The sequence below is a fragment of the Glycine max genome, chromosome 14 (assembly GCF_000004515.6).
Source record: "Glycine max cultivar Williams 82 chromosome 14, Glycine_max_v4.0, whole genome shotgun sequence".
NCBI classification, from domain to species: Eukaryota; Viridiplantae; Streptophyta; class Magnoliopsida; order Fabales; family Fabaceae; genus Glycine; species Glycine max.
The window spans coordinates 19,168,190-19,240,278 of record NC_038250.2 but is presented as its reverse complement, the minus strand read 5'-3'; the positions used below and the strand labels follow the sequence as shown (position 1 = coordinate 19,240,278).

General features: G+C 33.6%; 2 protein-coding genes and 1 pseudogene across 5 annotated transcripts; 2 read left to right on the top strand and 1 right to left on the bottom strand.

Moving 5' to 3' along the window:
- The first annotated feature begins 38,480 nt into the window (after nucleotides 1-38,480).
- On the top strand, nucleotides 38,481-41,561 carry LOC100803517 (cytoplasmic 60S subunit biogenesis factor REI1 homolog 1-like; annotated as a pseudogene).
- A 1,394-nt stretch (nucleotides 41,562-42,955) lies between these two features.
- LOC100790811 (uncharacterized) lies at nucleotides 42,956-46,600 on the bottom strand. Of its 4 annotated transcripts, none has more exons than XM_003544591.5 (3): nucleotides 46,376-46,589; nucleotides 44,374-45,367; nucleotides 42,956-43,369 (listed from the first exon to the last, which is right to left on the bottom strand). In XM_003544591.5, the coding sequence occupies exons 2-3, from the start codon at nucleotides 45,252-45,254 to the stop codon at nucleotides 43,354-43,356; spliced, it is 897 nt and encodes a 298-aa protein (XP_003544639.1). In that variant the 5' UTR covers nucleotides 45,255-45,367; nucleotides 46,376-46,589; the 3' UTR covers nucleotides 42,956-43,353. The 4 variants fall into 4 exon arrangements, with proteins under 4 accessions (XP_003544639.1, XP_040864895.1, XP_040864893.1 ...); XM_041008961.1 differs by having other exon boundaries at nucleotides 44,374-45,244; XM_041008959.1 differs by lacking the exon at nucleotides 42,956-43,369 and adding an exon at nucleotides 43,541-43,577 and having other exon boundaries at nucleotides 46,376-46,600.
- An 18,009-nt stretch (nucleotides 46,601-64,609) lies between these two features.
- LOC102663893 (uncharacterized) lies at nucleotides 64,610-65,637 on the top strand. The gene is made up of 2 exons (XM_006596664.1): nucleotides 64,610-65,042; nucleotides 65,117-65,637. The coding sequence occupies exons 1-2, from the start codon at nucleotides 64,610-64,612 to the stop codon at nucleotides 65,635-65,637; spliced, it is 954 nt and encodes a 317-aa protein (XP_006596727.1).
- Nucleotides 65,638-72,089: the final 6,452 nt, after the last annotated feature.

Below are 72,089 nucleotides of genomic sequence, written 5' to 3'. Positions count from 1 at the left end.
AATTGGTAACTTTTAGATCTTGAACTTCGCTTATTCTTCATAGGATTTGATAGATCATAGGAGAACGTCTTTACAAAACAGATCTCAGACACAAAATATTAAATGAAGTCTTAAATGTTATATCAGATCATGACTTTAGCTAACTATCATTTGATACTTTAGACACAGACTCGTGAAGTATGTTCTGATATCACATAAGATACAACTTTTAACATTTGTATTTATTTGTATCTAATCAAAATAATTAGGAGTTATGATTGGTCTTAAAACATGAATATCTTTTGACTTAACAATTTTTAAAACAAAATGTGTTTGAAAAAATGGAGCTGAATAGGTTTTTAACTCAATTTCAAAACAGTTTTACATTTATTATCAAAACCAAAAAAAAAAGTTTTATAAATTTGGTTTTTAGTTTTAAAAAAAAACATTCTAACTACCATCACCACCACCACAATCCCCACGCCACTGCCACAACTGCCTTCACTGTCACCATTCCTTCATTACCACACTGTCGCCACCACTACAACCACCACCACTATGACCTCCACCATTCCATTGCCACTGCCACAGCACCTCACTTTTGCCGCCTCCATCGTCATTGTTGCCGCCATTGCCATTATTCCACCTACGCCACCACCCATAGTTTTAAAAGTCGAACTGGTAATTGACCTAGTCAAGGCATTGGGTCATTGGCCAGGTCAATGGTTGAACCACTAATTGACCCACATGAGCCGATCTTTATTAGAAAAAAATTAAAATTTTATAACTAACGTTAATTGTAACAGTCTGTTCCTTTTGGTTTTTCTTTTATAAAAATAAATAATAATAAGAATAAGAATTAGACCATCAATTTTCTCACTATATAAAGGAACTTTTAACCTCAGAACAATTTTAGAAAACACTTTCTGTTCCTTTTTCTCTGACACTCAAGAACCCTAACAGAGCAACCGGTGGATGAGCTCTAGAGAGCACTAGAAACGCCACCATTGCTAACGAAGAGCATTGGAGTGACTAGATCGAGATAAGGATGAGTTACTCACGCTTGGGGACTAGAATGAACATGTGTAGGAATTCCTAGATGATCAATTTTTGGATTATTTTGGGTTATTTTATGAAATTCAATTTTGTTCTTATATTTTTATTCGCGAATTGACTATGTTTGACAGACCAATGGATGTCCCGATGCAAAATTATTGTAAAATTGATAGGTTATTGTGTTGAGTGTGAACCCTAGAAATTGGAATTCTTTATAATTAGAATGAAAATTGTGTGGCAGTGATTTTTTTTATACTTGATATATTGACCTTTCAATTTTGTTGATTTATTTTTCTTCTTTCTAAAATTTCCATATGCGTACACATATTGACACTTTTATTTCACAAGCTTTATTTTTTTTTCTTCCTTGTACGTGACTTCTCATCATGAAATGCATAGGTGCAGTGATTAGTAGCTATTTGAAGGAATTGACTAAAGCTTTATTCACATTATATAATTAGGCATTTACTGGACGCCCATGACTTCGTTGAAATATGTTTAAGATATAGGTATATATGTTTTCAATATAAAAAAATATATGTATATAAATTTTTGATTTTTGATATATGTATAATATATATTTATCCAATGATATGTTTGATATTATTGTTATTATTTTATATTAATAAATATATACATATTTTATACGTTTGTTAGTTATATATATATATATATATATATATAATACATTTATTATTTATTGTTATCATTTAAATATGTTTAGGGTTTAAATATATTTGCTACATTATATATATTTAAAAGCTTTGAAGTTAGATATATTTTATTATTATTATTATACATGTTTATCTAATTATTAAGTATATTTTGTAGTTAGTTAATATGTGAGATGTTAAATTGTGGACATAAGATATGATTGTGAATAAGTGTTTGGTTAATACTTGATGTGACAATATTTGTGTTGTGAGTTGTGAATTATACAATAATTTGACTGGTGTTTACCTTGAGAAAAATATTTATGTGTGAAGTGTTAAAAGGAAAGTGTAGGGTTCCAAGTTAAGAACCTGAAGTGTTAAATTGTAGCGCAATATATTAAGCATGTTTGAAAACAAGTGTGAGATCATGGGTATTGTATAAGTCATTAGCAGTGTCTGCATGCAAAAGTTATTTTAGGGGTTGAACTTGAATCAGGAAGGTAAAACCCTAATGGATTATTTGGAGTCTAGGCTTTGGGGGTAAATGCACTAGGTTTAAGTACTCCTTTAAGCTTATGTTGATCTCAAATGGTTGAAGCATTCTCGCAAAACATAGTGACCTTGACTGATCACCTTATGCTTTTACTTAGTGAGAGTGACCTGACATACACATTATGTGGCGTGTTTTGTTATCTACTCCTAAGCGCCCTAGTATTATTTTTTCCTGACATGATACCACATTGCATATAAGCTTGAGTCTTAGTATAATTGTTACATAATACCTGTGAATTGTTTATTATGAAATTGGTAAGTGTTGTTATGTCTTTAGTCAAGTGTGTGATTTATGTGTAATGTGATTGATGATTAAAAATTGAGTTTTAAATGATAAAATGGTGAAATGACGTGGATTATATTAAGTTGAGTTATGTTATAAATATTTGTATAATGTATTTTGCTTATATTTTTGTTTATCCGTATTTTATTTAGAAATGTGATAACTTACTCCCGATGTGTGTTTGTGTTTGGGCTGATTGACATTTTGTTTTAGGTGAACCAGCCTATGATGATGATCATGTTAAAGATGGAGAGATTTAGCCTTTCTCAGGGAAATGTGACATCGGGGCATGAGACTTTTATTGCACATGTTATAATTTCATGAACAGTATAGTTGTTTATGATTTCCACTGTTATTTGAATTCCTTTTCATAAACTTGGTGGACCGTGTTTTGAGCCGAAACAATTCGATTTTCTTATTTGGGCTAGTTCTATTATGATGTTTGAAAAGTGAATGTGAACTTTTTACCCTTTTTCAAATGCTTTTATTTAATTATGTTTTAATTTTTTTTAATTAATTCCACATTACCATTCATTTTATTACTAGTACATATATGTGTGAGATACAGAGTGTCACATTAATTGGCCCGCATGATCCAATATATTTCCTCCCTTTGTGTGACCTGACTTGAGCTTGTGGGTGATTGGTTAACCGCAAATCCGACCAGGTTATATCGGGTTGCATCAAGTTCAATGCATGGTTGATCTGATAGACAACTTGACACGTCCAGATCTCCGAGTTGCAGTCGAAGCGATCCAATTGGTAGGGTCAGTCTGGATTTTAAAACACTGTTATTACCATTCTATTGTTACTATTGTCACTATCATCATTCTACCATTATTATTGTCACCATCACCATCTTCATTGTCACTATTCCACCCACCATTGTCCTCATTACAATCGCCACCATTCCAACAATACCACTACTATTGCCACTATAATTACTACTGCCTCTCCGATCCCATTATCTCTATCATTGTCAATCATTTTTAATAGAGTAAGATAAGATAAATCAATTGACTCATTTTATTTATATTTAGTTTGTAACATCTTTTTAAAAACTAAAAAAAAAACAAAACTCAAAACTAAAATTAATTTTAATTTTTAAAAGTTTAAAAACTAAAAACGAGAAATCACTCTCAACGAACCTAACACAAGAAAAATGAAACTTGATTTATGGAGAAAAACAGAAGCTCTGTCGGATTGCATTCTCTTGTTTTTTTTATTATGATGGAATTTTGAGAGCACGCAAGCAAGGCTTTATTCCAAAAACAAAACAAAAAGGACAAAAATAAGGTTAAATTAAGTTTGTTATAATTAAGGTTGAATTTAAATTTTGTTTCTACGTTTGATATTACTTTTCATTTTGGTCTCTAAAAACATCCATGCTAATCCTTGCAAAAAAAAGTTAATTACGAATAAATATTTGTCGTTGGCCAAAGACACAACATTGTTAACTTCTGTCTTAGTTCACTTTTTTCATTAAAAGTTATCTTAAAATTAAAGCTAAAAAATAGTCTTAAAAACAAAATATGTTTAAAAAGATGACCAGAGAAAGAGATGGGGAGAGAGATGCAAAACACCAACTTTTTTGTCAACTTTTCTTTACCCAGTTTTTTTTATTATTATAAAAAAACTGGTTTTTTCCTCATCATTTTATAAAATTTAAGTTGCTTAATTTTTAAAAACTTTTAAAAAATGTGTTTTGCCTAAACTTCTTTTTTCTTTTAAGAAGAAGTAAAGTCTTACATGAACTAAACATTACCTTCTTTGAATTAGCTTATATTTTTATCAACATGATATCATGTCCTCTAAACAAAATTGTTAGATAAAATTATATTAATATTTAATTTGTTAAAATTAAAGTTTTAAAATGCGCATAATTTTATATTTTAATTCATTCTTTATTATCAATTAAATAATTTATTACAATATTTTTAAATATTATATTTTTTATATGCACTTATGTTTTTAAATATTAAGAATATAGGAAAATACTGAGTAGTACAGTTCAATGTTTCCATAAGTGCGGCTGTTTATGCTGATTGTTTTAGATTGACTTGTAAAACGACAATTGAGGTAGGTCTTCCGTAGAAAAAAAATCAAATTAGTAGTTTTTGTAATTATTATTTAATTACCTTAAACACTAATCAAGATAGTGTAACATGATTAAAAGATAAAAGATAGAGACGAATTCAGAAATGTATTAAAGAGACACATAATTTTTTTACATGATTATTTAAATATGCAGTTTGTAGTAAATAATTATTTAACAAATAATGAATTTTATAAAAAATGTTTATTATTAATTTTTTGTGTAAAAAGCATAGATAGAAATTACAAGAAGTAAACTAAACAAATATTAACTCAATATTTTATTTGTTTTTTTCCATATATATAAAGGGTGTCGAGGAAGTAAGAGAGGAGTCAAAGTTCTTCCTTTCGCCCCTTGTTGGTAGATAATATTATTCTTTAAATATGTGATCAAGAGTTCAATTTTAAATTTGTGTGAATAAAATAATATTTATTAAAAAGGATTAATCTTTTAAATAGATATTAGTTTTTCGAGGAATTATTGTTTGATTCATTATTGAGGTTATCCTAATTTAATATATAGAAAAATTGATTCTTAATTCTCAACTAATAGATATTTTGGGTTCACCCAAAATTACCTTTAAAACTAAAAATTTTAAATGGAAGGAATGATAACAATTTTTAAATAAATTTAATAATAATGAATTGTCAATTGAAAAAACTTTTATATAGTCAATCAATTAGATAGTATGACTTTGAAGGTAATTATGTTAAAAGTTAATAAACTTATAATATATAATTATTTATGATTGAATAATAATATAAACTATTTTATAATATTAATATATAATTGATTTTCTTTTTTAATTATAATCCTTAAAACTTTCTCTCAACTTGATTCAACCTATTCGTAAGGAGCAATAATCAAATTGTACGGTTGGGAATAGTCAATGAGAAGCGTTAATTTTGATACACTCGAGTCAATGTTGTTTGCTATGCCGCATGCTTCATATGTGAGAGTACTTTTGACCATTTATGCTTCAAAAGATAAGATGTGGTACTTGTTATGATAGAATAAAATCGTGCAACTCAAGCAGTGGTTGAGATTCAACGAAAATGGCGATCCTATTTGCATAGATATGATATATGATGGTACACATGCAATTAATTGGCCATTTTGCATTTGTTGCCTAATACTTTGTGTATATACTCTTCAGGCTAACAACGAAGTGATCCTTGGCTTTTTATGATGCCTTAGTAATTAGTGTATTAGTCCCATAAATGTTCCTTACTGCCTCAATTCGAACATCAGAATATGTAAATGCAATGGCCCCAAATGTAGCTAGAGTGCAAAGTCAAATAGAATTATAAAAAAAATAGGAAAAAAGAAAGAAAGAAAAAGGCATGCATGCTGAGAAAAAAAATACTTGTACTATTATCGTATTGAGTAGCCGATCCAGATCGAAAGACTTCAATTTAGACTGATTGATTAGGTGCAATTGTTCTCTCCTCTCTCTCGCATCATTACAAGAAGTATTTTTGGTTGTTCATTGAAATTAATTTCTTTCAATAGTTTTAAAAGTACTAAAAACAGTTGTTTTTTCAAATAAAATTTTTCTATATGCAAAAGTTAATGTTTGAACTGTTAATTGCTTGTTTAAAAGATTCGATCTCATTACCCCTTAAATTAATGACATGTTAAGTGTTTTCTCTTTTCGATTTCACCAAGTACTGTGTTTGGCACTTTTATCATTCAACGTTAAAGAAATTTTTAGATCATCCTTAATATTTTATTACAAAACTAAAATTTTGATGGGATAAGTTTTTCTCGTACATTTCTAAACTACATAAGATGGTGAACATACATTGATAAAATTGTTTTTTTTTATTAAAATAAACCATGGACTAAACTAAAAAAATTCTTCTTGGCTAAAGTTTAGTCTTGTACCCATAACCAATAGGGCCCAAATAGAAAGAAGAAAAAAATAATGATTAAAAATCTCAATTTAATACCTTCAACTTAATAAATTATTAGTAAGTCAATTATACTTAATTGAGTCCATTTAAATTTCAGGATCCAAATTTAAATTCAAGTTAAATTTCATTATCTTATATATAAAATGTTCATATAATATGTTTCATCAAGTTTGTTTTGAAGTTGTTGATTAATTTGTCTTTAACAAAGAAATATTTTTCCTTTGTACGTATATTAATAAATTTATTTTTGTCATTCTAAGTGGTAAAAAAATAAAAGACATATATGCTTACTTTAAAAGCATTTAACTTAGGACATTTGAAAGTAAATAATCGTTAATTGTCTATCTAACATATTCATATAGTAATTAATTGGCACATGCTATATGTATTTGTCAATTAATACATTGTCACCTTTTACTTGATTCAAAACCTTCTTCAAATGTCAAGAGAGTGTAACTTAATTGATTGAGTAAGATTTGTGACTTGTTATAAATTCCTTGATACATATCTTCTATTCCTATGGATAAAAAATAAAACCTTCTCCAAATACCTTGTTCCTAACTTCTTTTCTTTCTAGTTTCTTTTCTCCATTTCCAAGTCTACTTAACATATGCTCTCTCACATACCCAACTTTGTCTCTTTCTCATTTCTTTCCCTAACATTTCACTTTCCACCTATTATATGCCTCTACCTTGGATCTCACTATTTGCCCATCATTGTCAATTTGAGATCCAATCTTGGATTGCATTTTTCCCTTTATCTATCGTTACGGAGAGCAAGTGAAAAATAAATAAATTAGAAATGACTTTTCTTTGATCCACTACTCATGTAAGTGGGCACATATTGAATATAAATAAACATCAAATGGTGGACATCTTGCATATGTGGATTTTGGTTTATTTGTGATTTAACCATGTTTAGGTCAACTAGTTTAAGTTTTTTAATTTTTGAAATCTAGGGTTAAACATCATCTCTGTTATTTTTTTTCCTCTTAATTCTATTTATTTTGGGCTTCAGTTCATACTTGTATTTGTTACCAATATGACCCAATTTTTAAAAAATAGTGATTAAAAAGCCCAATTTTAATATCTTTTAGCTTAATAAGTAATCATTTGGTCAATTAGGTTTACATTCTTCAAATACCTAATTCCCAGTTCCTCTTCTTTCTTATCTCTCCGCCGATTCCATAACCACCTACAAAATGATTTCTCTCGTTTTCAATTCCTACACTCTTTCATTTCTTTCTCTTAAACCTGACTCTCCATTCATTGATGGCATTATCCTATATTTCACTCTACGCTTGTCACGATCAGAGTTAATCTTGTATCTCACTCGTCTATCCTTTTTCTTGTTTATTGGAGAAAATGAAACATAAAAGGTTAAGTTATTGGAGATGACTCCTCTTTGATCAATTTAGGTGAGTGAGATATCATTAATAGAGATAGATACCAAATGGTGAAGGTCTTGTATGTGCTTGTGTGTGTTTTCAAATTTAACCATGTATAAGTTTGTTTTTATTTTGATTTAGGGTTAAACATTGTTTTTGCTATTCTCCTTTTAATTTTGTTCATTGTGACTAGGGGTGTTCAGAGTCAATCCAATCCAAAAAACAAAGTTGATCCATAAAATGAAAATTAAAACATTTTTTTGAATTTGTTTGGACATTTTTTAGGTCTAATCAATCAGTTTGGTTCGAGTTTCAGGTGATGTCTTTGAAAGTGATCCAATTTTGACTGAATCTATGATAATAAAAATTGTGGTTGCCCACAAAAAATTGTGGTTCTCAAATTGTTTACACAAATTTTCTCAAGGTATGTGTGTGTCAATCCTTGCTTGGATTTCTTTCTTTTAGTTTATTTGATTTGTTTTGCTTTGCTACCATGACTATATATTCTAGTGTTCCTATTTTATTTCTATATCTAATTATTTGATTTATTTATTTATTTTTTGTTTTTTAAAAGTAGTTTGAATTCACATGATTGAGACACACGTTATGGCATGTAATAGAGACATAAGTGATTAGTTTGGTCTTACACTAAGTACACTTAATTGTTTTTTACTTGTGATGGATTTTTACTTGTCCTATTCTTTCTTGTTGATTCCTTTTTTGTTTTGTTATATATTTTTAATATTTTCCTTTGTCTTGTGTCTTTTTAAGGTAGTTATTGGTAATTGTCAGGTATATTATAATAATTTTTTTAGTTCATAAAATGCAATAATATTTATATAACAATGATCTCGCTTCTTGCTTTGAGACTATCACATGCTATAGTGTTTTCATAGTTTACCATTACACGACACTATCTAGGATTGATAAATGTATGGGCAACTCTTCATTGATACTTGCGAACTCTTGTGTATGTTCAATATCTTTATACTTTCTTTCATTTGATATATATCATAGTATATTGGTCCATGTTGCATGGATTCATAAAGCACTTAAAGAACATTGGGAATGTCATTCTGATCGTAACATCTAAGATGAAATTCCTCATTGACAATATTCAGCTTGTAATACACATACATGCAACATAGACCAATATACTTGACGTTAGAAATACTACCTAGATACTAATTCAACATAACAATAACAGATAAAAGTAAGTGTAAAGATATTGCATATATATAAGTATTCGCAGGTACCCATGAAGAGTTGTCCATACAAATCCTTATCAATCAATCTCACTCACACACATATGGGTTTTGCTAACGTACACATCCTTATTTTTTTAGTATGAGTGTGTTAACAAGCTATAACTAGAGAGTATCTTAAAATACACAATGCTAACACACTTATACTAAAAAATAAGGATGTATATGTTAGCAAATGCTTGTAGGGTTTGCTAACGTATACACCCTTACTTTTTTAGTTTTAGTGTGTTAGCAAGCTATAACTAAAAGGTGTCTTAAAATACACCAATGATGTAGCTTTCTATCACATTCATACTAAAAAATAAGGGTGTATACATTATCAAATCTCTCTCTCTCTCTCTCTTTCTATATATATATATATATATATATATATATATATATATATATATATAAGGAGGAATCAAATTACATTTATGTAACTTTGACAACTATTATACTGTTTTATAACTTTCAACTGAATAATATTTTCTTAAAACTTACCATAGGATTGAAAATTTCTTTCACATAGATCACCTATGTAAAATTTCATATTAATCCAAAATCATTTGCTATCTCGTTCATATAGATTAAAAAAATGGATCATTTAATGGTTGGATCAATAAAACCATATTATACATCAAGTTGTAAAAATGGTGTAACAATTGTCAAAGCTATATCGGTGTAATTTGATCCCTCCTTATATATATATGTGTGTGTGTGTGTGTGTGTGTGTGTGGAATCAGAATATGTTTATCAAATTTTAAAGAGTACTTACATTGCTAGATTGATTGGTGCCACACTGTTGGTGGTTGGGTAGAGAGCTTTCATAGTTCTCAATAATTCTCTAGCCAAGTGCTTACTGACATATTGAGAGGAATAATGTTGTTGTTGTGTTACAATTGGTTACTTATCATTTATGCACATCCAATGCTATGAACAAACATTAATCGTTTGATGGGGCAACTTTTTGGGGGTGGTATTTTCTGTATTTCTTCATTCTTTCTTGTACTACTCTTTGGGTACATCTAATACCTTTTTTTCTTATAGTTAAAATTGTGATATATTCAAGAAGAAAAATGACGAACATCATCCTTTATAAGATTTTCAATCTAGTATGAAAATGTTCTTTCCATAATTTATCAAAAAAAGTAAAGGAAGGAGAAGCTAATCTTTCAACCACCATATTGTATGTGCGCTTTACAAAAAAATAAATCAAAGCCTGTAATACCATATACTAAAAGATGACCATCCCCCAAAACATTATGAAAATAACTGTTGTTAAATGACCCTTTATGTCACTTGTTAAAAAGCATTAGGCAATCAGTTTCAATTCAAAGGCTTGAAAGAAAATATGGCCTCCAAGTTTGGAAGTGAACCAAACCAGTTGTGCCTTCTTACAATGGATAAGTGCATAAGTCACTATTTTCTCCTCGTCACCATAACAAGGGCTATAGTATCGATTTGCATTCCCTTTTTCCTTAGCTTCTTTATCACATACACAATGTTTCTACTCATTCTCCAAATAAAATGCTTACATTTAGGGACAACTTTAATCTTCTAAATTTTCCTCCACAAATCCTCATGAGATTGACTGCAAATGGCTTGCGATGACTGATTTTCCACCTACCATCCACCATGTGTCTCCATATGAATTTATCTTCAATATTCCTAAAGCTGAGGGGAATTGAAAATATATGATTTTTTATGTTATCTGGAAACAAAACATCCATCAATTAAATCTCCCATTTGCAAGTTCCATCATCAATCAACTCATTTATTGTCATATCCTGATCTGCATGGTTCAGCTTGATATGTTACAATCCCCCCCCCCTAATGAAAGGCACCCAATAATCTTTCCAAACTCTCACCTTTAAACCATTTCCAAATCGTCAAACTAGACCTCCTAGCACAAAATCTTTAGCTAACCAAATGCTAGTCCAACTATAACTTGGATTATGTCCTTTTTGAGTCTTGTGATGTGAACTCCTAGGAAAATATTTGGCCTTTTACACTATTGCAATCAAAGAGTCTTCCATTTTCATCAATTTCCGCCACTTTTTTACCAGAAAGTATTTGTTAAAAGCCTTGATTTTTCTAAATCCCAAACCTCCATCTCTCTTTGTGGTTGCATGTCTATTCAAACTCAACCAATGAAGCTTTCTTTTGTCTGCATCCCCCCAACAAAATCTAGCAATCATTACTTCAATTTCTTTGCAAAGAGAATCAAGAAGTTACATGTAAATCATGATATAATTCAGGATTGTTGGGACCATGGATTTGATAAGAACCATTTGCCCAACCTTTGAGAAAGCCTTTTTTTTCCAACCTTTTAATTTTTCCAAATTTTGTCCCAAAAAAATTGGAAAACTCTTGTTTTTGATATCCTAATAACTATAGGGAAACCCATGTATCTTTGATGAGGTTCCGCATGGTTTATACCAAGCAACATCTCAAGCTCATTCTACCTGGGAGTAGGAACATTTTGGCTAACTGAAATCTCATATTTTCTAAGATTAATTTGTTGTCCAGAGGCAGCTTCATATGTCCTTAGAATGTGAGTGCATGTGGTGTTTCCTCATTTATAGCATGAAGAAAAAGAATGTTGTCATTAAAGTGACAAAAATACCACAAGAAGGGGGGGCTGAATTAGGGTTTTGCAAACTTTTAAGTTGCTTTTGAAAGTAAATGGTTTTTTATGCAATGTTTAGAATGAAACAAGTTCGAATGAAGAATTGTTTTTAGCTTAGAATGAAAGTGCAAGCAGTTTTGGATAAAAGGTTCTTTCATAGTTTAGAGCTCTATTTCAAAAAGGGATTTATTTGTATGGAAAAACCTTGATAAAAGAGTTTAGTTTTAAGTATATTTGTGAAAGGTTTTCTTGTCTTAAAGATCAATAAAAATAGTTAACATATTTACAACAAAACCAGTGTAGAGAGAGAGAAAAGTAGTGCACAATTATTTTTATGCCGGTTCACCCCAAGCTTGGGCTACGTCCAGTCCTCACCCTTCAAGATGAGATTTCACTAACACAACCAGCCACTGCTAGACCAGATGCATTGGATTTCAACAACCTGCCAGTACTCTTACTGGAATTTCAACCTAGCCTTAACTAGACTAGCAACACCACTGGATTTCAATCTTAACACATCTTCACAACGCAAAGCATTCTAAGGAAGATTGCTTCATGGATATTGAGTGAATGTACAATTGTTGGTGTGTTAGTATTATGTCCAAGGTCAGACTGTGTAGTATCTTCAATCTCTTATTCTAATCATTTTCATCAACGTTTCTCATGGACATATGCAAATTTCAATAGGTTTGCATTTTCTAATGCAGTTAGCATTCCCTTTTTGATGTGCCCTCAGTGTGTGAGGCAGCAAGTGGAAAGAGAGATGTTGTTAACTTTAGTCTTTTGATGTGGTCTCTGTATATGTGGCATCATATGGAAGATCTAATGTTGTCCTTGAGATGCATTCTAAACCATTTTGGTGTTTAGTTCTTCAGTGTCAAGTTCTTCATCATCCTGATGTAGACTCTAATGCAACTTCATTCTGATTCTTGGATGTTCTTCATGTAGCCTTTGATTAGTCTTCTATGCAAGGCCTTGTTGTTTAGTGCTTTGACAAAAACCAAGTACTAAGAGGGAAGCATTCTTCATCATGTAGATGAGCTTTAAGAAGTCTTATGAGTTCTCAACTCTTGACATCTGTTTTGAGATGACCTTTTTTAGCATTATTCTGAGTACTTTAAAATGAATGAACATATCTTCTTCTTAAGACATATAACACTGGAAACTTAACCAAAATGTTACACATCATTATACCCATCATCTTTTCAATTTGCATTGCTAATGAATTGTCATAATTAAAATCAAGGATGTGAATTCAATAATTATTAGTGAATAAAAGATGGGATATAGGGGAGCATGATGACAAACATACACACCATGAAGAGATGCTTCAACTACTAATTTTGGAATTAGAGCAAAAAGTGCTTTAGCACACATGATAAATAGATATGGCAATAATGGATCGCCCTGAAGGAGGCCTTTCTGGGGTCTACATTCCTTGCATGGTTTACCATTGAGCAAGACACAAAAGAAGACTAAACCAACACATTGCATAATGAGATTCTTCCACTTTGATGGAAAACCCATATGATGCAAAATTCCATTCCACCCGATCACATGCCTTAGACATATCTAAATTAAGTGTCATAAAACCTATCTTCCATCTCTTCCAGCTCTTCATAGCATGGAAAACTTCAAAAGAAAGAAAGGCATTATCTGTGATAAAACGATTATGGAAAAATGCACTTTGTTTCTCAAAACCCAAGGGAGGAAGAATCTTTTTAGCCTATTTACAATAGTTTTGGTCACTATCTTGAAGATCACATTGCACAAGCTTATCAATCTGAATTCATTGGCATGGATGGGCTTCTTGACCTTAGGAATTAAGACTATGAAGGTTTTATTTATGTAAGTTAGGTCCTTTCCTTTGTTCAAAATTTGTAGTGCTAGACTTGTGATATCAACACCAATAATACTCCAAAATTTGTGGTAAAAAAGAGTGGAGGTGTCATTTGGACTAAGGGATTTTGTGGGGAGCATTTGAGAAATGGTGTCTTGAATTTTAGTCCCTATGAATTCAGCATTCAAGATATTGAGGAGATTCGGTGAAATTGTGTTTTGAAATAAGCTTGTAACTTTCTCTGTTAACAAAGTCTTGGAGGGGGTAAACAAGTCAGAAAATTAATTCATAAGAACTTCACCTATATTCTCAAAGGCATATACAAATCTCCCATCATCCTTTTTAAGCCTCTGAATAGTATTTACTTTTTGCCTCTAAGATACCTTTTGGTGGAAAAAAGTTGTGTTTTGGTCATCGTGTTTTAGCCAATTTGCACAAGAACATTGTTCTCACTTATTTTCGTCCTGCAACAAGACATCATCAAGAGTATTTTCACCAACTATTATTTCAGCTACCACTTCGTTAGTCTACATAGGAGTTTGAAGCTTCTCAATCATTTTCATTTCATATCTTATTTGTTTCTCCAATCTTTCATATTTTTCTTGGCCATATTATTGAAGATTTGTTCCTATTTTAATAAGATTTCCTACCACACTATCATTGCAACAACAAGAATGCTTAATAATTTCCTTGCAAGAGTCAAAATCATCCAACCAAACCTGTTCAAAAGGTACAACCTAGATTTTTATATATGAAAATTTTGCTATTTTAGAAAAGATAAAATAGGTTATGATTAGATTTGTACATGTGAAGCGATTAAACTCTTACATCATGTCATTCATTTGTTGTAAGGGCCCTATTAAGTCTTTTCTGAATGCAGTTTGACATTTTCTCCTTGTTTGTCCAAGTAAATTTGTAGCCTCAAAACCCAAGTTAATAAGCTTGCATTCCTAAATGAAATCCTAGAACAAAGATTTGTAGTTTAGATCCACTAGGTTGCCTCCCAATTTGTCCTCAACTATTAGAATCTTGTTGAAATCACCCTTGCAAAGACACAACATTACAATAGTGGCTTTATGGAGTGCATGGGATCCCAAGTAAGATTCTTATTAGAAGTCTCTCGGTAGCCATAAATAAAATCAACAAGAAAGAATATTGTCAATTTATCATAGCCCAAATGTGGTTTGACGACCAAATCATGATAGTCAAGTCAACCTCATCATTCCATAATAGGGCTAAACCCTCATTTCTCTTATTGTCTTTTCCTCTACAATCCATAACAAGGACGTTTGATACCCCCATCATATTTCTCAAAATATGGATCTTCGCATAACTTCTTTTGGTTTCCATTAGGAAAACCAAATTGGACCTTCCTTGTAATAGAGCTTCCTTAGAGCTCTAACTGCTTGTGGTTCCCAAGCCCATGATAGTGTTGAATCCACATCCCTGGTTTTAATTATGACAAACCATTAATAATGCAAATGTAAGGATGATAGAATAGTGTAATGACTAATAATCGAATTAAGTGTTTCAGTGTTAAATATTCTTAGGAAGCATACATGTGCATGCATTCTAAGGTGCTCAGACGTTGCTAAAAAAGGTTGTCTCAAAACTACTGTAAAGAGTAAGAGCCTTAGAAGATCTTTTGAAGCCCATCTACATAATGAAAAGTGTTTTCCTCTGAGTTATTGATCTTGCCAAAGTACAAGACAACAAGGCCTTACATAGAAGACATATCAAAGGCTATAAAGAAAGTATCCAATATCAGAGTCTGCATAAGAATAATGAAGATCTTAACTATGTGAACTGAAATTCAAAATAAAATTCATAATGGTTTAAGCTTGCACCTCAAGGACAACATCTTGTCTTCCATATGCAATCACAAAAGATATCCGACTTATCAGAAGACTGAGGTTGAAGATATCACATATTCCATATAAAGCCACATATACTGAGGGCTCATCAGAAGATTGACGTTGAAGCATTTCCAAATGCAACCAAGTTGAAAACTAAAATTGTCCATGAAAAGATTTGATGTGCAACATCAAAATGGAAGATTGAAGTCATTATGTAGTCTAACCTTGGACAAAACTCCTATGGAAAAATTGCATCAGTGTCACTACTTCTCGTGGATGGTCATGCTTCCTTCAACACGACCCGTGCTGACTTAGCTTGGCTTGTGTTAGCTCTTATGGAAAAATCAACAATAACGTCACTGCTTCTCAAGAATGGCCATGCAAACTTAGCATGACCCTTGTTGACTTCCACCCTGTTGTTTTAATTGTCTTTAGTGTAAATAGAAAATGGGAGGTGTTTTAGTTTAACTTTTACTTTCTTTAAATATAGAAATTAGAGAACTAACCAGTGATTTTGAGGATATGGAAGAATGTGGAGGACATCACAGAGGCTTCGACTCTTAAAAGTTCTCACTCCCTTTTATTCTTCATGTATTTGGTATTGTTTATTTGCCTTCATGTGCCTATGGCAGAGTAATTTTCTCCTCTCTAGGGTTATGATGTAATTGTGCTCGTAAACCCCAATTCCTTATTTGTATTGAATTTCGTTGTTATTCAAAGAATTGTTTGGTTCTACTGCTTATAGTTATTTTAGAACTAATCAACTAACAAATCAATCAATTACTCATTAGTGACCACCTTCTTGTAATTGATAGAATTATAGAACAATTGGGCTCATAAAATAGAGAATGATCAAATATATTTTGTGAACTTTTGACTAGATTAATAACCTTTAATATGTTTCTCTCTATCATTAGGGGAAAGACTGTTAATAATGTTTGACCATAACCTATTAGCAATTTTAAGAGAAGTCGACAATTGAAGATTAACTAAGAAATCAAATATAATAGGAATTGGGCAATTTATTTGCATAATTAAAGTCATAACCCTAGGCTCTCTTATCTTATAATCTTTCGAATTATTCTTTGTTATTCAAACTCTTTTTTCTACAATATAATTGATAACAACATTTTCCAATCAATAATAAACCCCAAATTATTTAGTTTTATAAAATTTGAGTTATTTGGGAACACAACTAGTCTCTAAGGTACAATATCCGGACTTTCAAGTCCACGATACTACCGCATAGGATATGCTTGCCCTTGTGCAACCTTATTTTACGCATCAATAGGAGTTCATTACTTTCTTTATCTCGAACCTGATCCTTTATCTATTCTTGAGATAGTTGACAACTATCTAGGTGTTGAATGACCCCCTCTACTAGTTCTGCTTCCAGTCCTCCTTGACCACTAGTCAAAATAAACTCATTTCCTCTTGGTTCAACCTACTTCTCTTTTGATGGGAGTTTTTGTTAAGCCTGCAACAATTTGTTGATCCCCTTAAAGGCTACATTTTTCTGATATGCATACACATTGTTTTGTTTCTAGGGAGAAGCCCTAAGCCAGGGCCAAAGAGAATACTATCTAGATCATTTCCTCATCACCTTCATCTTTTTCTTTGCACTCCTTTAAAGTTTAATCAAGGCTCTCAAAATAATAATGGAAATTTCTCATCCTCTTGTACTTAAAGAAGACATTTTTTGGCCTATTCTCACCATATCCGATCATCGTTTCCTTCTTGAGTGGTTTGCAGATATCAATAAGAACCCATACCCTCATGGTTGTCCCTAATTGATTCTCCTCTAAAGTGTCCTAATCGATAAATTTTCCCAAATTAGAATTGCCCACAATAGACGTGGTATCTTTTGTTCTTAGTCCCATTAGTAGATCATATATTCAAACCCCAAATTGAGTGTTGTTAAGAGTAGTCTTCTTCGACATTTTGTCCTTTAGGAGCTCACTAATGATGATGAGCTTCTTGTTGAAATTTCAGGGGGCCTTGTTGAGAATCAACTCTTGGCCTTGCTTTTATGAAAAGACAAATGTATAGATTCCTCTCCACATCTCTTATCTTTACACCTCTATGCACTTGCCATATACCAACCATGGGCATCTTAAACACTTTCATATTGATTGAATCATCCATCTTGAAGATATATATATATTTTTTATTTTTAGTTCTTACAAGTTATATCTATTTTGTTTTTCATCTTTAAAATACTTTAGATAGTATTTTGAATAGTAAAAAAATGTTATCTAAAGTGATATAAAGATGAAAAATAAAATAAATATAATTTGTAAGAACTAAACAAAATTTATAAAGACCAAAAATAAAAAAAATACTAAATTATAAAGATTAAAACAATATTTAAGCTTATAATTTATATTAAAAAATATTATAAATTACACTAATATATATATATATATATATATATATATATATATATAGACGAGGACTCATCCTTACCCCACTTTGATCCGTGAAGATAGATCTTGCAATCAATAGTGAAAAGGCCATAACTCGCACAAGCGTCAAATTCAAGGGCTGGCTTAGGTAAGTGTCCCTGTTTTAGGCACTTGAAAAACAGTACTTTCGGAATCCCCACTTTGATTTGATGAAGACTATGATTTTTTTGAAGCGCATTAAATCATTAATATTTAATACCACACTTTATAATTGGATATTGATAACAACCCATCACTTCGGATGGGATTGCAGAAACTTCTCTTACCCAACCCTATTAAACTCTAGACTCTTTTTTTATTTCGTTCTGCCTCCATCGTGATTCGTAACCATTGTGCCACTGTTGGGTTAGATAATACTATATCTATCACAAATCAAAATAGAATAACTTAGCATTTCGTTTATCTCTATGATGACCAAAATATCCTTATTTCATTTATTTATCCTTGTCGAGTTTTACTGTGCATCATTATTAAATATACATAGTATGACTTATGTGTTATCAGGTATTTGATTTTGATTTTGTAAAAAAAAAGTAATTGATTTTGACATGTAATTTTTAAAGTATTTAAAATAAAATATAATGATCATGTATTAATGGTGTAAAATTATTTTATATTATTATCTAATTATAAATTGTTGTTAATATATGACTTTTAAATTATTTATTATAAAAGTTAATAAATTTATTTTACATAAAGATGATGTGATTAAATGATTATGTAAAATAATTTTTCTCTTTTGGTACATGCTTTTTTCTCAATAAAATATGCATCTAAATTAATTTTAATCATTAAATTGTTTTCATTGAAAATAGTAACTATTAAAATGCTCTTATTCAAAATGAATTAGATTCAAACGTATAATAAAGGAGCATATTTATTATGTCTTAAAATATTACTTAAAAATTGAAATGTAAATTAGTAAACACCAAATCGAGGAGTTTAATGTTTTAAAAATATATAATAAAAATTTTAAGTAACTGAAATAATTTAATAAAAAATAAATATTTGTTAATATGCACTTATGGGTTAGCATCTTTGCTTCTATAGTAACGTCTACTATTTGATCGAATACAACGGAAATACAAGCACAGCCTTCAAGGAATTGAAATCACTCTTTTTGTCTCTTTAATTGCCTTTTTTCTTTTCTGAAAACTATCATTCTCTTCAATTGTTTATTTCTTGTGTTATATATATGGTGAGCTTAGCCAATACCCTTGATTAGAAACAAGATTTAAATCTCTTTTGGCAGTGAGAGTTAGATTTATCACGAGAAGAGTAGCACTTTCACTGTCACGAAAGCCCAAAAGTACAACATGGGGGGTGAAGATTGTGAGTGAGTAGTCACAAGATGGAAAAGCACTAAACACGAGACAAGCAACAATTTTGACAAAGTGAAAAACATTTGATGGTGCCAATTACTAGTACCAGATCGATGTTGTTGCATTATATGAAAGTTGGCCTTCAAATTATTTATCCCTTTTTATTTTCCAAAAATATTATATTCAAAAGTTTATATAACTAGAAGAAGGCGCCTTAGAAGATGAGAAAGTACATATATGAATTAAAGTTTGTAACTTAAGATTGAGTTAAATTTAAGTTTACAAATTAAGTTTGTAAAGATATCTCGTCTTATTTTTTCAAAATTAAATTTTCAAGAAATTTTTTTACTTTCAATGAACATAATTTTTAGATAACCAAATATGATCTGAAACTAATTTTACTTTCAAATATATTTTTAGAACAATCTTACCCGGAATACAAACATACTCGAAGACCACTAATCTCAACAAAGATTTATACATGTAAATTACATATCGTCTATGAACAAGAGAATTTGCAAATCAAACTCAAATCACAACTAGTGTGGGCAGAAGACTCGACCAAATGTGTAAAGTTATGTTGGCAATTAGCTATGCCTTTATTTCTAAGAACATAGCCCTCCATGATGTACATGATGCACAGATACTTGAAAGAGAAAGGATAGGGGTCTCGTGGATGTGTGGTCTAAGTCCCATGTGAGGTGTCACATACATACTATTAGGGTTGTATACAAACAGGTCCAGCACCATTAAGGTGTGGACCGTTTTGCTTGTGAAAGTGTTACTTTTTAAATCACACAAGAATCTAAATCTTAGGCATGTTGGTTTGGTGGTGTCAATGTGTGTGTTAGAGAGAGAGTCATGGGGGTCATAATTAATTTCTATGACAATCCACACAAAAACCCACTAGACCCTAAAATCCCACTAAAGCTATAAAAGTGCGTTGATGATTTGGTAAGTCCTGTTTCACTTGGCCTTTTGCTCTCTTAGTGGGAAGTGATGGTGAAGAAAAATTTGTAGCGTACGTCTTCTCAAAGCATTGAAATGATTATAATCTGAATTATCATGCAAAAGATAATGACATAGAGAGATTTATTTATATATGTACTATAAAAATGTCCATGTGAAGACCACACTAAAGGGTCGTTGAAGGCCAGAAATTTCCCTCCCCTAAGTCTTCTAATTTTTCTTGTTTCTCTATGAACCACACAAAGTCACATACCATGACAAAGGTTATAGATACGTATCCAAATTCATCATTTATGTGTGGGGATGAGAGTTTGATTCTACGGTTTCAATGGCCATACCACAAGCTAGGTCAAATGGTAAACCTGTTCTACGCATGTTTGCTTATACATTTTTGTATCTTCGCTGGTGCTATTTTCAGAGTCTCTTTCTGACTTTTTGCCATTTATAGTTTCTTTTATTTTTATTTTTTTATAATTTACTTGGTGGTGACATGAAACTTGTTACTTTGTTAATCAAATTGTCAGTGCCATTTTCACGTGCTGATAGCTATTATTGATTGCGACTGCCACACCAAGAAGTCACTTTTTCTTCGTTGTTTTCTTAAAAAGTATCACTTTAATAATATTCTAATCACCTCAGAAAAAATTACACAACTTTAGAATTTGAGAAAAAACAATGTACTTCATAGGCCAATTTTAGACTTACAGTCTAGTCTTTCTCCCGTTAATAATTTATAGGCTTAAGAGAGTGTGACCTTAAACAGTAACCAATTTGATTGATTTTGGGTACAGAAAATCATATTACAACAGGTAAAACAAATTTTAACAGAAGTTAAAAACTTTTAACTTGAAACATAAATAAAATTAATTCTAAGCATAGAAGATAGAACCACAAAAAATTTAAAACACTCTCATATTTACATTTCAAAAGTACTTTAATACCTTCAAACAAAATTAATTTTTCTAAGCTCATCTTTTAAAATATCACTCTGAACATAAATTATATTTATTAACTTTAGTTTCTAAAACCATTCAAAAATCAATTTTACAACAATCTAATCCAAACGGAGCCCAAGACAGTTAATCTTGAGGAAGAAAAGAAGGTTGTGCAGGCCACAAGCCCAAATCAAACAGGCAAAATGCATTTAGCATCTGTCAGAATAATGTTTTTGTAACCCAATATGTAGCAATGCCCAAAAAAGAAACAAATAAAGACATCATCTCTAGTGGAAGCCTGAATCAGCTTCCAATCATTGATTCAGTAAATCGAAAAGGATGTCTTTTTATTACCTACACAGAAAAGGAAAATATGGTAAAAAAATATTCAATCATCACATAATTATGATGTAAAATAGTTTTATAAAGACTTTTAAGGTGATTATTATATAAAAATTAATTAACTTATCATACACAATAATTTGAAATTAAATGACGATATAAGACTACTTACCTTATTTTCTCATTTCAAAACCCACAAATAAGTGACCATAATAATTTCTCATTTCAAAACCCACAAATAATTGACCATAATAACTTCTTAGCTGTATTGTATAGCCAAAACATAAACGTGTAGCAATGCAACTTTACAAGTCACCTGAGACATAAGAACATGGACCAGCTCCGTAGTTATTTTTGCACTATCCCATATAACCTTAGCATGTGCAGATTTTTCTTGCAATTCATATTGGCATGTGATGTGCAGGAAGCAGGGCAATTTAAGAAGAAAATGTAAAAGTCAGCATTGAGAGTGGTCACAGTGGCTCACAATCAAAAAAATTGAACACCATCAAATGAGTGACTCATCTTTTTATGTATTTATAGACTGCACATTCTAAATTGGTTTCATGTGAAAAACATGGTATCCATCATCATAAAAGGACAAGAGTTGTTAAATTTTCAGCACATTGCATAAAACTCACCCCCAACTAAGAAACATCCATATTTATACACGTCTATCATGGAAATTTGAAAGTGCTTTTATCCAAATAATATAGAGGACAAACACTAACCCAAAATTAATACAAAACTTTTATTTTATCTGCACATGCATGACAACATGACTACATGAACATAGACGCTTCTTTCTTTTGGTGAAACTTGTCCAAAAGAAATGGATATGCAATGACTGAGGGTGATTTAATTGGCTGGGGATGCATGTAACCATATGTATACTTGTAGACATAAATTGACTAAGAAGTCTAAAAAAGGAATGGGGAAACCACTACCGCAAATTCAGCCAGCAGAATCCCAATTATCTTCTAAAATAATTATTCATAAAGCACAATTCGTATTCCAACAATTCATTTATTTGATTCATGATCATGCCTCATAGAAACAAAAAGACCCCTAGCTAGAAGATACAACTCATACAAGATTTAGAAATGCATATAGGCCATGCTTGGATAACTTTTTCATAAATACAAATAGGAGAAAAAAAAATGAAATAAATAGAATAATTATTCATAAACTAATTTTAACTTATAAAGAAGCTTATTTCATTTCTCTTTCTTAAAATTCTTATTACTCCAACTATATCCTTCTAAACTAAACATTGGTAATTCTATGTTGAATAGAGTAATTGTGTTAAATTACATCATTAATGGTAGAAGTTATTATCAAGAGGAATGCTGACTATAATTTTTTAACACACTATATTATTATTGATTGAAATTTATTAAAAATGACATATTTTGAAGGATTATACTTCTGAATCAGGATAGAGACTCCTTCCATGAGAAATGAAACTTATCAAAATTTGTAATTTCTTATAAATTCCAACCATTAATAAAAAAAAAGTGTTAAAAAGAAAGCATTAGAGTGATACTAGCATTCCTCCTGAACTAATTGTATTACAATTTGATCTATAAAGTTGGAGTTAGTACATAGATAACTATTATTGGGAGTCTTATTAGTACAATGCATCCCCTTTTTCCTTTACCATTTAATCCCTTATATCAGGCATGGTATACTTGGTATCTAATTCCTAAAATGTCAAAATGATATCAAAGAGGTACCATCCTCCATGGCTTGATTCTGTCACTTGTTCTTCTCAAAATTAGCAACTTCATTTCTTCACTCCCGCTAGCTTTTCTCTCATCCTTTGTCTTCATACACCAAAAAAATTCTTCTTCCCAAGTTCATGGTTCCCTATCATTTTTTTCTTCTTGTCACAACAAAGATCTAACCGTCCCTAATGATCTCAATGGTTGTGCTCACCTTTTTCTTTTTCAGATAGGAAAATAAATTTCATTAAAAAGGAAGAAAATATACATGACACTATGAGAAAATAATAAAATATCCTCCAGAAGAGACAAAAAAACAAGCTGAAAGAAAACAAAAGAAATGCCACAGGAAAATCAACCAAAAGAGAAAGTAGAAAAGAAAACCACCATAGGCTTCCAAAAACACTAATAGAAACACTCCCTCAATAAAACACCAGCTGAGATGGTGTTCACCTTTCCAGAAAGCCCTCAATAAAACATCTTGTGTCCTTGTTTTTCCATTTCTGGTTATCTACAAGTAGAGATTGACCATTTTCCTTCACATGCAACTTGTCTGCCACTGCATGGCATGTGTTAGATATGTTGTCTGTCAATTGTTTTTTGTTGGCAATCTTTAGACCTCACAATTTTCCACCTTTTAAGCCTTTCTGCATCCTAACCTTACTAGAATCTGCCTGTGTTCCCACCTGAAAAATCCTTCTATATCAATGTAATTATTTTCTCATTTCAAGCCATCATCTTGAAAAACAAATGCAACAATCATGTACAGAAGTCACTGACCAGCAAGGAAATACAATATCATTGTCATAAACCTTCTCCACACACCACTGTTTTAATTACGCCATTTTTTAGTCCAAAGCTAGCTCATTATCATAGCTGCATTACTTGATTGAGCATACAGTTTGATAGCGACAAACTGAGTTTGACTAATCCAGTTGACCAAGTTGAGTCACCACCACTGACAAAAATTTGAGCTGGAGTTTTCATAATGTAGATTTGATTCCAAGGTTTGAGTCAATTATAACCACCTCCTATATACAAAGTGAAAATAAAATCAAATGAGTTATACTTATAATTAGTGTGGTTCACAAGTAATCTGTTGTTACTCGTTAGCATGACTTTGAATGTTCTTTTATTACTGGTAAAACTTGTATTATGCCATGAAAGGCATAGACAAACCGATAAAAGTTAACAATTTGCATCTAGAACACTAGTTCAAACTTCACACATTTCCATCAACTGTGCTCTTTGTTTGTGAAATATAACTACCTACTGATCAGTCTTTTACATTGATACCCCTGAAGTAATGGCTTATAAGAATCTTTAGCCTGCATAATTTCGAAGAACATGACAAAATTGTATAAGTAACTTATTCTTAAAGGAGATTTTAGTCACATGACCTTCAATATACTACTAAAGGAGAAATAAAATGGAGCTATTTATCAAATCTACCCAATATAACTTATTTAGTGTCATTTTAAATGGTGATTACGAGCTAAAAGATGTTTAAGGCAAATCATTCCTACATACAATTGGACAATTGAACAATTCCACGAAGTTCAACTAAATGTAAAAAGGCTAAGTTTTTAATTATTTGTGCACTATCTAGTAACAAATATGGCAATTTTTGTTTGCTCTTGCACTCATACATGAAGGAACTAATCGCGTTAAAAGACTAAGATTGGGGTGTTGGTTCACTAACATGAAATGTTCATGAGTGAAGACTTGACCATAGAAGTGAAGTGATTCGAAGATTTCAATTTTCAAATAATGATTATTGGTCTTAAAGCCTTTTGACAAGGAGTTTAATCATAAAGACAAGGTAAGAAATAAGTCTCCTAGAAGTTTGGAGACCAAAGGTGTCTACTATCCAAGTAGCGAAGGACCTAAGTGTTCTTAAGCTTGTGAAAACAACGTTTGCTTTCAAAGAGTAATCAAACTTAGCTCTATTCTAAAAATAAATAAAACTTAGAACGATTGAAGGACTTTTCAAAGATAATTACCTAAACCAAAATACAAAAGCATAATGAAACTAAACGAGTCTATAAAAACAGGCTAAATGAAAATGGTAAATTAGTAATAAATAAACATAGTTTAGTCTCTCAAGAGTCAAGACTATAGTCAATAATATGGTATAAACTTTACTAAAAAAATTGCACCTAGCTAGGTTAGAAGTTACTCCCTCCAAACCTAAAAAAAAATCTAAACCTAAATATAAATAAATATTAAATAACTTTTATCTTATTTAATGTTAGTATTTCTATTATATCCTTCATTTAATAAAATTTTATTTCCGGTGAATCAGCTCTATATTGGATTCCCAAAAGTCTTGCAGATGAACCACTTGTTCTAATTTCTTTTTTTTTTTTGTCGATAACCTCCTTCTAATTAATCATAATGTGTACTACTTATGTGAGATACTCCAATTAATGACGAGTGAGTAATAAAAACTGGTAATGATGAGTTCGTAAGTAATCAAGTGGTGAGCCACCAAATTAACTAAAGAAATAGGAAACTTAAAAGGAGAGTTACTTAGTCATATGATTCTATCTCTTATCTTCTAGGAAATTAATGTTGGTGGCCCATTCACATGTGAACAACACTTGGTTGGTGTCCTTGACAAATTAAAGACGAATGGGCTATCAAATTAAATGTTATTCTATAGTACTATTATGAAGGATATTTTAGAAAAGAAAATAAATTTTAAATGATATTTTTTGAATTAAATGTTATTAACTAAATTCATTAATCTACCTTAAAGTTAATTTTACTTATATTTAAGTCTAGAATGAGTATGAGAAATAGAAAACTAAACTCAATTAATTTTTTTTTCTGATTTTTTCAGCAGCACATATATATATATATATATTATAGTATATTGCACACCTAGCTGCTATGCACACTAACAACAAGCTAAAACAGATTCCTAACCATCTAACAAACTCATTCTAAACAGCCGTAACTTTTAATAAGTAAATAAGAAATAAATAAATAAATAAATAAAACTAGGTCATAAATTTCTACTATATAAGCCAAATGTTAACATAAAATAGCTTTTTAGAAAACACATTTTGTTTCTTTCTTCTTTTCTGACGCACAAGAATCCTAACAAAGCAACTAGAGGAGGAGTTCTAGAGAGCACCAGAGACGCCACGATTGCTAACAGAGAACATTTAAGTTACTACATTGAGGTAAGGAATGAGTTACTCACGTTTGGGGATTAGAATAAACATGTGTATGGATTCCTGGATGATCAATTTTTGGGTTATTTTGGGGTGTTTATGAAGTTTAATTATGTTTTCATGTTTAATCGCGGACTGAGTGTGTTTGATGAATCAATTGGTGTTCTGTTGCGAGTTTGTTGTAGAATTGATGTGTTCCTGTGTTAGGTGTGTACCTTAGGAATTAGAATTCTTTATAATTAACATAAAAATTGTGTGGTGGTGATTTTGTTTATACCAGATATGTTGGCCTTTCAATCTTGTTCTTTTTATTTTTTATTTTTTTTCACACCGCAGTGTATACGTGTACATATATATTGATACTTTTTCTTTTCTTTTCTTTTTTTTACAAACTTTATATTTTATTTCACATGGGTGATTTTTCATCATGAAATTCATATGTGTAGGGATTGTTGGATAATTGAATTGGCTAAAATCATTTAAAGAAATTAACTAAAATTGTATTCATATTGTAATTAGGCATTTTCTTGATGTTGGCAACTTAGTTGAAAAATGTTTAGAATATAGGTATACATGTTGTTCATATAAATCAATATGAGTATATATATATATATATATATATATATATATATTTTGAATATAATATATTTATATATATGTGTTTCATGTGTATTTTTATAATTATTTGTTTATAAGTCTTGAAGTTAAATATGGTATATTATTAGTATTATGATACATGGTTAATTAATTGTTGAATATATTTTGTAATTAGTTAAAGTGTGAAATGTTAAACTGTAGACATGAAATATGGTTGTGAATGAGTGTGTGATTGATATTTGTAGTGATATTACTTATCTTGTGAGTTATGAGATATACAGTAACCCGACCAGTGTTTACCTTGAGAGAACTTTTATGCGCAGTGTTAAAGGAAATTGTAGGATTCCTAGTTAGGATCGTGAAGGGTTAAACTGTAGCGCAATTTGTTAAATATCTTTGAAATATAATAATGAGGTCGTGGGTATTATATAACTCATAAACAGTGTCTGCGTGCAAAAAAAAATATTTTAGGGGTTGGACTTGAATCAAGAAGGTGAGGCCCAAACGAATTCTTCGGAGTATAGGCCTTGGGGGTAAAGATACTCGGTTTGAGTGCTCCTTTAAGCCCATGTTGATCCCATGTGGTTGGTGCATTCTCGAAAAACAGAGTAACCCTGACTGGTCACCTTATGATGTTACTTAGTGAGAGTGGCCGAGTATACCCATTGTGTGGTGTGTTTTGTCATGTACTCCTAAGCGCCCCAGCGTTATTTTTCACAGACATGATACCACATTGCATATAGGCTTGAGTCTTAGTATAATTGTTGCATAACGCTTGTGTTTGAATTTCATTGAGTTAACAAATGTGGTAGATGTTATTTTATGGAGTATGTGAACTTGAATGGGTGTGAATAATGTGTGCGATGTTGTGTGGTAATGTTATTTATATAAATTCAGTTTAAGTATTATATGTTTCACATGCTCTAATATTTTTATTATATACGAATGTGATAACTTACTCCCGGTGTGTGTTTGTGTTTGGGCTGATTGTCACTTTGTTTCAGGTGAGCCTTCATATGATGAGTCACATGCTAGAGATGAAGAGACTTAGTCTATAATAGGGATATGCTCTGATAAGTGTGACATCGGGGCATAAGATTTTACTTCGCTTTTTATGATTTTCGCATGTTATGATTTACTGAATGATATAATTGCATTATACCTTTTTATTTTAGTTTTTTTTATTATTTATTTAGAGTGGACGACCTTGTTTTGAGCCGGGATAATTTTATATTTTATTTAAAAAAATTTCTATTATGTTTTTACTAAGTGGATGTGAACCTTTTATCCTTTTGAATTGATTTAAATTAAATGTGTTTAAAAACAAAATTATTAATTAATTTTGTATGTTTTTTTTTTCTCCTTCTTGTATTATTGTGTTTATAAACTTAATAATAAATTTTGTATGATCTATTTAGTTACTTATAAGGATAGAGGGTGTCACATTTTTCTTCTTCTTATTTCCTATATTTAATTGCAGAGACTAATAACAATACTCTTGGGTCCGTCAATAAGAATTGCGCCGTAACAGTATGTTGCACAACATAACATCAAGTTTTATGAAAATAGATATAAAAAAAGCTTTTTAAATGATTTTGTGGAAGAAATTTTAGTCTAGTTTTGTAGAAGAAATTTAAGTTAGCTAAGCAACTTTTTAGTCTCAAAGATGTTGTTTTCCCTGCCACATTTTCAACCTTAACAAAAAGTTTTTGCCCTGAAGCGAGACTCAAGAGTTTGGTAGGAAAAAGACTTGATTCCTTTTCTAATTTCAAAATATTTTCTAGATAGCGAAAAAATTGGCATAACTTCTTTCAAAAAGATATCTTAACATATATATATATATATATATATATATATATATATATATATATATATATATATATATATATATATCATCTCATTTTAAATTTATATTTTTAACTATACATATTTTTAATAATTTAAATATTTTTTATATTTTATCAAATTTTAAAATATATACAAAATACATTATATACAACAACAACGCCTTATCCCACTAGGTGGGGTCGGCTACATGGATCAACTTCCGCCATAATGTTCTATCAAGTACCATACTTCTATCCAAATCATTAAGTTCGAGATCCTTTTTTATAACCTCTCTTATAGTCTTTTTGGGTCTTCCTCTGCCTCGAATTGTTTGCCTTCTCTCCATCTGGTCTACTCTCCTCACTACTGAGTCTACCGGTCTTCTCTCTACATGCCCAAACCACCTAAGTCTATTTTCCACCATCTTCTCTACAATAGGCGCTACTCCAACCCTCTCTCTAATAGCTTCGTTTCTAATTTTATCCTGTCGAGTCTTACCACACATCCACCGCAACATCCTCATCTCCGCTACACCTACTTTATTCTCATGTTGGCTCTTGACCGCCCAACATTCTGTTCCGTACAAAATTGCCGGTCTTATCGCAGTCCGATAAAACTTTCCCTTTAGCTTGATCGGTACCTTTGCATCACATAACACCCCCGATGCTTTTCTCCATTTCGTCCATCCTGCTTGAATGCGATGATTCACATCCCCTTCAATTTCTCCATCATCCTGTATTACAGACCCAAGATATTTAAACCGTGTGACTTGAGGGATAATATGGTCTCCTATTTTCACCTCTGAGTTAGAAACCCTCCTTCTTTTGTTGAACTTACATTCCATATACTTCGATTTGTTTCTGCTTAGGCAAAAACCATGTGTTTCTAGAGCTCGTCTCCAAGTTTCCAACCTCTCATTCAACTCCTCCCTCGACTCTCCAAGGAGGACTATGTCATCTGCAAAAAGCATGCATCTCGGCGCTATCTCTTGGATTTGTTCCGTGAGGACATCCAGAATTAAGGTAAAAAGGTAGGGGCTAAGGGTTGACCCTTGATGCAAACCAATTGTGATGGGAAAATCGTCTGACTCTCCACCCTGTGTCCTAACACTAGTCGATACCCTATCATACATATCTTGGATAGCTCGAATATATGCAACCCTAACCCCTTTCTTCTCTAGAGCTTTCCACAAAATCTCTCTAGGCACTCTATCATACGCTTTCTCCAAGTCAATAAAAATCAAGTGCAAGTCTTGTTGGTCCATGCGATATTGCTCCATCACCCGCCGTAATAAATAGATCGCTTCCATGGTCGACCTTCCCGGCATGAAACCAAATTGATTCTCAGTAACTTGAGTCTCCTTTCTTAATCTCCGTTCGATCACTCTTTCCCATAATTTCATGGTATGACTCATGAGCTTGATTCCCCTATAATCACAATTTTGTATATCCCCCTTGTTCTTATAGATTGGCACTAACGTGCTTCTCCTCCATTCCTCCGGCATGCGTTTTGACCTCATAATTTCATTAAAGAGTTTGGTGAGACACTCAAGACCTCTATCTCCAAGAGTTTTCCACACTTCAATAGGTATGTTGTCTGGCCCCACCGCCTTACCGTTACTCATTCTTTTCAACGCTTCCTTTACTTCATGTTTCTGAATCCGACGATAGTACTTATAGTTCCGGTCCTCTTCTCTTGTGTCTAGACTGCTAGAGTCATATCCATATCCATCATTAAATAAGTTGTGGAAATACGCCTTCCACCTTTCCTTGATATCTTTTTCATGCAATAAGACTTTGCCTTCTTCATCCTTAACACACTTTATTTGATCCAAATCTCTAGTCTTCCTCTCTCTACCCTTAGCAAGCCTATACAAAATACATTATATATTTGTTAAATTATATACGATATATTTGTTTGAATAAAAAGAACAACAAATATTTTCTTTCAATAAAGAACACGTTACTGATTACAAAAAGCTTAATAATTTAAGAATTAAACTAATCAGTAATAAGTGTGAATACATAATTAGTGATAAGTTCTTTCTTTCTGAATGATAAAAAAAAATCAGTGATAAGTTTAAAAATAAGAACTAACTACGTAAAATTTTACAAGATATGAATACATAAATTTATGAAAATGTAAGTGGTGAGATGAAACTGATTGTAACTTCTGTACCAAAAAATAATATAAACTCTAGGTTCAGGGACAGATCTAGGATTCAATTTAGGGGAAGCCAAAAAGTCAAATGCTAAATGTTAAATAAATGTTAAATAAACAGAAAATTATAATAAATAAAATACATTATACATTTTATCAAAGTCGTGCATGATGTTTTTTCATATCATAAAATTCATCAATGATAGAATTTATATCAAATTTTTCAGTAATTTTTCTCTCAATGTAGGTAATCAAACAACCAGCTAGAAATTCGTCCTCCATTTTATTTCTGAGTTTGTTTTTCATTGTCTTTATAGTAAAAAATGATCTTTCAGTCGTGGCAGTTGAAATAGGAAGAGTCAACACCAAACGAATTAACCAAAGGATAAGTCAAATATTTATTTATTTTCACCAATCCTTGACATAGCTCACAAATTGTTGATAGATTTTTCAATTCAGAATGAAAAGGACCATCAAGTTCATAATGTTGAGCTTGTATCCTAAGATGCAACTTGTCTTGTCCAGTAAAATTATCAGGATAAAACTTTGTTGCCAAATCACAAATTTTCTCCATGTCAAGTGATTTGTAAAGATCTTTAGGATCTAAAGTTGAACTCAAAGTAAGCAATTCCACCATATTGTCACAAAATCTATTATTAAGCTCATGTAACTGGGTGTCAGGGGTAGCAATGAACAAATTTATACGATAATAATGTTCAACTGTAATATGATCAACATTGTGGCGAACTCAACCTCTTCTAGGAATATACAAAGTAGTCATGTGAGGAACAATAATTTCATGCTTCTCACAAAATGACTCGACTTCCTTGAAAAATCCATCCCAACTTGATTCTCTCATTCTTTGGAGCAAGCTTTTAGTAGTGGAAACTAAAGACATTACATTCAAAATATCTTGATTCTTGCATTGTAAAGCATGACAAAGATCATGTGTAACTGCTAATATATCTCTCACAAGATGTAACAAAAAAAAAAAACTCAAAAGATGTGAGAATATCATAAGCACTGTTAGCATTACCACGGAGGGAATAATTACCATCTTCAGTAGCATTTTGAAGAACTTCACAAGTAGCATCAAACATGCATAATAGGCTCCGAACAAAATTTAAGTGAGATCCCCATCGAGTATCTGTAGTTCTTTGTAATGTTCCAATTTGATTTAATCCATTACTTGTTTCAATATCATCACTAGCAATCAAATTTGCTATTATTGTCGCATGTGCAACTTGCAATTGGTCATGTCACTTAGGAGAAGTAGTCACAACATTCACAATCAATAATAAACTTGAAAAAAATTGATGAACATGACTAACTTCTCTAGCAGCTGTAACTAGAGCAAGTTGTAGGCGATGAGCAAGACAATGAATATAATGCATAAGGGCAATCCTTCAAGAATAAAGCTTGTAACCCATTCCATTCACCACGCATGTTGCTAGCTCCATTATACCCTTGGCCATGAAGATTTTGAATATCAAGACAATGGCGAGAAAGAACACTTGAAATTTGTTTCTTCAATGTTAAAGAAGAAGTGTCGACAACATGAATAAGATCAAAAAATCTCTCTTGAACATGCCCATCTTTATCCATAAATCTCAACACTATTGCAATTTGTTCTCTTTTTTATTCATCTCTAGCTTCATCAATGGTAAGACAAAAATTAAAAATACCAATCTCTTCACGTATTGCAACACGTACCCTTCTAGCAAAAATATACAATATCTCTTTTTGAATACTTGGTGAGATATATTGAGCATTTCCTGGAGCTTTTTCAAGAACAACATTAGCAACCTTAGAACTATAAGACGCCATAAGATTTACTAGCTCAATAAAATTTCCTCTATTTAGTGACTGAAGACTTTCATCATTGCCTCTAAAAGCACATGCTTGAAATGTGAACCATCGAACTACATCAATAGAAGTCTTTAGTCGTAAGCGATTTTTTGCTATAATTTCAGCACTTTGTTTGTCAAATACTTTCTCAATATGTTGAGATTGATCTAGTAAATCATCACAAAATTTTAGACATCTTTTATGCATTTAGTTAGAGCGAACTCCTTCATGACATAGAAATGCACAATTCTTTCCATCATTGACTTTCTTCCAATTTCTAAATCCCATTTCAGCAAAAGTATGTCTTCCATCATTTTGATCACCGTGATTGTTATTGAACAAGTAGCAAGGTAAGCAAAAGACAACATCCTTGTGAGGTGAATACTCCAACCAACTTGGAAACTTATTATACCAAGAAGGTTGAAATTGTCGATGATGTTTTCCAATGGTAGAAGTTGGAAACACTATATTTTTAGGTTGATATGGTCCAACATTGATGTAAGCTCTATGAATCTTGTCATGTTGGTCAACCGGATATTTCCAAATAGAAAAACGCTTTCCTAGATCTTTCTCAAGTGACGAGATATCTACTTCTTCTATTCTAGAAACTTTAAATTGTTTTTCTTTGAAGATGATGGAAGAGTTGATGGATTACTTGCTACTTGGGAAGCTTCATTACGTTGTCTTTTATAATATGCATCAAGAGTAGTTGTTTTCTTTACAAAAATTATTGATCAAAAAATAAAAAAAAACTAGAAAACAAAGATATGTAAATTAATGATAACAATTCAAATTAAAGATATGTAAATTACTTGCCAGGCCCTGAAAGCAAAAAGGGTGTGTGCGTAAATGAAAAATGGGTGCAAATAGAAATTTTTATTTTATTTCAGACAAAGGGTGTAAATGTAAGAAGGGAGGTGTGAGTAGATTCTTTTTTTTTTTTTACATTTTCTCTTTTTGGGCTAGGGTTGGAACCGGGTTGAGGCAACCTAGCCCAACCTGCAATTAAGCAACAAGGTTGGAAAAACCTTAATTGTCTAACCCCAAAATGGCACGAGAAAGGAGGCTACTACCACGAATGGTGGTACGCCTCTGTGGCGCCATCGGTGCAAGGCAAGACAGCGCAAGGCCGGTGATGGCAGCATGGTGGTGACGCGGTGGCGGAGCTAAAGAAAACAAAAATTCCATGAGGAAGGTGATGAGGAATGCACAAATAACCAAAACGAAACGTAATAACAAACTATACATCACAGTCTAATCCACATGAACCTCGCTAGCGGCCAAGGTGCCCCCGATGTGATAGAACGAAATGAAATAGAAGATCACAAAAAAAAAAAAAAAGGAGAAAGAATCGGGAGAGGAAGAAAGGAGAGTTAAACGCCAGAGAGTGAGAGAATGAGAGATTACCTGGTAACCCCCTCTCTTCTCTTATGGTTGCCAAATGGCGCGATATAATTGGTCTGATTTCTATCCTTGGGATTCGTGCCACCCTCTATATGCATTAATGTTTTGTCCCCCTTTCCTCTTGACCTAATGGGCTCTCCTTAAGAGCCAATAGGTCACACGATTTGTTTTTTTTACACTTTCTATCTTTTTCTTAAACACTTCCCTTTTTAATTTATTTTCCAAAAATGTCCTCTTTTACAAAATACACTCTACTAATATTAAAAAATAGGTTGTAGCACAAGGAGTGGCCTAGTTTCAGAATAATACAAACATCAAAATTAATAGAAATTACCCATCCAATTTGGAATTGTTCTACAAACGATTACTGTTAACAGCACATCGTGCTCATTGGTGCTAGTGCTATCAATTTGGAATTGTCGATTATCCTTGGAGAATGGGTGAAGGCTATGGTGAAGTACTTGACAAATGAGCCATCGGTGAAGCATATGATTTTTACCTACAATAGGAGGTCAAATAACCGTTTGTGTTTAATTATATGAAAAAAATAATGAAAAACATTCCAAATATCAAGAAAGGGCTAATTTGTAAATAAGAGTAGTAGACCTTAAATTGTTGAAACAGGTCTATTCTAAAGGGGTTTCTTTACACCATTTAATAGAGAAACAAGGTGAAGTTGCATATGCATGGAGTTCACTAAAGTGACTCCGAAGATCTTATCCAAATTTGGACTGAAAATGGCTCTTGCATTGTTAAGCCACCAACAAAAATGGCTCTTATATTATTAGATCAAAATTATTTGTAATAAGACTAATAAATACATTAATAAATTTATGTTAATAATGTATTTTTTTACATATATATATATATATATATATATATATATATATATATATATATGTAAAAAAATACATTATTAGATTAAAATTAATTATAATAAGGCCAAAAAAATACATTAATAGATTTATGTTAATAATGTATTTTTTACATATACAAAATTTTATTAAATCTATGATTTTTATTTACAATTTATATATGTAAACAAATTAATTATTAGATCAAAATTAATTGTCACAAAATTTATTATGTAAATTTACATGTGCATTAAATATATATTAGAAATTTTAGTGTTATATATAACGACATTAATTATTTTATAATGGTCTATTAACTCATCTGTTAGAGCATCGTGCTAAATTGCTAATAACGCCAAAGATACAGGTTTGATTCTTGCATAGACCATTAATTTTAAATTAATTCATAAAACATATTTTTAAAAAAAAATAATTAAAAATCGTATGGGTTCATTACGGATTGACTAACAACTTTATGGAAGGGTAATTTTGGAATTGTCCATCTTGTGCTGGGTGTATCATTAATTTTGACTGGTGCGCAAAGGAATACCCTTGAGTATGCTGACCATTCACTTCAGCTCAACCCATTCAATTGACTGAAAGAAGGTTCACAAGATTGACAATTTTTACAACATGGCTCTTGCCTCTTGTAGATATGTAGGAAAGATTTTTTATTTTCTTCAAAAAGCAAGTCATGAGGGAGGGAGGAGGGGGGTTACAATTGTGATTTAGGAGAAAATAGAAAAAAAAAACGGAGTGGATAACCAAACATGGAGAGTGGAAATAGCAATTGCCATTACGTAACTAATGTCAACAATTTCGGATCTGATATCTCTTTTGAACAATTGACTTTATAGATAAAGTAATCAATAATAATAATTATTATAATAATAAATAAAACAATCAATAATTAATTGACAAACCCCACAAATAACTTGGTTGTACAAATTAACTTGGTCTTGTTCTTAAAAAACCATTGGCAGAGCATCATAAAGGAGTTACAATTTAGAAAAAAAACTAATTGATCCCAAAATAACTTGTTGCTCTTCCAAGAAGCTCCAACTAAATAGACCAAAGAACTGCAAACTCAGAAAGCACCCAAATTTTTTTGGTGTTTCTGTTAGAACCAAATCCTCTACAATTAACATAGTGGAATACTAATCTAGTGATACCAATTCATTAATCATTAATTTGAATGATAGTGACTTCTTTCAAAATAATTAACACGTTGAACTTAAACCATGTTTTCAGAATCAACAAAAGCAATTGCCTCAGCCATAAACAACACTCGCATTCGCTTGAGTAAAACCAACCAAAGACAAACCAACTGTCTCTGCCCCACACTTTATTTGTCTCCATTATCCACCACTGAAAAATTCAAACAATCAAACTACATTTCCATTAGTAATCATGAAACTAAAGTGACACTGTTGGGCATCTAATATAAATTCAGTACACTAATCAAATTCATCGAAGTCTTACTTTCTGACACAGTTCCTTCAAAATGGATGACTTCTCCTTAGTTCATACCAAACCATGATCTACAATCATGAAGACCTTTACAGAAAAAGCAAAGATAGTGACAAATAGCACTGCTAATCCAACAACTACACCTGCAGGAACTCCTACAAAATCATCTCTATAACCAAAGTATCTTCTAAGAAACTCTTTCACTGTCTCATTTAACTCAACTTCACTTGTTACATCTCCAAACTGTGATGTTACAGCTCCAAGCAACAGGACATGCCCAATAGTACCATCTCCACCACACAGGAATGCTCTGTCACCATATACAATATAAAACTAAGCATCGTTATATATGTACATCTATAGAATTGCCTCAGATGCATTGCTCATTACATTTATAGATTACATGACTTACAGGTCGTGGGACAACAAATCCCAAAAACAGGTTCCAAACTCCATACAATGCAGTAGCCATAATTGAAGCAATGTGTCGGTTTGGTGTTACGGTCAGTCATCATGCCATAAAAGGCGAAGTTTAAAAATGTGAAGTACATGAAGAATAGATACCAAAAGAATTTCGAAGCAGTCCATTCAAATCTGATCATTGCATAAACTATGATGCCATATGTTATAGCTTGGACAACAATATATTGTAGCTCTATGACAACCGAAGAAGTAAAAGGTGCATTAGTTTGCATTATATTAATAGGATTTGAGATACAGAACTGACATAAAATACTAAATAATGTTTCTAGAAGTTAAGTTAATTACCTGAGCAACAACATAGAGGATGGCTAAATACATTCCACCTGTTCTTTCTCTATAAAAGACTGTCCGTTCAATGGCCACCACTGGTTGCACAGAAAAGCCATTCTGGATCCCAAGGAAGAGAATGGCATTGTACATGGAACCCATAACATTAAACAGATTTTGTTTCCTTATTCTGCATGTTGTTCAGAAGGGGCTCAATTTGTTGGGGAATGAGGGTGTGTTTAACACAACTTATGCATGTTTTTTAATTGAATAGTTCTAAATCCTTCCATTTTTAATTGAATAGTCCTAACTGTTTTGTATGGTAAGTATCAAATGTTTTTTATTTAATACCTTCTTTATAAAATTTGTAGAGGGATATTGCATTACTCTTTTTAATTACTATACATTAAGCAATAGTAACTCACGTTTTGGATCCCAGGTCCCAGAACATTGTCCCAAACATCAAAGCTAAGAATGTAGTGAACGTTAGTATACGGAGGGTTGCGCCAGCAAGACCAATGTTGTTTCCATAGGCAGGCTTTGCATTGAACATAAAATGGTTGTGCATATTGTGTAGGAAAATGAAGTTCCTTGGAACCTGGAGTAGGCTCGCTCAATTCAGTTACAAGTGCTTTGTTCCTCTTTACATATAACATACATATATATTTTTCAGCACTAGATTGAAATGGCATATCCTTGTAAGATATTTATAAAATATATTGACTTTGACTAAATAAGGATGTTGAGTAACACTAGTACACTGCAAACCAACTTACCTATATAATTCTGAATTTTTGTATATATCAGCAAAGTCAACATTCAAATCCATTTCTCATGCCGAAGTTGTAATTTCCAACATCCAAGTTGCTGGGTTATGTCCATCTTTGATTTTACCAACCCCTTCAATCCTCTGCTTGAAAGTAAGATTAGAAATAGTACTACAATATCAGTAACAGCTAACAAGCATCTTGAATTACTATAAATGTCATTTGATTTTTTCAGACATGTCTTAGTTCTTATCTCAAAATACTCAATGAGGTGGTTGGAATGGTGGTGACCCAACGACCCAACATATATTTCTCCCTCCTCGTTTTAGTAGGAAAAGCTTAAACCAATTTTTGGTTTATTATGCACATGTAGTATGGCAATTGACAAGTCAAATAAGAAAAGTCAGAAAACGCAGTATCATATGATCAACAACAACACTTACCTCATCAAAAGCTTCAAATATGTCTATGCTTGGTTGATGGATGGTACAAACAATTGTTCTTCCTGTGTCCACTATGTTTCTAAATTCTAACTGTCCTCATAACTATTGCAGTAGCCCTGGCATCTAACCCAGATGTTGGCTCATCCATGAATTTTATAGAGGGATTAGCCACTACCTCAACTGCTATAGTTAGTCTCTTGCGCTATTTGGTGGAGAGACCACTAACACCAGGTAAACCAACCAAAGCTTCCCTCAGTAAGTTCAACTCTACCAGCTCCATGACCTCCTCAATGAACATCTGTAATCATTTCAGAATTCAGATCCAACAGTGAAGATAAGTAACTCTTAGACTTATGATCAATTAGTATAGACAATTGCCAAATGTGTCTAGTTGGACTTTATACGCTAACCTTTCTGGTTTCAGAATTGACTTCAAGCGATAAACGAACCCTTGCTGAGTAGAGCAATGATTCATAGATTGTAACATGAGGAGAGTGGATATCATTCTGCTCACAACAGCCATAACAAAACAACCCATCCATAATCACCCACCCACCTGCAATTTCTCTAAGCCCCTTTTCTCAACGTTACCTAAACCTAATTCTCCTCTAGCTATCCTAATGCATTGCATCACAAGCCAGGGTTAACATGCAACGCTCGCAACACGGAATTCAAAGATGACACAGAGCAAAAACTCCATTACAAGTCCGAGTGGCATCGCTACAACCTCAAGCCCAAGGTTCTTTTCCTTTTCTCAATTTTCGTTAAACCCTAATTTTATTTTTTATGGCTCAATCCGGAAAGATTATAAGGTTTGTTTGAGTATATAAATTTAAATTATTTTATTTTGTTATGGGTATGTTCCAAGTGAGGGTTGGCTCAACTGGTAGGATAAAAACAGCTTCAAATTGATTGTGTTAAGAATATTTCACACAGTAATTGTCGATCGAGGGTATGTTTATAAGGAGGTTAATTTGAATAAAATTTTTAAGCACGTGTGAGAAGAAAGTAAGAAGGTAAAATAAATTGAGTTTTTCTTCAATGTTAAAATCAACATGCTTTTAGAGAAGTTAGATGACAGAACTTATATAAATGTTGATTTTAGGTTATGGGAAAAGCTCAATCAATGCATTGAAATAATTTTGAACATCTGTGTGATTGTATGACTAAGATATACTCCTGTCATACTTTCACTATATGTGACCTTTGACGTGCATGCGTTGCTGGGGAGGGGGAGGATTTGATGACTCTCAATTTTTTTTGGAAGAACTTGGTTTGTTTTCTCGAAAGTACTAAATTAATGTTGATTTTTTTTAATACATGTTGGGGTTCCTTGGGTGACAGAAGCGCTCTTTCTGGCTAGACAATCTGTGCTTGCTCAAGAGAAAAATAAATTGAGTGAAACCCCCATGCTCTATAGCTGCGGTCTCTGTGGAAAGGATTATAAAAGTTCTAAAGCTCATGCTGAGCACCTTAAATCACGTGGTCATATGATGCGGGCCTCTGAAGGAACTAGCCATGCAGATGAGAAGGCAATAATTAAGCCACTTCCACAACGTGTTGTGAATAGGCCTCCTCCTAGAAGAGAGGTAGATAACTCTGAAAATGAAGAATGTGAAGATGAATGGGAGGAGGTTGATCCTGAAGAGGATTTGGTTGATGAAGCACGTGCTGCCAAGTCCTTGACTGATTTGAATGTGAATGAGCATGGTGAAAATGTTGATATGGAGGAAGATGCTGATGATTTTGAGGAGTTAGACCCCTCATGTTGCTTTATGTGTGATCAAGAGCACAAAACAATAGAAGACTGCATGGCACAAGCATCATGAATTCTTCATTTCAGATGTTGAGTATTTGAAGGATCCAAAAGGTCTACTTACCTATCTTCTGCACCACCCCTTCTCCCAAACAGAAAGGTTTGGTAATTGGTTAGGTCCTAATTTCTCTGTATTTTTCTAGGTCAAAAGAGACTACATGTGTCTGTACTGCAATGATCGATGTTATCCTTTTCGTAGCTTGGAAGCAGTCAGGAAACCTATGGAAGCAAAAAGTCACTGTAAAGTGCATTATGGTGATGGTCATCTAACAATGTAGAACTTGTTGGTGGGTCCGAGCTCATAATCACCAGGAAATCTGCATATAGAACATCAACCAAAAACACTTGGTTACTGTGAATTTTTGCGTTATTATTGTCAGAAACCTCTGTCATCACCAGCAAATATGGCTGTCAATGCTGCGTTGGCTTCAAGGTTCACCTTTCTAACCTTGTGTTCTATTTTGTAAAGCTGAGGGGCATTTGGTGTTTCGAGCAAATCATAGTCACATGGTGATGGGTTTTTCTTTTCTTTATTTTCTGGTACAGGAGCATGGGCTTGACCACTATCCAATCAAGGGAGAAGATAATTGTGAGGATGAAAAGTGCCGAAGGAAATGAATAGGTCAGGTGTGGACAATATGCGTACAAATTAAGATGGTGATGAAGAGCAATGCTATCCGGAACCTGCCAAAGAATGTCCCTTATTAGTCCTCACTAATAATAGTTTTACTTGAGTGGTGCTGTGTAGTAGTTTTTTCTATGAAATAATTTTACATTTCTTGATCTCATGAATCATCCACAAGGTATCCAAAGGTAGTAGAGTGATGATATACATGATATTTTCCAATGAGGAATTTGGCATTCTACTTATTTCTTTGTCGTTATTGGTATCATCAACACCTGGATGATAAGGACACCTTTGGTTGGCGCTTTTTTTGGGGGGAGTCGGGGCATGGAGTTGATATTTTTTATTTTTGAAAACATGGAACCATAATGAGTGGAAATTTTAATTTTAATCCTGGAGGAATTACAATTTTGCATTCTGGTCGCTTGGTATTTGTCTGGAGAGGAAGATGAGGAATTGAACTAGTCTCTTGTTCTTTCAATACATTGCATTTTTTTTTCGAGTTTGAACTAGAGAATATTTAGGTCCTATTCCGGGTGGTTACGAGTTTTTTATTTTTGATTTTTAAATATAATTTTTAAAATAAAAATATATTAAAAAAATAGAGTTGAAATAATTTTAAATTCTTGTCAAAATAGTTTTATATATATTTTTAAAATCAAGAAAGAGGATTTTGTGAATTTAATTGGAGTTTTTGAAAACACAAACTCCCTATCATTACCTTTCATCACTACCATCACCTCCACTCTCATTATCATTATAACTTTATCATTATTATCGTCAACACAACACTACCGTCATTATGTTATTATTGTCACCACCATCACCATTTAGTCATCGTCACCATAATCACACTATTGTCTAGCTATTGTCACCATGCCTATTCCCATTCATGTCGCTGCCACTGTCTCCATATTCAACTGCAATTACTACTACCACCATATTGATTTAATCAAATAGGGAACCAAAATGAATGTTATCATTCCGATTCTGATATGAAATGGAAACTTTACTGGATTTGCTTCCTTGAGTATTAATCACTTTAGACAGTAAATTGAATAGTTATTAAGTGAAAAATCATTATTCAAGGGAATGAATAGTTATTCATACTCTAATTATTGAATGTTTTTTTTATCAATAATTAATTTACTCTCTTGAGGGATTTTGTATATGGTTTTGATCAGCAACGGGGATTTTGTATTGTTGGTGTGACAATTTTGTTGTAAAGTGTAAACTGTTAACTTCACAGGTAACGGGAATTTGTAGAAATCCGATATGTCGAGCCAGCATCTCTTTCTGAATATTCGGATTTCATAGTAGCAATTGATCGTCACGTCATTTTCATACATCATTAAGGATATGTGATGTCCCGTGCTGGAAGTATTTCTTGTTGTATGAAAGGAAAGGAAACACCGTATAATCAGTGTCCCACCTCTTAACCTTCAGAGCGAATATTGTAAAACTTAGACATTCCAAACATAAAAAATTGAATGGTCTTGCGTGTAAAAAAGAGAAGAAAATAATAAGAAAAATATGAAACAAATTTTTATAATCTAAAATTAGTTAATGCAGAGATTAAAATTGGCATTTTAGAAAAATTAAAAAAAGAAAAACTTTCTGTTGTGCAAGAAGAGAGGCTTATTTTAACTTATGCATAAGCAGTATAAATGTTTATTGGAAAATTTATCCAAACAAAACCTAAATATTATCCGTCTTCAGAAATCTTCTACTTTTATATTCCACGTCCAGAAATGATATAGGCAAAGACTACATAATTCTTACATTTGCACCAAAATTTTAAAAAAGGTTCTGTTAAATACTACTATTTTAACAACGTAAAGTCAAGTGGAACCAAATTGAATCCAAACTGAAAAACCACTTGTACAATTGTGCAGTTATAAATGTAAGAATTTTGTAAATGCTCATATATGAAGTCAAGCGAGCAACTAGTAAATGGGCAAAATATAAAATAATTTGAGTGACACAGAAATTGTCATCTTTATGTTTTTATAAACACATCACGATCAATTAGCTATATCCTATATGTACAGGGAAAATAAAATTAAAAAAAAAATCATTATTCCATAGTCAAGCAGCAGAATGCTAGCTAAATCACTAGCCTATGAGGAAATTAACAACAGGCTTGTAATTGCTAGCATACTTCCTTAGATTCAGACAGAAAGTGTGATTTTAAAGCTAAAAGCATAAAACAAAAGAAATTGAGTATGTGACCACATGGAACTGTCAAATCTACAGAGTTCTCCAATCACCACATCTCATGGTAAAAGCAATAGACAAGCTAAATGTAATCTTAGCATCGTGAAACACAATGTTTTCCATGTCCCCATGACTTTTTCTTCCCTTCAATTCACATGGTGCCTGCAAACATAGAGAAAATTCATAAGTAATTTTAAGGTAATGGAAAAAAAAGCCCTCGGCACCATCGCTGTGCACTTTCAAGCCAGAGATAAATCTACAATTAACAGGATGTTAGTTTGAGTTATCAGGGACCTTTTAACAGTAACAAATTCTTGAGCTGTCAACACATACCTAATTGTCATAAAAGCGGGAACGGCGTCTATGGGATCTGTGAATAGCATTAATGAAATAAGGATATCAAAAATCTAAATATAACTTAAGAAAATAATTCTAATTCAAAGTTCAAACATCAAATAACCACAGAACTCGAAATCAAATACACCAAGTCACTCCTAAGTTTGATAGTCATTCACATTGAATCATTTGAAAATGGTAGCACATGCAAATGCTTGAATTAGAAAGTATCCTTTAAGACCAACATTGGAAAAAGAAAAACATGCCATTCTCTTAAAAATACAATAGCCAGTAAAGGACTGTTGAATAATAACTTTAAGAAGCTAATTGGTACAAAATTTACAACTATGACTAATTCTTAAGTATGATTACACATTTAAATGAACCACGATAAATCAGCTCGCAAATAATGAGTGAGATCGTGTTTCTTTTTCAAATCAGAATATATTATACTTTGCAGTAATGCAAATGAAACACCATTCACTAATATGGAAAGTTAGATCATTGACAACAAAGAATAGTAAAAAGAATATGATTCTATAGTTGTATACTAGTACATAATCATGGAGATCTTGAAAGAGGAACAGTAGAAAATAGTATTTGTTAAGAATGTTATGCTTTAGAAAAATACAGCTTCCGCGTTAGAAAAACTGTTTATCATGATAGAAAAAAGAAACAGTGAACAAATTCTGCCTGCAACGTCTTGTACTGAAATTGTCAGAGCTTAACAACCTAGAAAGTAAAGTAAAAGTAAAGGCCTGAGATGTAAAGGACATTAATATTACAGTATAGTAAGAACAAAACTGAAAAAGAAGGAAAAGTCTATGCACCTGCGATAACCACTGCTACCCCTTGAAGAGCCACTAGTACTAACAAAGTCATCATCAATCTCTTCTATCCTATAATCTGCATACTCCATAGATACTACAGAACCTTCATCAGAATTTGAAGTATCATAACTTAAACGGCGATTATCCCTTCCTGTACGACTGACTCTTGTCCTTCTATTTCTGGATCTTCTAAAGTTGTCAAAATACAGAATACAAGAGGTCCACCAGTTTCCCTCATCTCCAGGGAAGTCTTCAAACTCGTCTCTAGCATCGTCATCCCCATATTCAATCACATAATCTCCTAGAACCACCCCTCTGGGGATTTCTGAATGAATAGTGCTCAAAACATCTATGATCTCTGACGATTGTTGAAAATTCTCCCAATCAAGCTGGCGGGCAGGATCAATTTTTGATGGGCGTGCATGAGGGTGTTCAAGTTGAGCATGTTCCTGTAGCTCCAAGTAACTTCCCATGAAAGTACATCGCACTTCATCACAACAACGCTTCTTCTCATCAAGATGAATGCGAGCTTTATCAACTATAACCCACCCAGAAACCTCACCTCTACACAAGGGGCAAGTCAGATTGCATTGACCATTTGATACCTCATGATCATCACTATTTTCAGTAGTTTCAGTGGAAGTTGCATTAGACACTGGAGAGGATGGCATGCCACATGAATTTTTAAAGCGATCCAAACAATTAGAGTGCAATTGATTTGTGTCACACACAAAAGCACGACATCCTTTATCATAAGATGAACAATGAAGGAGAACACTGTTATGAGGAAAATCCAAGCATATGGGACAGGCGACATCGTCCCAACTAATATCCAATTGAATATCCTCCATGCTGCTTACACTCACAAGACCTGAAACCATATACAGGCCACTTATAGCAAAACCACATCTGTAGTAGTCAATTGCATACTCCTTATTCTTCAAAATCAAAACATGGAGATGAAAACTTGAAAACGTATCAAGCAAACTGTGTCCTGAATTTTAGAATCAGCCAAACATGGAAAGAGACAAAAAAAAATCTAGTTTAGAATCATATAGCAAAGGTACTTAGGAGTTTAAATAACTTTAAACATTTTTAAGTGTGCAACCACAAGCAAACACATAAAACCAATCAGAGTGTTCTTTCCATGACAGCATTTTCCATTTATAAACTGAGGAATGCAAATTATCATCAACAACAACAACAACCAAAAAAAATGTTAATAATTTTATTATATTATTCAATACAAACCACTTTAGATTGGATTAGATTGAATCATTAAACTTTTAAGAGAAACCAATTGAGTAATGATTGAATATTCTGAAACCTAAACTTTTTATCTGAAGAAACAGTTACAAGTTCCTTCAAGTTCCTCAAAGGAATTAGTTCAAAATCAAAATTCAGAATGGATTAAAGGTCATCAGGTTCCCTAATACTAATTGATTGACCAATAAACTGATATAAAGATACAACCCAAAAGCCACAGTACAGTGTGATCAAAGAGAGATCACACCAGTTAAACTCCATAATCACACACCCAAATCTGAAATTTCGGGAAAGAAACCAAAGAACACTTGTCTACACATAAAATAGCAAAAAAGCCACCATCAAAGAAAAACAAAATGAACCCCATTTTGAGACACATAATTTACCAGATAACAAAACAGGTGGTCCAAATGAAAAAAAAAAATCCACCAACCAAATATAACGAATTAAACCCTTCATTTAATATCCAATTTTTTTTTTGAGAAAAAAAAAACTGTAGACGACCCAATTTTCATTATCATACAAAAATGAGCAAGTTGACCAATCCAAAATAAAGGGTATTCCAAAGGGATGAAAAAACTGGTAAAAGAAAAAAACACAAACATCTAAGAAGACATAAATTGAAGCGGACCCAGCAAATAATCAAAGACCCAAAAAAGAAGCAAAAAAGAGACAAACTTTGAGAGAAAAAGTGATCAAAGTACATTGAAAAACACAGGGTCCGAGGGAACCAAACCTTAAACACGAGAATTGATGACGGAACAAGGAAACCTCGTACGAGGAGGGATTGGTGTTTTTCAGTTTCAACTTTCGAATGGTGTTGTTGTTGGGATCTTTGCGCAAATGGCGAGCGATGCCAGTTTCAGCAATCAGCACTAGTGTGAAAAGGTGCGCAGCTTCTCTCTCTTCTTTCTTTCCCTTCGCAAAGTGCAATTCCTCATTTTCTAACACTTTATAATTTGCAAAAAAGTGGAAAGATATTACTTATTATAAAGGGGTTATAAGACAAAGATTAATGGTGATTTATTTTACAATTTATCTAATAAAAATTTATTATCATTTTTAATGGAATAATTGAGAATTTAACTTTAATTTATAGTTAATATAATTATTTATATTATTTATTAATAAAAATTTATAATTCTATAAATTTTAAAAGTAATTATTATAAAACTCAATAAATTTATTATACGTAGCATAATTGATTGTGATTGAAATAATGATATAAATTTTTTATATTTTTAATATATATTATTTACTCTACAATTTATAATTGCAAATTTTATATTTATAATTCTTAGAACTTGTTGTTACATATTGCTACAAATTATTTGTGTTTATAAAAAATGTGACTTTTTTAATATTAGTAATTTTTTTAAAAAAATATTTAATAATTGTAAGAGAAAATTATACCATATTGATAAAAAAAATTAATTTTAAAGATAAAGTACAGTTATTTTTATTAATGATAAAATAAGGATTAAAATATAAACAATTTTATAAAAAAAATTGAGGATCCAACAATTTTATAATTAATTATATATATTATTTTAGTTATTTACTTTTTCGAATAATTGTTACTTTTTAAGATTACATCATTTTTATTTTAGAAGAGATAAATTTGACAATATTAAACACTATTACTAATGTTATTTTACGTGTAAGATTTTAATCTATAGATAATCTTCATACCATTTTTTGTTTTGGATTTGAACACATAGGTTAATCTAACAAATTTTGCTTAAAAAATCAACAAGATTTTATAATAAAAAAATCGTTTTTTGATGAAATAGTCAAAGTCAAACTATTTTGTTTTTTAGAAATACATGATAATAATCACGACAAAAATAAGGTTTCATCAATAAGGTTTCTGAAGGAAGTTCTCCGAAATAAAGCTCCATTCAATTCATGTTTACCTTTTAGAGGATAGCGGTGGTCAATTTCTTGATAGCTTTTTGTTTTTTAATCAATTCAAAGAAATAAAAGAATTAAATTCTTATAGTCAAGAGTCAACCTACTTGTGTTTTAAAAATAGTATTTGTAATTAAAAAAATCAGAAAAATTGATATCCAGCGTAAAATTTAGTAATATAAAAACTTTAATAAATTTATATAAATGTTAAATTTTATCAATCTATATAACAATTATATTAAAAGCTCATATGATATAAATTGATTTTACAGAATTTCATATAACTTTAAATCTAATTACTTTCTCCGTCCCAAAATAATTATCGTCAGTTATTTTATAAAAAAAATAAATAAAAGAGAATAATAATTTTATAAATTAACCTTATATAATCATTAATTTATTTATAAATTTTGTTATCGAATATTAATATCATAAAAGTACAAGTGAAAAAAACATAATTAATATTACATTAAAAAGTTAAAATAATAATTATTTTATGATAATTTTTTCTACGACACCATAATTATAATAGGCAGAGAAAGTAATTTTTTATTACTTTAATTTATAAAACAAATTGATTTTGTAAAATTTCATATAATTTAAATTTAACCAATACCTTATTACTTCGATTTATTTCAATGCAAGATAGATTATTTAAAATAAAAATAAATTTGTGTTATTAAATTATATCTATAAATGTTTGAGTTATTTAAAATATATATATTAAATGTAAAATGGTCCTAGAAAATCATTGTTTTGATGCTATTATTATATACGGTAAATAAGCCGTTTGTATTGACTAGGTATACCAGTTACGGGTATAGTAAATATGCTTTGCATGATTGACAAATTGATTTGCCTGTTTTTTTAATCAATTTATCATTTGATTGACAAATTTACTTTACAAAATTATCAATGAGTTAACTATTCTTTTAAACTTTTTATTAATAGGTTATTGGTCCGAGAGTAAAATTAGTTTTAATATCTTAAATAAGTTCTTGATTCGAATAAGAATATGCACAAGCCGAGTTAGATTGGATTTAATTAAATCTATTATCCAATCCGATCAGAATTATATAAGTTGATTGGGTCAGGTTTGTGCTATTTTGTTGGCAAACCCAATCTAAATCAATTCGGTCATAAATGGATTGAGTCAGGTTGTATTAATCGAGTTTGAATATTTAAAAATATTTTTTTATTTTATAAAAAAAAATTTAGAACAATAATTTATTTTTGTCTAACGTTTTGTAAATGTATAATGACTAAATGTCCTTGAAAGAAATCAAATCATGACTATATTTGATTAATATAATGAATAATTTCAATGCTAATACAATATTTTTATTTTAGATAGAAGTAAAATATTGTATTAGCATAAGAAACATAAAGAAAATCATGAAAGAAATAAAATAAAACAACTTAAAAAGAAAAAAAATAGTATGAGTGATTTAATTTGATAATTTAATAGACTATGTTAGCAAAAAAAGTGTTTTGTATTTAGTAATGTAATTTATATACAAAAAGATTAATTATATGTTAGGGTCAAGTTGAGTCTCAGGGTAAAGACAAATATCATAAGAACAAATGTTGAATTATGATTTTAGAAAATTTAAAGTTTTTTGATAGAAAACAAAGTTATCATTTAAAGATAAACTTTGTAAGTCAAATAACAAATTTTCACAAAAACACTTTCAGACGATGGAAATAGATTTTACAGTAGAATAGACAGAGTTTTTCAAATCAAAATCAAATTCAAATCATAGGTCAGTTTAATGCAGAAGAATAATGAAAACAAATAAGACACATATTTATATTGGTTCAGCTCTACTACTGAAATTACGTTCTGTTCTTGACAAACCACCAAGTTCCACTAATTTCAACCAGTTACAAGTATTAATCATTGTCACTTCTGACTCTGCAACACAAGTTTTACATCAAGCTTGTTATAACTCAGTATTTTATGTCCTATCAAGCCATTGTTGGCTCTATACAAATTAAACAGATTTGTTGTTTGTTTGTTAGCACAATGACTAACTCTTAATACTTAGTCTTTTCTCTCAATGAGTTCAATGTGTTTTTAAAGCTTTTTAGAACTATATAGAAATATATAGAAAGCTTTTTAGAAAAAGAAATTGAATGAGAGTGCGTAAGTCTATATCCATGTCTTCAAAGCTTCAGGTATATAGATCTTTTTCAACAAATGTATGTTGTCTCTAAACGGATAGATTTCTTCACTTGAGCTTATGTCTCAAGATTGTGGTTGTTTGCGCATTTAATGCTTACATTAAATGCACATACTCCTTCATGCTATAAAACCACTCTTGTGAGCTTTTGTATTGATCACTTCAACAGAAAACCACTTGCTTAAAGTCAGAGCAGGTCTATCACCAATAGTACACATCTTTGATGGTATTTGGCAACTTCCAGATCTTAGGAGGATGTCTCTACAAAACAAATTTCAAACAGAGTAATAAATTAATTATTTAATTTCATCGATTTAATGTTCTATCAAATCATGGCATGATTCTTCTATCATCTGATAATACAGACTCAGATGTATAAGGCATGATCTGATATCGCATAAGACACAAGTTTGAACTTTTGTATTTATTTGCATCTAAACAAAATAATTAAGGATCTTGATAAGTCTTAAGATATAAATGTCTTTTGATTTAACACATAGGTCCAAAAAGGAGAACCCATTATCTCACCCCATGCATTCGGCAGGTATAATCCAAACCATACTAATTGGGTCAAGTCAGGCTAGCACTATTAGAAATTATACTTTCAACATCGGTTATTTAGAACATTCTACATCGGTTCTAAAACCGATGTATCAATGTTAACATCGGTTTTGTAAAACCGATGTTAACATAAATATGATAACATCGGTTTTCTAAATACCCGATGTTAAACACAATAAACTACAACAAAAAAGTGTATGCATGATGAACGTTAACATCAGTTTTCTAGAAAAACCGATGTTAATGTAATTTATTAACATCGGTTTCCTACGAAAACCAATGTTGATATATTACATTAACATCGGTTTTTCTAGAAAATCGATGTCAACGTTGATGATGCATACACTTATTTGGTGTAGTTCTTTGTGTATAACATTGGTTATGTGTAGATAACCGATGTTAATATACAAACGTTAACATCGGTTATTTATAAATAACCGATGTTAATATACAAGCGTTGACATCGGTTATTAACAGATAACCGATGTTAACATACAAATACTGACATCGGTTATATACAAATAACCGATGTTAATATACAAACGTTAACATCGATTTTCTATTACAACCGATGTTAAGGTGAATGTGGACATCGGTTTTTGTAAATAACCGATGTTGTTTACCATATTAACATCGATTTTTATTAATAATCGATGTTGTTTTCAAATTATTATTTTTATATAAACTTTCTGTTTTTACAATAAACCCAAAATTGTACCTGTAAAATTCAATTTCAGACCCAATTCACCGCAAATAAACATTTTATTCTGGTTTCAACCAGTTTTAATCATAATAAACACCGAATAATTCATTTATCGTAAAGACCAATCAACAAATGAATTCAATGTTCAAATTACATAGGAAATGTCAAAAATGTTAAACCAAAGTAAACTAAACTAAAGTTAATGTCCTGAAATCCTAGGTCTGATCTCTAACTCGGAGATAATACTGTGCCCACTGGATCCGCAATGCCTTTAATCTCTCTGGCTCCAATGGTCTAGGATCGTTAAAATACTGCATGATGAAATAAATCATAATAAGTTAATAATGTAATACAAATTATAAAAAAAATCGAATTTGTTTGAAATAAACGTACCGCTTCCCAGTTATTCCTAAAAGTTCCTAAAATGATGTTGGACATCCAGTGCATGACATAGTAGCCACACTCAGTACTTCCTTTTTGTCTATTACACTAAATACATAATGAAATTTGGATATTAATTAAACAACTAGTGTACAGCCACATAAGAAATATATATAAGTGGAAGTTTTATGTAAATGATGTACCTTAAAGACAATCCACCTAGCAGGAGCCTTTGATTTAGGCTGTGGAGCATCATCAAGACCTTTTAAAACATTGTTCTAGATGAGTAACAATTAAAAACTGGTGTTGTACGTTGAGGTATGTCAATGCAAATGTATTGAAAAGAACACTAACCTGTTAATAATCCCCTTAAGGTAGTTGTCTGGCCTGTTATGCAATGAACAAAACTAGACAACTAGGTGTTCCTTGGGCAGGATGACCACCATCTGCCAGTGTCTGCTGCAGTGGAGACGAATATGGGTTAGTACATTAGTAAACATTAATTAAATTCAGTTATTTTGTGTGACTTACCCATTTAGGTAGGCTCCAAGATAGACATCGTGTTTTGAACTCTGCATCCAACTCTTTATGTAACTTTCAGACTCAAACTGCGATTGTCCAGACCTCTGAATGGACTGTGGCTCGAGGAATCCATAGATATCAGAATTCCCCACTCGCATACATGTTTCAGTGAGATGCCTGTTTATGTTAAGTCAAAGTTAAATATTTATGAATTGAAAGCAATAACTTAGGTAATTAAAAGTAATATAAAATGACTTACAGAATCCACAACTATAACACTGATATGCTGAGACATTGACCACCGTGTGCGATTTCGGAGAGGTCTTCGTGCTTTATGTAGAGCGGGAAATCTGGATTAAAGACCCCGAACACGGTGCCATCCCATGTAACCTGATAAGGCCTCAAGAAAAGCTCTGGGATGGTTAATGTCATCAGATAAAGCGGATCATCGACCTCCGGATCGGGCTTTGGAGGTGGTTTTGCCGGAGAGACAGCTACCTGTTCATTAAACAAAGTTAAATGGCCTAATTTGAGGCACGCTAAATGAATTAATTTAAAAATAAGAAACATATAGTAAGAGTAAAGTACCTGCTGTGATAAAGACTTGACCAGATGTGTCGGCCAAGCAAGGAAGGTGTGAAGTGCCTGCCCCACTAAGGAAACCTCATCAGTGGGTACAGGAACTGGAGCATCTGCATCTGTAACCTCCTCCACACCCACCTTTACTTGGCCAGGAAACAAAGGAGTGTTATGAACAACAGTGGATCCCTCATAAACTCTCCCTAGGGCAACCAGGCGGGCAGGATCTGCTTCAATGTACAAGCCTCACCTATCTGAGTCACCTGTCTCAGGATCGTTTCTTGAGGGATTAACACAACTCCCCTTTGTGCTCACTTGAGGATCGGAAGGACTAACCAGAGGCTCGGGAGGCAGTGCAAGTCCTTGAGATTGCATCTGCGACTGAATCCGGGACTGCTCTAGCTGAAGGATGCCATGAGCTGCCGCATCACTCTCTCTGTGATGGACTCCTCTAGCTGGTCCCTGATTTGCTGGGTCAGCTGCTGCAATTCTTTAGGAGGCAGGGAGAAAGAGCTGTGGGACGTCCGTGGAGCCGATCCAAAGTATTGCCTGATGGTGACACCGGCTCCAGCAGCACGGACACGTCCAGGGTGCTCTGGACGTCCAATAGTAGCAACAGGAACATCCTGACGTCCATGGGGGACGAAGGATCCCTGTGTCGCCTGATCCTCAAAAGAATCCTGCACAGAAAACACACAGTTGTACATGGCATTCACAAAATATTGAAATATAATTCAAATGGTTAGTTGAAAATGACTTACGATCTTCGCAACGGTTTCCTTTGTGGCCTCAATCGTCATCTCCCCTGTTTTCTTCGTGCGGGCCATCTTCCACTTCATGTGGCCTCTGACCGGGGATGGAGGGTCGATGATGCCATCAACGCTTCCTGATTGTGCAGCTTCGTCTAGCTTCTTCTTGATCTTCTCAGCCAGGAGCTTCTGCTCCAAATAGTCATAACCCCCACGAGACAGAACGTGGGGGGCAGTGTTCTGCTTCTGGATGGCCTGTGCCTTTTTGTGCACATCCTGGAAAAATAAAACTATAATGTTTCAAATGGCTAGAATGAAGTATAACAAGTTAATTTTTTTTGGAAAACAACTTAAATGGAAAGGAACATACCTCCCAAGAAGGGTCTCTGCGAGTCTGACAAAACTGGGCCCATTTTTCCTTGCTAATGTCATATTTCTCACAGACAGTGTCCTCCACACCGTCCTGATTGGCTGCAAGGGCCCACTTCCTCGTGAGGTCTGATTTAAACTGCCTCCATCTCTCCCCCACGGTTTGAAGTAACTTCCTTTTCGTCCTACTGTCAGAAGCCTCTGGGATTTCATATTCTACCTGACAACATCAAATAAAGTTTATTTGTTACAATAATGTATTTTTTTTCAGTTTTAATTAAACAAAATCAAATAAGAAAATGAAAATACCTGAATATCCTCCCAAGTCAGGTTCTTCTGAGCAGTAGGGACCACCTTCCCGTTCTCGTAGGTGACGTCCACCTTATCATGTGCCACAATCCCCAAATATGTTCTTAATTTCTTCCTGTGGGGACCGTCGGCCTTGCCGGTAGCAGGATCTACATGGACCACTGGTCTCTCAGCACCAGGTGGTCTAGTAGACAATGATCGTAGACGTGAGGCTTTGCGTGTCCACTTCATGGCAGACGGCGAAGCCGATGCGTCCGAAGGAGCAGAAGGAGGAGAAGGAGGAGGAGGAGGAAGAGGAGGGGAGGCAGGTGGAGAAGCCATGATCCTTTATACAACAACATACAAAATTTAAATTTTAATTATAGACAATTATCAACATCAACAGTTATTTATGTAAGTAATATGGAATAGTGGGGTTCGGGGGTGGTCATGCTTTATTATTGTAGGTGTGTGTGTGTCTCTTTCTGTGTGTGTGTGTGTGTGTGTGTGTGTGTGTGTGTGTGTGTGTGTGTGTGTGTGTGTATGCACTTTCAAAAAAGGATTTATCAAAAGAGGATAAGTCATAAGTGATTTACTTGTGGTTTTTAATTGTGATTCAAAACAGGATAAGATGTAATAGTAGTGAAAATGTGTGATAAATGAAAAGTCTGATAAATTCAAGTTGATGATGTCTTGTGATACTTGTGCTTTAAATTTGTTTTAAGACATGAAAGAAAATTACCGTGTAGCACAAATAACAATAATTGTAGACAGGTGAAGATTACATAGTGTGCATTGAAAGCTACATTTCCATGGGATTTAAAGGATGTCAAAATGGGTTCAATGCAACCAAACTTTGGTTAGATTTTTGGAATTGTAGACAACTCATTCAGAATAGTACTTCAAAATGTCGGGGAAGGAATGACATGAAGACATTGAATGATGAAGGAATGACATGAAGACCTTGAAAAATACACATGTAGATGACATCCTTAGGAATTCAAACAGCTCATGTTTGTCGCCAGTTTCATCATCCACCACCCTTACCTTCTCTGACTTCTCACGTTTATTGTTGTTAAACCCATATTTATGCTCTCCTCCCTTCATGTCTTGTTTTATCACAACTTTACCTGAATCTCCTATCTTCAGCACAGTTGAATCTCCTGTCTTATTCTTCAATGACACACTTTGATGGCCTGTATGTCTTTTCTTCATATGTTCTAGTGCTTCAGCTTCAGAATGCATAGACCAATCTGAACTTTCGAGTGATAACCAAAGGCTTTTGCATCAGCATCGACACTCTCCACCCTCTTTGGTTTATGCTTCTGTGCTGCATTCCCTGCTTCCTCCTTATAAATCTCAGATTTATTAGAGGTTTCACTAGAACAATCAGCAGTAATCTTTGGTTCTTCCTCCTCTACCAGCTCAATATCTTTCCTTTCACCTTTGCTTAACTATGTATGGCAAAACTTCATTACTGTTGTTCAAGACATACGAGTGAGCTTGTAACAAATCTTCTACACTTGGAGTGATCACATGCAGTCCTCTTGAACCCTTACCACCCACTCTGTCATCATGCCGAGACTCAGGAAGGCCAACTGGTTTAGCCTTCTGAATGTATTCTGAACAAAATTCAATGGCTTCTTCTGCAATGTACCTCTCAACAATAGATGCTTCTGGACGATATAGATTCTTTGTATACCCTTTTAAGATCTTCATGTATCGCTCAACCGGGTACATCCACCGCAGATAAACAAGACCACAACATTTGATTTCTCTGACCAGATGCACAATCAAGTGAATCATGATGTCAAAGAAAGTAGGGGGAAAATACATCTCCAACTGGCACAGTATAATTGCGGCCTCATTTTCCAGCTCATCAAACTTCACAGGATCAATGACTTTGCTACATATAGCATGGAAGAAAAAGCACAGGCGAGTTATGGCTAACCTGACTTTGTTTGGCAAGATGTCTCGTATAGCCAGGGCTAACAATTGTTGCATGAGCACGTGACAATCGTGAGACTTTAACCTTACAAGCTTAAGCTCCTTCAACTGCACAAGGCTCTTAATATTTAAAGAGTATCCTTGTGGAACCTTCACCCGACGAAGACACTGACAAAAACTTATATTCTCCTTTTTGGAAAAAGTATGGCAAGTTGGGGGCAAGTAAATTTTCTTCCCATAAGACCTTGGATGCTACTGTGATTGTATCCCCATATCAGCTAGATCTTGACGGGTATTCAAGCCATCCTTCGTCTTGCCTTGAATGTTAAGGAGCGTCCCAATCACACTGCCACAAACATTTTTCTCCATATGTGTAACATCAATACAATGTCTAACGTCTAGATCAGACCAGTACGGAAGATCAAAGAAAATGGACCTCTTCTTCCTTATGCAACTCTTACTTTTATCCTTCTTTTGGGTCTTTCTAAATACAGTATTGAGGTGTTGAACCCGCTCATATACCTGTTCACCAGTCAATGGTATCGGCACAACATCATGCTCTTGACTTCCATTAAAAGCTTTTTTCAGTCGTCTGTAAGGATGATTGGGTGTTAGAAAACGACGATGCCTACTATACATTGTTTTTCTTCCATGTTTTAGTTATATGTAGCTTGTGTTTTCTTCACAGATAGGGCATGCATGATGACCCTTAACACGGTAACCGCTGAGATTCCCATATGCTGGAAAGTCATTAATGGTACAAAAAAGCATTGCACGCATTTCAAACGTCTCATTTCAAAACGCATCAAACACTACAACCCCCTGGTCCCACAACTTTCTTAGGTCTTCAACCAATGGACTTAGATAAACATCAATGTCATTTCCTGGCTGTCTTGGGCCCGATATCATCATAGACAACATCATGTATTTTTGCTTCATGCGCCACCAAGGAGGCAAATTGTAAATTACTAGCAGAACTGACCATGAACTGTGTTGCGTGCTTAAGGTGCCATATGGAGTCATTCCATCACTGGCGAGTCCAAGTCTAAGATTTCTTGCCTCTTTCTCGAAATCCGGATACAAACCATCAATCTTCTTTCATTGTGAGCAATCAGCCGAATGACGGACCAGTCCATCAGAAATCCTTCCATTTGCATGCCATGTAAGGTCTTTTGCGTTGTCCTCATTAGCAAAAAGACGCTTAAACCTTGGAATGATTGGAAGATACCACAAAACCTTCGCTGGCGGGCCCTTCTTTGACTTTTCATCATAACTGCTTTCCTCTTCATCCTTCACTTTGTACCATGAAGTCCCACACATAGGGCATTTGGACATTTCTTGGAATTCATTCCTGTAGAGTATGCATTCATTGGGGCAAGCATGAATCTTCTGATACTCCATACCCATGGGACACAATATCTTTTTCACCTTATAGTAACTTTTAGGCAGCGTGTTGTCCTCTGGAAGCAGATTATGCACTACCTCAAGCAGTGAGGTGAAACTTTTGTCACTCCACCCATACCTGGCCTTCACATTAACCAGACTTAACACCGCCGACAACATGGTTAAGGAATTCTTGCACCCCGTATACAAAGGCTTCTTTGAATCACTCTGCAATCCTTCATACACAGGGGCGTGTGCTTCCTGAAAAGACTCTTGTCTAAGGTCACGAATCATGTCCTCTAAGCGATCTCCCATTTCTACATCAAACGGTTCAGATTGGGACCCACTCTGCATGTCAGTCAGTTCACCATGCCATTTCCACATCGTGTAATTCTTCTTCATCCCATCACACAATAGATGGTCCCATATGTCGTCCAGTAGTTATCGTCTTCCATTCAAACAGTTGATGCAAGGACAATAATATTTTCCTTCTTCATTCGGTCGACCTCTTTCTGAAGCAAATTGCAAGAACTGCTCCACGCCATCCTCATATTGTGGGCTCATGCAACTTTGATTGATCCAACTTCGATCCATCTAAGAATATCCATGCATGCAAATCTCACTTTTTTATTTATAGGTGTGGCCCTATCTCATTTAGGAAGACTGTCTTTTATGTTAACCTCAATCGTCATGGTTAGCATTATTTTGAACAATTTGAGTAAATTTTGGCAGCATTTCGCATTGGTCTCCAAGTACACGACATGACATCGAGGAAATAAATTTCACGATAATCAAGTATGCACTCAGAGAACAACTTGAAATGCATTAAACCGAAATTTCATCAAATTAATCAAAATAATAATAACATGACCGAATGAGTCTAACATAAAAATACCAGTCTCCCCAAACTGTCCAAACGGACAATTCAAGACTAAATACAATGACTAATGCAAACTATCTGCAAGAATCATTGCATTCAGTCTCAAACAGGAATCTACGGTTCACTCAGCATGAACAACAGTTGTGTATATAGCAAATTACATTCAGCACGTATAAGAACATTCATGACATATAACATTCATGACATACAAGAACATTCATGACGTACAAGAACATACAAGGACATCAACAGTTGTTTGTGTGTGTGTGTGTGTGTGTCTGTCTCTTTATGTGTGTATGAGTGTGTGTGTGTGTGTGTCTGTGTGTGCGAGTGTGTTTGTCTATGTGTGTGTCTATGACTCTGTGTGTGTGTCTTTGTGTGTGTGTGTGTTTTTCTGTCTCTTTATGTGTGTGTGTGTGTCTGTCTGTGACTCTGTGTGGGTGTGTTTGTGTATATGTGTGTGTGTGTGACTCTGTGTGTGTGTGTGACTGTGTGTGTGTGTGTGTCTGTCTGTCTCTTTCTGTGTGTGTGTGTGTGTTTGTGTCTGTGTTTACATGTGTTTGTCTCTGTGTGTGTGTGTTTGTGTATCTGTGTGTGTGTCACTCTGTGTGTGTGTGTGTGTGTGTGACTGTGTGTGTGTGTGTGTGTGTCTCTTTATGTGTGTGTTTGTGTATATGTCTGCGTGTGTTTGTCTCTATGTGTGTGTTTTTGTGTATCTGTGTGTGTGTGTGTGGTTGTGTGTGTGTCTGCGTGTGTGGGGGGTCATTCGAGGGTACCAAAGGATCATTATATTGTGAACATCATCAGCCACACGATGCACTCCTATATTGAAGAGTTACTAAACCACTGAGGCCAGAACAAGCATTACAATCAATTTGCAGCAGCATGAATTCACCTTCTTTGGAGGACACTACAATTCTGCGATGTATTATGCAACTACCAACGGATAACAATGACATTCTCAAAAGCTAAGTTAACTGAATTTAATGATTGGCTTGTTGTTATGGAGGTAGATGACATTCCTTGTGTGGGTAAGCCCTTTACCTAGGTTAGGCCAAATTGATCATGTAAAAGCAAATTGGATAGAGTGGTAGTCTCTGATGGCTGGTTATCCAAGTGGCCACATAGTTCCCAATTTAACCTTGAGAGGAATTACTCTGACCATTGTCCTATCATCATGAATTGTAAGAGCATTGATTGGGGCCTTAAGCCTTTTAAGGTTTATCATGGATGGTTAATGAATAACGATTAACAGAAGGTAGTGAGGGATTGTTGGGCAAAAAATCAGCCTATGGGGTGGGGTGGTTTTGCTCTAAAATGCAAGTTACAGAACCTCAAACAAAGGCTGAAAAATTGGAGTAAAGACAATATAGGAGATTTATGCAACAAGGTCAAGCAGCTTCAACAGAAGATGAATGATTTGGAGAATTCTTTGACAGCTCAGCATTCTGACCAACAAGTCCAAGAGCTGAAGAAAATTTGAGCTGAACTTTGGGAAAAGGCTACTCTTCATGAATCTATTGTGAGACAGAAGTCATGAAGCAAATGGATCAAAGAGGGGGACAGTAATACCTCATACTTTCACAAAATTATTAACTATAGCAGGAGGAGAAATGCCTTGAGGGGGATGCTGATTGATGGTATCTGGGTGGAAAATCATAATTTGATTAAGGCAGAAATTCTGCAGCATTTGTAGAGCAGATTCAATGAACCTCATCTGCTCATACCTAACCTGGATGGGGTTTCATTCAATGTCCTGACTCCTATTCAGAGGGACATGATGGTCGACCCTTTTAAAGAGGGGGACATAAGGTGTGCAGAGGAAAAATAAGCACTGCAACTTTTAAAATAAAATTAATTGAACTTATGTACAAGCACGAGTTCAAATTAATAAGGTTTTAGAGAAGGTTTTTTTTTTTTAATTATTCACTGCAGCTTTTAGAGAAGTTAAAATGGAAGCATCTTTATAAATTACAATTGAAGTATATAAGTTGGTTTTAACATATAGGAGATAAGCTTTAATAAGCATTTTTGGAAGGAGCTGAAACCTGAGTTTCTAAGGTTTATTGCAGAATTTCATGTGAATGCTTCATTTCCTAAGGGACTCAATTCCTCATTCATTGCCTTTATTCCTAAGATTAAGGACCCTCAATCTATTAGTGATTTCAGACCTATTTCCCTCATAGGATGTGTTTACAAAGTCATTGCTAAATTACTAGATAATGTTAAAGCTGTGAAGGCCATTCTTAGAAGTTCTGAGATGGTTTCTGGCCTGAGAATCAATTTTCCTAAGAGCCAATTTGGAGCAATTAGGCAATCTGAGGATTGGTGTTGTGTTGCTGCTGGTTACTTAAATTATGCCTTGCAATTGGGCAAATGAAACCACAGAAGCATTTCTATGGCTGGCAGAATCACTCTACTTAATGTTGTCCTAACAGCATTGCCCTTGTTTTATGTGTCTTTTTTCAGGGCCCGTACAACAGTGATTAATAGACTAACTGCCATTCAAAGACACTTTCTTTGGGGTGGCAACTTAGATCAAACACCAGTATGCAACATTTTAAATCAAACACCAGTATATAACATTTTAAAGCAAACACCACTATATAACATTTTAAATCAAACACCAGTATATAACATTTTAAAGCAAACACCACTATATAACATTTTAAATCAAACACCAGTATATAACATTTTAAAGCAAACAGTAGTATATAACATTTTAAATGAAACAACAGTATATACATACTAGTTCCTACCGTACCTGGAGTTGCTATAACCCAAACGACCTTCAAGAACAATGTCAATTAAAAGTAGTATATGATAACCTGAAAAAAAAAACCATAGTCCATGTCATATGTAACACTGAATTTATTTCTTTTGAAAAATAAAATCAGCAGTGAGCAGGATCAGAAAGAAAAAGATATTGTGGATATCCCTGGAGTCAAAGCACGAAATATAGAGAGGGAAAACACCAAATATAGACCATTTAAGGAAAGCCTAGCATATAGCAGTGAAGGAAGCTTGGAGCAGAGACCAGCAGGTTGGTTGGGGGGGGGGGGAATCGTGGTTAAAAACAAGCTGAGGAATTTCAAATCTAGACTAAAATAGTGGAGTAAAGAGAATGGGGATGTCAATATCAACAAAATCCATCACCTGAGGCAGAAGCTAAATGATATTGAAGACAATGCCTTTGATAGAACTTTGTCTGAGGCTAAACTTATGCCTAAGAACTTTGTCTGCAATAAAGTACAACCCATTTGGTGGGAAACCATGTCATGGCTGCAAATTAAGGGTGCTTTTCCATTAAGCCCAAAGCAGCATTTTCCTTCAACATTTGGGTGTTCAAGCTGTTGGTGTAAGGAATAATAGATGGCAATGCTGGTGGTTAGCTTTAACTTGGTCCATATGGAAACTTAGAAACAGTATAGTCTTCTCTAATGCAAATTTCGATGCTAATAAATTGTTTGAAGAAGCAATTTTCCTCCTATGGTCTTGGCTTAGGAGTTTTGAGAAGGATTTCACAGTGCATTTTAATCAATGGTCAAGTAATTTTCCACAAAGTTTTATGTATCAGCAGGGGATTGCATTGACTTGGACCATTTGGAAGCAAAGAAATGATGTGATATTCTCCAATGGGAGTTTCAACACTAAAAGAATATTAGATGATGCAATTTTCTTGTTGTGGACATGGCTCACACATTTGGAGAAGGATTTCGGTATTCATTTCAACCAATGGTCATCCAATATCAGAGCAGGATTTTCTAATAGTATAGGATAGCAAAATCAAGAAAATAATTGTATTATCTTTACTTTCTCAGCATTGGTTCAAATATTGCATAGGGACCAATCCTGAGTTTTCCATGTATTTTCTTGTACCTCTGGTACTTAATTAATATATTACTATTTTGGCTGATCGAGAAGGGAAGAAGATTGCTTGGATATCTTGGAGACAATGCTGTGCTTCTAGAGATTTGGGAGGTTTGGGGATCAAAGATATTAAGATCCTCAATAATGCTCTCCTAATCAAATGGAAATGGCTGATGTTTCATCAACCAGATCATCTTTGGAACAGGATTTTGATCTCTAAATACAAAGGTTGGAGAGGATTGGATCAGAGGCCTCAAAAGCAGTACTTTTCTCCTTGGTGGGCTGACCTAAGGGCCATTAACCAACACCAGAGTATGATTACTGCTTCTAATCAAGTTTGCTGGAAGGTGGGTAGGGGTGATCAGATTCTTTTCTGGGAAGATTCTTGGGTTGATGATGGGACTCCCCTCAAAGACCAATTTCCAGAATTATACCGAATCTCTTCCCAAAGAAATCTCATTGTGGCAGATACGGGATCCTTCTCTGAAAATGGGTGGGAATGGAATCTGTCTTGGAGAAGAAATTTGTTTGATAATGAGATGGGGATAGCTTCAAAATTTATTGAACATATCACAACAATCAGGTTAAATAGCAACCTGATGGACACCTGGGTTTGGAGAGCTGAAACTAATGGGATTTTTTCTACCAAATCTGCATACCAAGTTATCAAAGCTGAGCAACCTTATGAAGTCCAGCATCTGGGCTTCCATCAACTTTGGGATATTAAAATCCCTCCTAGAGCCTTATCTTTTGCCTGGAGATTGTTATGGGATAGACTTCCTACTAAGGATAACCTATCTAGGAGACAAATTCAAACTAACAGTGACCTCTGCCCATTCTGCCATAGCCAACTTGAGTCTGCCTCTCATTTTTTCTTCGCCTGTGACAAAGTTCTGCCTCTGTGGTGGGAATTCTTTTCTTGGGTGAAGGAAGTCAGAGTCATCCACTATAGGCCAATGGATAATTTCCTCCAGCATTCATCTACAGCAGGATCAATGGCTACTAATAGAAGATGGAAATTCTGGTGGCTGGCAGCTACAAACTCAATCTGGAAACTCAAAAATGACATGATATTTCATAATCAGTCTTTTGATATCTCTAAGCTGGCAGATAGTACACTCTTCCTTATGTGGACTTGGCTGAAGGGGTGGGAAAGGGATTTTAATGTCCCTTTTCACCATTGGTCATCAACAATGTCTTTAGTTTTTATTTAATGCTTTTTTGGAAGGGCAGGGTTTGTGGATTGTTGTTGGGTTGCTGTTTTCTATTCTTACAGGAGTTTATTATCCTATGTATCTTGTAGTACCACTGGTACTTTTCATACTTTAATATAAATTATCTTTGCAGTTAAAAAAAACTATTTTGGCTGATAAATATATATATATATATATATATATATATATATATATATATATATATATATATAAAATTTCCAGCCAACAGGGTTTATTACATACTATATATGATATGATATGAAGGTAATTAACAAGTTTGAAATATTGTACATTTTTGTTTTATTAACCATGTCCAATGACAAGCCATAATGAGGATTTCAACCAGGCAAGATAATAATTTGGGAATATTGTGTATGTGTGTTAACATGTTTTGTTTCAAGTACGTATATGATTTATTTATCTATTTATAACGTGTATCTTGCAATGATAGGTATGATCGTGCTAGAGGTGTTGAAATTGGAAATAAAGACATAAAGCTTGAGTACTTGGAAGAGGCTTTCACTACACAGAATTGGAGAGTTCGTATTTATAAAGTGAAACCACCTAAAAACAGATGGTAACTCTAAAAAAACAGCCCCAAAAAACAAAGACTATTCTTCGGGAAATGATAGCATTCTAGTGAACTTGAGCACTGAAAATCTATTAGATGCTACACATTGTGGACTATTTTGTATGTAGAATTAGTTGAGGTAATTTGGGGATTTTTGAAATGTTACAGGTTTTATGACTTTTTGTCAACTTCCCAACTTAACCTATTGGCTTGGTACCACTTGTTTGACACAAATTATACAAGGTGGCCGGAATAGAACTGTGTAGAAACTAACTAAATCGTACAGGAGAGGCCAATAGCCTGATATTTCGTTCAATTTTTCGGTTATTTGATGACACTCGGCCCGTTGTATGAAGGAAACGAGAAGATTATGCTATTTATTAAAAAAAATTGCTTTTGAGGGTTAATGTTTTTAACCTTACTCAAGATTTTCTTTTTAAATCTCAATAACTACTTTATCCAAGAAAGAAAATATCAATATATTAAAATCACTAGTGACATGCGGTGCAAAGCACACCAACTAGAATCTGATAGCTTGTTTGACACCAGAAGAATCTTCCAAAAATTATCGAAAGTAAATATTATAATTCTTTTATTAAAACTTGTACGCGTCTTAGATTTCATACAGCTAATCGCTATCTAATAATTTGGGTCACACAAATCTTCAATTTCAACAATGATCATATTTCTCAGCGGGTCGGTTATGTGATTCAGCCATGTGCCTTTGTCATTATAAAGTGTAATAGAAAGGGGGATTAAGTGGGCTGCTATTAGGAGGCTCAATTTAAAACACAAGGTGGACCTTGTGTGTATTCAAGAAACAAAAAAGGAGAAGTTTGATAAGATCATCTGCCAGTCTATGTGTGGGGATTCCACTGTCTCTTGGGATAGTGTTCCCTCTGTCCAGGCAGCTGGTGGTTTGCTCTATATGTGGAACAACTCAGCTTTTCATGTGGAAAGGAGGGTTAAAGGAAGAAATTTCCTAATGCTGGATGGGAGGTGGGTGATACAAAATCAGAGGCTTTACATAGTTAATGTCTATGCCCCTTGTGATCTAGCTGGGAAAATAGTCTTGTGGGAGGAGTTAAGGCAACTGGAAGTGTCTAATCCTAATGGTTTATGGTGCTTCCTTGGGGATTTTAATAGCATGAGGAGCCAGGAGGAAAGAATTGGCTCATCCCAAAGGATGGCTGACACTTCTGACATTTCAAATTTCAATGAGTGGATATCTGATATGGAACTTCAGGAAATTAAAGGCTTTGGTGGCAGGTTTACTTGGTTTAGGCCCAATGGTATTGTCAAGAGCAGACTTGATAGATTTCTGGTTTTAGATCAATGGATATCTCTATGGCCTAATACCTCTCAGCATATCCTTCAAAGGGACTACTCAGACCACTGTCCAGTAGTCTTGAAAACAAGGATGGTGGATTGGGGTCCCAAGCCTTTTCGGGTTGTGGACTGGCGGCTCAATCAAAAGGGTACCAAAGAATGGTCAGGGAGGCATGGATCAATGATCAGCAGGGTGGTTGGGGGGGAATTGCTCTTAAAAATAAATTGAGGAATCTAAAATATACTATAAAACAGTGGAGTACAGTTAATGGGGATGTCAATGCTAGCAAGATTCAGAATTTGAGGCAGAAGCTAAATGACTTGGAAACCATAGCTGGTGATAGAATGTTGTCCGAAGATGAGGTTAAGGCCAAGAAATCCATCCAGCAAGATTTGTGGGATGCTTCAAATGCATATGAATCCCTGTTGAGACAAAAATCTAGGGCTAAGTGGATCAAGGAACGTGATAGCAACTCAGCCTTTTTCCACAAAGTTATAAATTTCAGAAGAAACTTCAATGCTTTTCAGGGAATCTTCATTGACGGTGTATGGGTTTAGCAGCCTAATTTAGTCAAGAATGAAGTTCTCAAATTCTTTCTCCATAGATTTACTGAAGATAAATTGTTCAGACCTTCTCTGGATGGGGTATATTTCCCTATGATTGATCAGAGGCAAAGGGGCGGGATGACTGCCCCTTTTGCAGAACAAGAGCTTAAAGATGTTGTTTGGAGTTGTGGTGGAGACAAATGTCCGGGGCCAGATGGCTTTAATTTCAATTTTATTAAGGAATTTTGGGGGGTTTTGAAACCTGAATTCAGGAGATTTGTGGATGAATTCCATATTCATGGCAGCTTCCCTAGAGACAGCAATGCCTCCTTCTTGGCTCTTATTCCTAAAACAACCCATCCACAGTCTTTAAATGACTATAGACCTATTTCTCTCATTGGTTGCATGTATAAAGTAATAGCCAAGCTTTTGGAAAATAGGCTGAGGAGTGTCTTATCTGGGATAATTGATGAAAGGCAGTTAACTTTCATAAAGGGCAGACATATCCTTCACGGAATTCTGATCCTTAATGAGGTGGTTGAGGAAGCTTTGAAGAGAAAGAAGCCAGTTATGGTTTTCAAAGTGGATTTTGAAAAGGCCTATGATTCTGTATCTTGGTCTTTTTTGGATTACATGTTGATAAGGTTAGGCTTCTATCTTAAATGGAGAAAATGGATTGCTGCCTGCCTCCAATCAGCCACCATTTCAATCCTAGTTAATGGAAGACCTACAAAGGAATTTGCCCTCACTAGAGGTTTGAGGCAAGGGGACCCTTTAGCCCCTTTGCTTTTTAATATAGTGGGTGAAGGTCTCACCGGTATGATGAGAGAGGCCCTTCATAAAACTACCCCTATAGAAGCTATCTGGTTGGGAAGCAAAAAGAGCCTACTAATATCCTTCAATATGTTGATGATACAGTCTTTGATGGTGAGTTAGCAACAAAAGCCACTTCTCAAGTAGAACAACAACTACAACATATGACAAACCATGCAGAAATGCTACAAGGATTACAAAGTTGATCACTCAAAGGCAGAAGCTGAGGACAGAAATAGTGAGAACAACAATGATTGGGGTACAAAATCAGCAATTTCAGGAACATAGGTTGGCTGACAAGAATGGACAAGTTACTAAAGTTTCCAAAGTTGATCACTCAAAGGCAGAACCTCAGGAGAGAAATAGTGAGAATAACAATGAGTGGGGTACAAAGTCATTGCTAAAGGAGAGAAAGGCAGAACTTGATCACTCAAAGGCAGAAGCTAAAGGAGCCACTTTCTCTTCAAAGTCACTTTTCTGCTCCCAACTTACTGAATATGCTTTTGCATAAGACAATATGATAGATATATAGCTTTTTTATCAGTCTGCAGGCTACACCTTATAGTTCAAAAAATTTCTCACTAATTATTCCTTTTAATTTATGGCATACACTTAATAACTTATTAGGAATGGACTCTATCTTATTTTACTGTTTTTTTTTTCATTCTTTTTTAACTGGAACGAAACAATCCTAAAAGCATGAAATGCCTTATGTGAGGTGGCTAGCAGTTGCTGTCAGATAGAACATGTGCTTGTGCTTTAAGTGGTTTGATGATATATATAAGTCAACCAAAGTGTAAGGTGGCCATGAAAATGGCAACTAAGGAGAGGAAGACCCAGAGAAGGGTAACAAATTCATATCAAGACAATTATTGTTTCGAAATAATACTTTGGCCTTAGAACCTTGCACTTAGACTATATATGGCTTAATCCTTCTAATTATCACCTTAAAATTTTTTCATAAAGACATACATTTAACCAGAAATTTCAGATCGGGTATATGGTAAAAAAACCAGCAATTTCAAACACATTCTCAAGTAAGTAAGCTTGAACAGATGTAAAAAATATCAATGAAAACTCACAGCTTCAACTGAGATTATACAAACTTCTGAAGTCTCTGCCAGCTTGAAGCTTCAAGGACTTTAACACGTACCTGCTAGTTGTATTTGGCTGTAGTGTTTTAATACATGGTTTAGACATATACATGTATATATAAAAAGTAGTAACAATGTGTTTTACCTGGACTTGATATAATGAAACAGCTTCCACAAGAACACCAATGGACAAACCAACTTCAACTACAACAAAGTAATTCAGCTTCACCTGGAGTTCATATAATGAGTAATGGCATTAGAAGAACTCAAAGCCAAACCAAGTTCAAGTACAACAAACTAATTCAGCTTTTTCTCAACCAAACTATGTCAAACTACTTGTTAGCTATTAAAATTGTTAGTTATTCATGTGACAGGCATACTATTCTTGTTTCTATTCATCATTAACATTCACAAAGCAGATATAGTGTTCTCATAGCAATACCACACATAGAGAGGGGTGCAGATAGCAGCCACAACCCCACAATCAGACCAGCTTTGCCTTGCTATTATCTTGTCGGGAGTTTGTTATAGCTAATAGGATAATTTCACAAATTTTGTTAGTGATATTTCCATTTTGTTATATTCTTGTCCCCCACTATCAAGTGTATAAGCCATTATAAATACCATGAATGAATGAAATAAAGCAAGCAAAAAAAATGTTATCAGTATAGTCTCATAGCAGTAGCAACAGAAATTAGCTAAGTATAGAAATCCATTCATATCATGTTCTTTCTCGAATGATTGCTATCAGCTGAACAAAAAAATTTGTTAGAGCACAAAGGTATGAACACCAGATTTTGGGATTTCAAGATTGCTCCCCTATGATGTAAGCCATGTCTCCATAGCTCCACAAAGGTCTGTAGGGTATCTTGACCCTCAATAATTTGAATTATACATGCATTGGATAGTTGACCCTCAATCAATCACACCAAATTCTGTTCCTTCAAGCTCTTATCCCACCAAATACTAGGAATCAATGGGGATATTAAAAACATCAGGCAGAAGTTAAACATCAGGCAGAAGGCTATGAACAATAAGGCCAAACAACTTGAATAGCCACTATCCGAAAAAGCTATAAGATATGAAGCATGGAAAAAAAACTAGAGCATGAAAGAAACGAGTACACAACAACAATGAAGGAAGAAAGTAGATGCTTCCAAGCAACAACTCAACAAAATAAGGCAATATTTTGACACAGCTTTCCAAGCAAGACTACCTGCATTCCAAACCCTAGTAGTAGTAACTAATTAAGAAACTAACTAACAATCTATAAGAACAAAGAGCACAAAGATCACGTACGCGGAAGCACAAAGTTACAATGAAGACATGAAGCTTACCTCGAACACAACAACGACAATGCCGACGAGATTGTACCTCAGGTGAAATGTACCTCAGCTCACCACAAAAACCACGTACTACCAGTCAAATGTACCTTAGGTGACCACCACTTCGCCAATCCTTGCACCAAAAACCAAAAAAGGTCCTTAGCTTAACCACGAGTTCCAGAAACAGACCTAGCACGGTCACGATCTTCAGTTCAATAGAACAACACAGGTAGACGAAATGTACCTGTCACGGTCTTCAGTGCAATGGAGAACAACAACCTTCGATGTTAACAGTGCAATGGAGAAGAGAGCGCGAAAGGGTACACAGAGAAGAAGAGAGCATGAGAGGATAAACGGAGAAGAAGGGAGCGCGAGCGAAATAGGTGACGTCAAATATAATTTAAAATGTAAGTTCAACATCGGTTTTCAATAAAACACCGATGTTAACAAATTGATGTCAACGTTAACATCGGTTTTATTCAAAAAATTGATGTTAACTGATGATATGTTAACATCGATTTTTTGAAAACCGATGTTAACGAAGCGACGCTAACATCAGTTTTGAAGAAAACCAATGTTAACGAAGCGATATTAACATCGGTTTATTGAAGACCAAAGAACGAACGAAGAACGATGAAGAACGATGAAGAATCTCCATGAAATCGCTTACAAAAACGTCTCAAAAGCGTTACGGAAGCACTTCAGCTTGGAATTTTTCCACAGAAACAATTTTTCTCACTAATTTCGAGAGATTTCTCAATACCAGAAGGGCTGAACATTTTTGCTCTACCATCTCTCCCCTATTTATAGGAGAAAAGAGGGAGGTGGTTGTCGCCCAGCTCGCCCAGGCGAGCAAGGTTGCTTCCATCAAACGGCACCGCCTTCTTTTGGAACCCTCAGGAAGGCCCAAGTGGGTCTGGTTGCTATTTGCACACCCCTTTTTCACTAAATACACCCCCTTTTGTGTTTTTTTTTATTGATTTCTTTCCGAAACGTTGTGGAACTTTACGGATTACGCTACAATGCTTGTTTTCTTTCTAAAATGTTGTGAAACTTCACTGATTATGCAAAAATGCTCGTTTTCCTTCTGGAATGTTGTGAAACTTTACAGATTATGCGACGATGCTTGTTTCGAGGGTTTTGAAGGGAGCAAACAAGGTTCAAGGACCGACCGCAAGTACTCCTATACGAAATTAGGGTATGACACACTGCTATATATATTAGGTGATCTATTATTTTGTCGTGACTCATACCAATGGATGAGATCATATGACAATATAAATGGTTTAAATTGAGTTTTAATTAATTGTGTTTGGTTTGCACAATTTGAAATAAATAATGTTTAGTCAAATTGTCTCGTAGAAAGTATTGTGCAGTCACATCATCTCGAAACATGCAATGTGAGGTCAAATAATATGGGGAAAAACAACATGGGATCAAATAGTCTCGAAGATATAAAAAAATGCAATGCTCAGTCAATTAATGCATTGTTTAGTGTTCATTCAATTAACAAAGGAAAACTAACAATCATCATAATAGGATATAATTAACAAGGACAATTAATGTTGTTTATGTCCACCAGTACCACATCTGAGAGGTTGTCTGTTTCTTGTCGATTGTCAATGTGCTCATCCATGTTCTCGTGGTTGAAGTTGTTCATCAAGAACAACAAGTTGCTCTTCCTGGACAAAGTCATTAGTTAAATAACTATTGGCAATACTTTGGTGAAAGGATGCAAACAAAGGTACGGGCATACTTTGGATGTATGCATAAGAAGATTCTGATGTTCAAAGATCTGTACCTATCAGGTTGCTCATATAGTCTTCTTCACTAGTTCTGAAGAACTACAAATTGTATCCATAATCTTCTTGATGATGATGAGGTTGTGGCGTGAATTCATGTGTAGTCCTTCATCATGCACGTTGACAATGACTAGTGGACTTTTTTGTGGAGGATGTTTTTTGGTTTTCATGTCTAGAGCTAAATGAGATGTGGCGACAAAATTTGGATGAGTTGCAAACTGTGTTAGGAAAATTTTTGAATTTTCTCGGTACCAATTCATACAGTGACTCATATGTTCAATCTTTCCTAGAATTGGTTGGCTGATTAACATATATTTGCGGCTTTCCTTCCAAATTACAATCCACTGTTGATGTTCCTCTGCCCAATTTGTGTCATTTTGTCCTCTCGTGTCAGTATGATGAACTTTGTCAAGATTATTCGGTGGATTTCTTGACAAAGTCCAAATTGGAGCATGACCCTATCAGTTTGTTGTCATACCACTAGAAAACAAATCAAAATGACATAAGCACTTCATATTTTGGAATCCTTCTATGCATGTTCTGGCAAAAATGACTCGAACCCTTTATAAAGCATCCAATGGAAATCAAAAACTAGCTTATGCTAGTAATTTTTAAAATAATGTAATTGAAGTTGGAATAAATAAATAAAAACAAATGGTTCAACCTCCTCGTTATGTATGTTGTCGAATCTTGACTTGTAGCCTATAACATCACCATGTGAGATTCCAGAAAATCGTAGCCTTATGTCACTTCATCTAGCAAAATGTAATATGTTAGTGTCAAATACACTACCAAAAATGGACTTTATTTGAGAGAAATTTTTGTTTACTAGTTGCAAGTGGATATGACGACTGGCACTCGACCCATGGTTGAATGAATGGCATGCAATACCATGCCCAAGATTGTAACAACATTGTACATCATCCCATTTTTTGGATGTGGGATAAATTTCTTTGCACATTTTTCTGTACAAATGTGCTAAACATGCCAACCCAATCAAAATATGCTAACAGAGGTAGATACATCAGGTGAACTTTTTTCCCTGACTTGTCTGGCATCAACACCCAACCAATTAGCCCTAAAATGTATGTTCTACAATGGGCTGCTAATTGTTGTGGTGAGGGGTTCTACTGGGAGAGTTAACATGCTTTCTTTTAACTATTTTAGTTTAAGTGTTGATTCCATTATTGCATTCTTTGAAGGAATAACACCTATATATTTTGTGCATATTTGTTCCCAATCATAATATGTTGGGCCAGTAACTGGTCTTCCATCAATGGATAAACCTAGTTGAAGAGCAACATCTTCCAAGGTGATTGTGTATTCACCAATAAGAAGATGAATCATGTGTGATTCAACTCTCCACCTATCAACAAAAGAAATCACTAAAGCATCATTGATTTTATCTTCTCAGAGCTTTGCAACATCTG

Coding starts and splice junctions, on each gene's coding strand:
- LOC100790811 (XM_041008959.1), bottom strand. CDS start 45,254: ATGGTTTCAGGTCTTGTGAGTGTAAGCAGCATGGAGGATATTCAATTG. Junction 43,578..44,373: donor GGTAGCAGTGGTTATCGCAG/GTGCATAGACTT, acceptor TGCTATTCACAG/ATCCCATAGACGCCGTTCCC.
- LOC102663893 (XM_006596664.1), top strand. CDS start 64,610: ATGTGTGGGGATTCCACTGTCTCTTGGGATAGTGTTCCCTCTGTCCAG. Junction 65,043..65,116: donor TACTTGGTTTAGGCCCAATG/GTATTGTCAAGA, acceptor AATACCTCTCAG/CATATCCTTCAAAGGGACTA.